At 41.6% G+C, this 72089-nt stretch overlaps 3 protein-coding genes and 1 long non-coding RNA gene across 4 annotated transcripts; 1 reads left to right on the top strand and 3 right to left on the bottom strand.

Annotated features, from left to right (window-relative positions):
• Nucleotides 1–13098: 13098 nt before the first annotated feature.
• On the bottom strand, nt 13099–22595 carry LOC109868720 (uncharacterized). Its single transcript, XR_002251944.2, has 4 exons — nt 22304–22595; nt 17416–17459; nt 14673–14754; nt 13099–13974 (listed from the first exon to the last, which is right to left on the bottom strand). It is a non-coding gene; the product is annotated as an uncharacterized LOC109868720 (long non-coding RNA).
• A 6396-nt stretch (nt 22596–28991) lies between these two features.
• On the bottom strand, nt 28992–45351 carry LOC109868712 (succinate--CoA ligase [ADP-forming] subunit beta, mitochondrial). The gene is made up of 11 exons (XM_020458438.2): nt 45183–45351; nt 44208–44394; nt 38954–39053; nt 38699–38861; nt 37531–37659; nt 36882–37020; nt 34856–35017; nt 34583–34725; nt 32191–32311; nt 31070–31158; nt 28992–30480 (listed from the first exon to the last, which is right to left on the bottom strand). The coding sequence occupies exons 1-11, from the start codon at nt 45348–45350 to the stop codon at nt 30406–30408; spliced, it is 1476 nt and encodes a 491-aa protein (XP_020314027.2). The 5' UTR covers nt 45351; the 3' UTR covers nt 28992–30405.
• A 125-nt stretch (nt 45352–45476) lies between these two features.
• LOC109868701 (mediator of RNA polymerase II transcription subunit 4) lies at nt 45477–52260 on the bottom strand. The gene is made up of 7 exons (XM_020458427.2): nt 52160–52260; nt 50599–50665; nt 47498–47668; nt 47323–47380; nt 47134–47220; nt 46762–46893; nt 45477–46604 (listed from the first exon to the last, which is right to left on the bottom strand). Exons 1-7 carry the CDS (start codon nt 52228–52230, stop codon nt 46432–46434), a joined length of 759 nt encoding a protein of 252 aa, XP_020314016.1. The 5' UTR covers nt 52231–52260; the 3' UTR covers nt 45477–46431.
• On the top strand, nt 51981–71511 carry LOC109868691 (integral membrane protein 2B). Its single transcript, XM_020458417.2, has 6 exons — nt 51981–52634; nt 67861–67992; nt 68198–68434; nt 68591–68701; nt 68911–69061; nt 70648–71511. Exons 1-6 carry the CDS (start codon nt 52554–52556, stop codon nt 70734–70736), a joined length of 801 nt encoding a protein of 266 aa, XP_020314006.1. The 5' UTR covers nt 51981–52553; the 3' UTR covers nt 70737–71511.
• The last annotated feature ends 578 nt before the right edge of the window (nt 71512–72089 follow it).

Below are 72089 nucleotides of genomic sequence, written 5' to 3'. Positions count from 1 at the left end.
ACATTGTTAGTTTGGCACTGTTGATCAGCACAGATTTGTATTAAAATGTCAAGAAGACAGAGGAAGGAGCTTAATGGAATATTTTCTGGATGTTCAAAACAGTTTTTCTGATGCCAGCAAGCATGCATTTCCACACTGGTGTGCACAACCACTATGTTGACTTGTGCATTTGTTTCCTCAGCTCCAGTTTGAGTTGTGTTTTGTCTTGACAGTGAAATATGGCATGCTCTTACCGTAGCTTGGACTATGGAGTAGCTAGCTAGTGTTGCTAAAGCCCATTGCCTGCATTGTAAGGTAGCAATGTGACAATTTATTTCAAATCGAAAATCAAATCAAGGGCCTCCCAGGTAGTGCAGTGGTCTAAGGCACTGCATCGCAGTGCTAGCTGTGCCACCAGAGACTCTGGGTTAGAGCCCAGGCTATGTCGCAGCTGGCCGCAACCAGGAGGCCCATGGGGCGGCACACAATTGGCCTAGCGTCGTCCGGGTTAGGGAGGGTTTGGCCGGCAGGGATATCCTTGTCTCATCGTGCACTAGTGACTCCTGTGGCGGGCTGGGCGCAGTGCACGCTGACCAGGTCGCCAGGTGTACGGTGTTTCCTCCAACACATTGGTGCGGCTGGCTTCCGGGTGGGATACGCGCTGTGTTAAGAAGCAGTGTGGCTTGGTTGGGTTGTGTTTCGGAGGATGCATGGCTCTCGACCTTTGCCTCTCCTGAGTCCGTGCGGGAGTAGTAGTGATGAGACAAGACAGTAACGACTAACAATTGGATAACAATAGTGGGGCTATACAGAGGGGTACTGGTACAGAGTCAATGTGTCAATGTGCGGGGGCACCAGTGTCAAGGTGGGGAAATGCTAATATTCTGGGTAGCCATTTGATTAGCTGTTCAGGAGTCTTATGGCTTGGGGGTAGAAGCTGTTTAGAAGCCTCATGGACCTAAACTTGGCGCTCCGGGTACCGCTTGCCATGCGGTAGCAGAGAGAACAGTCTATGACTAGGGTGGCTGGAGTCTTTGACAGTTTTTAGGGCCTTCCTCTGACACTGCCTGGTATAGAGGTCCTGGATGGCAGGAAGCTTGGCCCTGGTTTGGTGTTTACCCAAAGTTTGGTGTTGGTTTTGTGGAAAATGTAGGTCTGGCATTTGGACGTGAGATAGCTAGCAACTGTGTCGAGGTCAGCTATTGATGTCTGGCTCTAGCTAGCTAGCTAGCTAATGACTAATGTGTAAGCACCTTCCATAAACAAAGATAGCTAACTACTGGCGCTAGCTACCTACAGAGGCTAGCTGCTGGACTGGGGACAAGCAAGCTAATGTTAGCTAGCTACCTAGCTAATCAAAATATCTGTCTGCATTTACTGATTAACCTCATATAGCTAGCTATCTACAGTAGCCTAGGTTTGTTCTCGGTCACTTCTTATGACTGACAGCTGTGTTGTTGCCGAGAGTTGCTCGACCCGCTTAGATAGAACTCTGAGATTCAGCTGAAAAGATGTTTGCATCGTCAGAAATGCAAAAAAAAAAATTATGGAAAATGTGCACATGAGAGCGATAAAATTATAAACGTAATACAACTGTTGCACCTACAAATGTATTCAGTCCAAATACGTTTGTATCCAAGTATAATTGTCACTTTATGGAGGCTGTAGCCTCGTTTTAATCTGACGTCTAGAATTTGAGCTATGTTTGGGCAAAAAATTGTCTAACGACCCTGTCAAAACTCTGACATAGTGGTTCTCTGTAACGGCTGGACGGATAATGACGAGAGGCGGGGAGTGTGTTGTGTACTTCCAATCAAGTTAATTTGCGACATTTGTGTCATATTGGCTTAGATATGATGGTAGGGAGATTTGAATTTAACATTGAGCTTCAATCAATCCCTACTATTGACTGTATCATTCTCAGGCCTCTATCTGACTCTATTGAACCATGATTTTCTTGTTAACAAGGATTGTCCCTTGTCTGCCATTAAGGTTGATGGACCAACAGGCTGTTACATTACAAAGCCATAACCCTAGTTTATAACTCTGGGATTCTCCAACCAACCAAGTATTTTAGATTCAGTCCAGGTGCCCAGAGACCAAATCAGCACAAGTGAATTAATTAAACGATGAACTAATAAAGCTTGGGATTAATGGGCCCAGATGGTACCTCAGGTTGAAAGAGAATATCAGATGAAAATAACCTGAGAGTTTGAGAGGAGGTGAAAATACCAATTCCCATGAAGGCTATATGAAGTCTGTGCATCCTGGATTTGAGCGAGGCGACTCTGCTTTGCAACAATTCTTCACTGCATTATATTTGCCGCTTTTCTAAAGTTCAACCCAAGCCACAATATTATCCAGGCTGTATCACATTCAGACGTGATTGGGAGTCCCAAAGGGCGGGCAACAATTGGCCCAGCGTCGTCCGGGTTTGGCCTGGTTAGGCCGTCATTGTAAATAAGAATTTGTTCTGACTTGCCTAGTTAAATAAAGGTTTAAAAAAATGTTTCAAAAAAATAATATTCTGCTGCCTTACCATCATTACCTGCTAAAAAACCCAGCAGTGCGTTTGTGAGTTCATGTTGTTTAAACAATATCACACAGTTGTTTACAAAAAATGTGGGTCTGTTGAATTCATGTCTGTCATGATCATTTTAAGGTGGTTATTTTAATAAATCATGCATTTGATGGAAGTAAAACCAACCGTGTATGGCTGTGGCTGTGGCACCAGTTGCCTCTGTAACTCCCCTGTGTCTCTTGGTGCTTCTGACACGTTTCAACACTCCCTCTGGAGTCTTTCAAAATAAGCCCATTCATTTCCCCCTCTCACTTGTTTCGTCTCAGAACTACTATTTCACTTTGATGATTCGAGGAGGGAGCGTGGAGAGCCTGAAGTCTTCAGCTGCCAAATGCTGGCGGCTCATTGATTTCCTCCCCTCTCTCTCCAGCTATAAAGGAGTCTTTCCCTGTCTGCTGCTTCTCAGGGAGCCTGTCTGCTGCTTCTCAGGGAGCCCGCCTGCTGCTTCTCAGGGAGCCCGCCTGCTGCTTCTCAGGGAGCCCGTCTGCTGCTTCTCAGGGAGCCCGCCTGCTGCTTCTCAGGGAGCCCGTCTGCTGCTTCTCAGGGAGCCCGCCTGCTGCTTCTTAGGGAGCCCGCCTGCTGCTTCTCAGGGAGCCCGCCTGCTGCTTCCAGGGAGCCCGCCTGCTGCTTCTCAGGGAGCCCGCCTGCTGCTTCTCAGGGAGCCCGCCTGCTGCTTCTCAGGGAGCCTGCCTGCCTGCTGCTTCTCAGGGAGCCCGCCTGCTGCTTCTCAGGGAGCCCGCCTGCTTGCTTCTCAGGGAGCCTGCCTGCTTGCTTCTCAGGGAGACTGCCTGCTGCTTCTACGGTGAAGTGCTTTCCCCAAACAAAAAGCCAGTCAGACTGGTACAGAACCACTGCCAGAAGAACCTTGCTGGTTTATGAAATAGTAATCTCAAACTTCTTTGTCTTGCTGGTTACAGTATCAACCTGTTACATATTATCAACGTATTTTCCTCCTGACATGGGATTAGGTCTGAAAATGACTTCAGATCAGATCAGAGGTTTTTTCTCATATCCTCTAGGAACTGCAGCTTGAGTTTGTCCTCTTGTTTTTAGAGCACTAAGACCTCTTTCTGGCTGTAATAAATGCTTTGCTAACATTTGAATAAATAATAAACAATTATAGAATAACATCAATTTCGGTTAAATCAAGTTGCACGTCTGAATACAGTTGCAGCTTAAACACTTTTGATCTGTTCTTTGTTTATTAAGAGTATATTCTTTTATCTTTAAAAAAATATGTTTTTTATATTTTTTATTTAATCTTTATTTAACTAAGCAAGTCAGTTAAGAACAAATTCCTATTTCCAATGATGGCCTACACCGGCCAAACCCAGACCGCCCTATGGGACTCCCAATCACAGCCGGATGTATTTTTATTTATTATGGATCCCCATTAGCTGCTGCCAAAGCAGTAGCCACTCTTTCTGGGGTCCAGCAAAATTAAGGGAGTATGTGATACAGCCTGGATTCGAACCAGGGACTGTAGTGATGCCTCTTGAGATGCAGTTCCTTAGACCACTGCGCCACTCGGGAGGCCACACTCACACTCCAAGCACCATTATCAGATGTTTTTATATCATTATCCACAGGGGAATACATATTTTGTTAGGATAGTTACATCTGATAATGTTTAATGAAATTACAATTATTTGGATTTGTTTAGCCATGACATTGAATAGCTTGTTATATAACATGTATAATCTTTACAAGAGAACGCAATGTATGTCATGACAAGATAGACCATGTTACACAAGGCTATAGTTCTGTTTCTCTCTGTATCTCCTGGTGTCATTAGCCTCAATGTCCCCTTACCTGTATCCTACACTAGTCCTTGGTTAGCATGATCTTGTGTAACCTATGGGTGGAATGCAGTAGGTATGCGGTGCACGATTCACATTTTTATTTATTTATTTTACCTTTATTTAACCAGGTAGGCAAGTTGAGAACAAGTTCTCATTTACAATTGCGACCTGGCCATCATCACCCAAAGAGATTCATGGTTCACCCAATTAGCCAAAAATCAACATCTCACAGCATCCTGTGAACTGAAAAACCCTCATTCATCTTTCAGTATCATTAATGATTCAGTTGTTTTCACTTTTAGAGTGACGCTATTTATCATTGAAATGTTCCACTATCGTCCTAGAACTTTGCAATACCAGAGAAAAAAATTGTAGCCCCCCCCTCTCCAAGAGATTGAACAGTGTGAGTGCAAGCAAACAGGTCCTGAGGCCATTTTACCTGCAACTCCCTGGGCGGTAAACACATCAAACACATCAAAACTTTAGTCATCACGTCAGACAGAGCCAGCTTTAGTCTGGACAGAACATAACACATCTGTACTATCTATTTGCACATATTTATTTTCTTTCACAGTCAGTACCCAAACACACACCACAAGCAAAAATCAAATCAAATCAAATTTTATTTGTCACATACACATGGTTAGCAGATGTTAATGCGAGTCTAGCGAAATGCTTGTGCTTCTAGTTCCGACAATGCAGTAATAACCAACAAGTAATCTAACTAACAATTCCAAAAAAACTACTGTCTTATACACAGTGTAAGGGGATAAGGAATATGTACATAAGGATATATGAATGAGTGATGGTACAGAGCAGCATAGGCAAGATACAGTAGATGATATCGAGTACAGTATAACATATGAGATGAGTATGTAAACAAAGTGGCATAGTTAAAGTGGCTAGTGATACATGTATTACATAAGGATGCAGTCGATGATATAGAGTACAGTATATACGTATGCATATGAGATGAATAATGTAGGGTAAGTAACATTATATAAGGTAGCATTGTTTAAAGTGGCTAGTGATATATTTACATCATTTCCCATCAATTCCCATTATTAAAGTGGCTGGAGTTGAGTCAGTGTCATTGACAGTGTGTTGGCAGCAGCCACTCAATGTTAGTGGTGGCTGTTTAACAGTCTGATGGCCTTGAGATAGAAGCTGTTTTTCAGTCTCTCGGTCCCAGCTTTGATGCACCTGTACTGACCTCGCCTTCTGGATGACAGCGGGGTGAACAGGCAGTGGCTCGGGTGGTTGATGTCCTTGATGATCTTTATGGCCTTCCTGTAGCATCGGGTGGTGTAGGTGTCCTGGAGGGCAGGTAGTTTGCCCCCGGTGATGCGTTGTGCAGACCTCACTACCCTCTGGAGAGCCTTACGGTTGAGGGCGGTGCAGTTGCCATACCAGGCGGTGATACAGCCCGCCAGGATGCTCTCGATTGTGCATCTGTAGAAGTTTGTGAGTGCTTTTGGTGACAAGCCGAATTTCTTCAGCCTCCTGAGGTTGATGAGGCGCTGCTGCGCCTTCTTCACGATGCGGTCTGTGTGAGTGGACCAATTCAGTTTGTCTGTGATGTGTATGCCAAGGAACTTAAAACTTGCTACCCTCTCCACTACTGTTCCATCGATGTGGATAGGGGGGTGTTCCCTCTGCTGTTTCCTGAAGTCCACAATCATCTCCTTAGTTTTGTTGATGTTGAGTGTGAGGTTATTTTCCTGACACCACATTCCGAGGGCCCTCACCTCCTCCCTGTAGGCCGTCTCGTCGTTGTTGGTAATCAAGCCTACCACTGTTGTGTCGTCCGCAAACTTGATGATTGAGTTGGAGGCGTGCGTGGCCACGCAGTCGTGGGTAAACAGGGAGTACAGGAGAGGGCTCAGAACGCACCCTTGTGGGGCCCCAGTGTTGAGGATCAGAGGGGTGGAGATGTTGTTGCCTACCCTCACCACCTGGTGGCGGCCCGTCAGGAAGTCCAGTACCCAGTTGCACAGGGCGGGGTCGAGACCCAGGGTCTCGAGCTTGATGACGAGCTTGGAGGGTACTATGGTGTTGAATGCCGACCTCTAGTCGATGAACAGCATTCTCACATAGGTATTCCTCTTGTCCAGATGGGTTAGGGCAGTGTGCAGTGTGGTTGAGATTGCATCGTCTGTGGACCTATTTGGGCGGTAAGCAAATTGGAGTGGATCTAGGGTGTCAGGTAGGGTGGAGGTGATATGGTCCTTGACTAGTCTCTCAAAGCACTTCATGATGACGGATGTGAGTGCTACGGGGCGGTAGTCGTTTAGCTCAGTTACCTTAGCTTTCTTGGGAACAGGAACAATGGTGGCCCTCTTGAAGCATGTGGGAACAGCAGACTGGTATAGGGATTGATTGAATATGTCCGTAAACACACCGGCCAGCTGGTCTGCGCATGCTCTGAGGGCGCGGCTGGGGATGCCGTCTGGGCCTGCAGCCTTGCGAGGGTTAACACGTTTAAATGTCTTACTCACCTCGGCTGCAGTGAAGGAGAGACCGCATGTTTTCGTTGCAGGCCGTGTCAGTGGCACAGTATTGTCCTCAAAGCGGGCAAAAAAGTTATTTAGTCTGCCTGGGAGCAAGACATCCTGGTCCGTGACTGGGCTGGATTTCTTCCTGTAGTCCGTGATTGACTGTAGACCCTGCCACATGCCTCTTGTGTCTGAGCCGTTGAATTGAGATTCTACTTTGTCTCTGTACTGGCGCTTAGCATGTTTGATAGCCTTGCGGAGGGAATAGCTGCACTGTTTGTATTCGGTCATGTTACCAGACACCTTGCCCTGATTAAAAGCAGTGGTTCGCTCTTTCAGTTTCACACGAATGCTGCCATCAATCCACGGTTTCTGGTTAGGGAATGTTTTAATCGTTGCTATGGGAACGACATCTTCAACGCACGTTCTAATGAACTCACACACCGAATCAGCATATTCGTCAATGTTGTTATCTGACGCAATACGAAACATCTCCCAGTCCACGTGATGGAAGCAGTCTTGGAGTGTGGAGTCAGCTTGGTCAGACCAGCGTTGGACAGACCTCAGCGTGGGAGCCTCTTGTTTTAGTTTCTGTCTGTAGGCAGGGATCAACAAAATGGAGTCGTGGTCAGCTTTTCCGAAAGGGGGGCGGGGCAGGGCCTTATATGCGTCGCGGAAGTTAGAGTAACAATGATCCAAGGTCTTTCCACCCCTGGTTGTGCAATCGATATGCTGATAAAATTTAGGGAGTCTTGTTTTCAGATTAGCCTTGTTAAAATCCCCAGCTACAATGAATGCAGCCTCCGGATAAATTGTTTCCAGTTTGCAGAGAGTTAAATAAAGTTCGTTCAGAGCCATCGATGTGTCTTCTTGGGGGGGGATATATACGGCTGTGATTATAATCGAAGAGAATTCTCTTGGCAGATAATGCGGTCTACATTTGATTGTGAGGAATTCTAAATCAGGTGAACAGAAGGATTTGAGTTCCTGTATGTTTCTTTCATCACACCATGTCACGTTGGCCATAAGGCATACGCCCCCACCCCTCTTCTTACCAGAAAGATGTTTGTTTCTGTCGGCGCGATGCGTGGAGAAACCCGTTGGCTGCACCACTTCGGATAGCGTCTCTCCGGTGAGCCACGTTTCCGTGAAGCAAAGAACATTACAGTCTCTGATGTCCCTCTGGAATGCTACCCTTGCTCGGATTTCATCAACCTTGTTGTCAAGAGACTGGACATTGGCAAGAAGAATGCTAGGGAGTGGTGCACGGTGTGCCCGTCTCCGGAGTCTGACCAGAAGACCGCCTCGTTTCCCTCTCTTTCGGAGTCGTTTTTTTGGGTCGCTGCATAGAATCCGCTCCGTTGTACTGTTTGTAAGGCAGAACACAGGATCCGCGTCGCGAAAAACATATTCTTGGTCGTACTGATGGTGAGTTGACGCTGATCTTATATTCAGTAGTTCTTCTCGACTGTATGTAATGAAACCTAAGATGACCTGGGGTACTAATGTAAGAAATAACACGTAAAAAAACTAAAAACTGCATAGTTTCCTAGGAACGCGAAGCGAGGCGGCCATCTCTGTCGGCGCCAGTGTTCACAACAGACATAACAGGCTAGGGGCAGCACAGGGTCAGCACATATTTTATTGAGACTGATGTATTTGTAAATATGCTGTACTTGTGTGGGAAATATATTATTCTATTTTGTCAGCCCGTCAGCATGACCAATGTGGTACTGTAGTGTTTGAGTCACCAAGTGCTGCTATAAAGACACTTATACATTTTATGCACACATCCAGAGAATCTTTCCAGAACGTCTCAGTTTTTCTGGGAAATAGTGTACGGTATCTTTAAAATGTGTGTTTAATAATGTTACATACTCCTCGTTAAGACGGTGGGGTTGGTTGACTCACTGGTTCGTGACCCTGGCTATGTAAATTAAGCCAAATTGCCTTGATCAGAGGGTCACTGATAATTAACCCGGTGATAGCAGCAACACACATGCTCTTCTGCTATAATGAGATTTTCCCAACAAACTTCAAAGCAGCAGGCGCGGTGAATTCTGGTCAGCCTGATAATGTTAGGATGTGGTGGCTATTAAAGTGTTCATGAATTATTCATATTGGCTGTGATAAACAGGCTATATCAAAATGCTAATTTATTTTCAAAATGGTTGGCCTAGTTTTGCTACACAGAACAGTCTTAATCAATGATGGTCATGCACTGATGATCTGGTGTGCTGTTGTGTTGAAGGGAAAACTGCAGGTTTGTGAGAAACAACAACTTACTGTATAGGTCCACAACCGAAAGGCCCTCCAGCGGGTGGTACATCACTGGGGCCGTGTTCCCACCCATCCAGGACATCTACTTAAAACGGTGCCTGAGGAAGTACCGCAGTCACGAGCTGTTCACTCCCTTACCGTCTGGCTGACGGTATCAGAACATGAGGTCTGATACCAATGGGCTCAGAGACAGTTTATGTCTACAAGGCATAAGAATGCTGAACACTTGAACTGGACTGACCCCCTGCACTGACTATCCTCACCTTAGCACACACACACATACACATACACACATACACACACATACAGATCACAATTGCTGCTACCAGACTCATTTACTATTGCTAATACTGCACAATTTAAACACTTGCCCCCCAATCCCCCCTTTCCCTGATAAATATGTAAATATTGGACTATAAATTGTGCCTTCCTGTATTATAATTATGCTAAAATGTTTATTCTATTCTACTAAGCCATTTACTTTGTTCGTATTCTTATCTTTTATTATTTATTATTGTTGCATTATCGAAAAAGAACCTGCAAGTAAGCATTTCATTGGACTTAGTGTATCCTGTACATATGACTAATAAAACTTGACACTTGAAACTAGGTGTGAAAACAATAGTAATAAGATGAAGCCTCTTTTATAGAGACATATTTTGATTACAAGCAAGTGTCCCGTTCCGGTGATGCACGCACATGGGGCGGCAGGTAGCAAGGCAGTTAACCCACTGTTCCTAGGCTGTCACTGAAAATAAGAATTTGTTCTTAACTGACTTGCCTAGTAAAATAAATGGAAAAAAATAAATCCTGCACCAAAAATCTCTGTAGCAAGATGGCTAATGGTAAAGTCAGGACCTTGACAAACTTAACAATGAGAGATGACCATGAAAGCATGTAAAACTGATGGCTATAGCTATGTTCAACAAGTGTATTATTCTTCTGGCTTTATCTAGCCCTATTTGGGATATTTTACCTTGCCTCACTGGCTTGCCAGGTAATCAACCCTCAGATGACATCAAATCAAACAACATTTTATTGATCACATACATGTGTTTAGCAGATGTTATTGCGGGTGTAGCAAAATGCTTGTGTAATCTGCGATGTTATAGACGATAAGCATCTGATTATGTGTTAACTTGCATGAGCTGCATTTGAAATTGCATGTGATCATATCCACGGTAAACAAAGATTATTCAGATTCCGAACTGGGCGTGCAACTTTTCATGACGCTGCCAAGAAATGGGTCTATATGTAGTGGTAAAACATTTGGTGGGTAAACTCTGATCCCCAGTCTTGGGTAAAGAAGTAATGTTTCCTATTCTTTCAATGCATTTTTACGCACAAGGTGGGTAAGCTATTAGGCTAAATATAGCTGTATTTACCCTTCACAACACCACTGATCTATTCAATGGAGAGTTTCTGTGCAGGTCAAATCTCAATGACACTTGACTCCACGTGAGAGACAGTTTTTGCAAGAACTAGAAATATATATAGACTATTTAGTGCATGTGGAAACTGACAATCATGATGGTTTCATCTGAAATACACTACCAGTCAAATGTTTTATAAGACCTACTCATTCCAGGGTTTTTCTTTATTTGACTATTTTCTACATTGTAGAATAATAGTAAAGACATCAAAACTATGAAATTACTCATATGGAATCATGTAGTAACAAAGAAAGTGCTAAACAAATTTTTCAAATAGTCACCCTTTGCCTTGATGACAGCTTTGCACACTATTGGCATTCTCTCAACCAGCTTCACCTGGAATGCTTTTCCAACGGTCTTGAGGAGTTTGCACATGCTGAGCACTTGTTGTCTGCTTTTCCTTCACTCTGCGGTCCAACTCATCCCAAACCATCTCAATTGGGTTGAGGTCGGGTGATTGTGGTTGCCACTCTTTGCCTTGATGACAGCTTTGCACAGTCTTGGCATTCTCTCATGCAGTTTTATGAGGTAGTCACCTGGAATGCATTTCAATTAACAGGTGTGCCTTGTTAAGAGTTAATATGTGGAATTGTGTTGTGCCAAGGTGTGTGTGTGTGGGGGGGGGGGGGGGGGGGGGGGTATACAGAAGATGGCCCTATTTGGTAAAAGACCAAGTTCATATTATGGCAAGAACAGCTCAAATAAGCAAAGAGAAACGACAGTCCATCATTACTTTAAGGTAGTGGCGGGTTTAGGTATAGGCAACATGGGCATCTTGACGAGGGCGGCACTGGGCGCCCGCACGAAAAAAATTGGAATGGTGACATTAAAGCAATAGGTTTTCTATCGCTCTTTGCACGTCACAATGATATCATGTCACCGTGTGGGACTGTGGGTCAACTAACCTAGTTGGAGTGGGCACCCTAATTGTAGTTTGTGAGCTAGGCAGGCTGGGAAGGTCTCCCACTCAGAAGTACGAGATGGGGAGGGGGGCGAGGATAGGTTGACCTCAGGTCTCCCCACTGGAAGCCCGGGTTAGGGGGAGCGGGGGAATCTATCAAATAGCGCACCTCTAACTTTGTACAGTACTAATGCAATTAGTAAAATCATTCACACTACGAAATGCTACCAAATAAACCACAATTCATTCATTATACTGTGAATATATAGTTTCACAGTATTATTTGTCTTTGTTACTTCTTTTTGATATTTATGAGTCTTATTTTTGTAAAAATGTTTATGTGTATATAGTTTTAAAAGTTATTATTATTTATTTGTTATTATTTATTTGTTCCAAATGTCTGCTGAAGGGGGGGTTCGCCCAGGGAGCCATACAAGCTAGAACCGCCACTGACTTTAAGGCATGAAGGTTATTCGATACGGAAGATTTCAAGGACTTTGAAAGTTTCTTCAAGTGCAATCCCTGTAAGGATTTCTTTCCTAATAATAATAATGAAAATTAACAAATTTACAGAAAGACCTGTGTGAAGGCCAACTTACAGAAGAGGAATGTTTTGAGGCAATTAAATATTTTCAGTCTGGAAAAACACCAGGGTAGAGGTATATCAGACCTTTTTTGATGTATTCAAAGATCCATTATTAACATGTTTTAATTACTCCTATACAAATGGTAGACTTTCATGTACTCAACAAGAAGGTCTGATTTCATTACTACTAAAACAAGACCCAGGTGGTAAGTATAAAGATTCAGTCCATTTAAAAAACTGGAGGCCTCAAACACTTCAATGTTGTGATGCGAAAATCCTGGCGAAATGCATAGCATATAGAATAAAAAAGGTTTATGAGATATTGTTCATCCTGATCAGACACGTTTTTTACATGAACGATATATTGGAGATAATATACGACAATTACTTGAAACAAGTGAACATTATGAAACATTGAAGATACCAGGCCTGATCTTCATAGCAGACTTTGAAAAGGCGTTTGATAAAGTACGACTAGAATTGATATATAAATGCCTAGATTACTTTAATTTTGGTGACTCTCTTATACAATGGGTTAAAGTTATGTACAGCAACCCAAGATGTAAAATAGTAAATAATGGTTACTTCTCAGAAAGTATTGAGCTTTAAGAGGAGTAAAACAGGGCTGTCCGTTGTCTCCATATCTATTTATTATGGCCATTGAAATGCTAGCTTTTAGATCTAAATTAGATCTAACAAGTACATCAAGGGGTTAGAAATCCAGGGGATAAAAATAAAAGTGTTGATGTATGCCGAAGTCCACAATCTTGTCCCTGCACAGTCTCATTGAAGATCTTGTTCACTTTCCTAGCCTCTCAGGAGGCTATTAAAACCTAATTATAAAGTGTACCATATTACATATTGGATCATTTAAAAATAGTGTTTACGCTACCTTATTATTGATTGAATGACTCACTTAAAATTTAGCAAAATGCTGGTCATCTTTCTGAAGGTTAGATTCTTTCAATTCAGCAGCTCTGTAATGGTGTATTTTAAAGGTGTTGACAAGCACTTGATAGATGCTGGAGGAATGGCATGTCCTTTACTGAATGAAGAGAGACACACTCAATCATTATTTAATTTCATACTTATTTCATTGTCACATTTATGAGTTTTAACAATGGGTGGATTGATGCTCCTTCACAACAATGTAATTAGGCTACACATTTACACTGGGGTGAAACTTTCACTGGGGAAGGAACATTCTGAAATTACATTTTTGTCCCCCATGTTTTATCATTGGAATGTGATACAAAACGAGGCAACGGTGTGCTTTAGGACCATGCGGATGCCTCCGAGCGTCGGATAGGCCGTTTGGAGTGTTTATCCGACTGGATAAAAAAAAATATATATAATATTCATATTATGCCCCCCCCACTTATAAAACCATGTACACGTGTATTATTGCACAGTTACCACACCTTGTGACAACCTCCTGCTCTTCTCAGTTCAAAAGGTATATGAATTATAAACTGATTGCATGGTAATTACCAGAAAAAACTAGGCTACTTTGTTCCTCCTTCATCAAAAAGCAGCCGGGAGCTAATCACAAAAGGCCAGGGTGACCTCACACCTTGTTCCTGGAGGAGGTGGGGCAGTGACAGTTCCTGGGGATGTTGGCACATGGGCCTGTAGGCTAATGGAGGAGACATTTAGTGGAAGTGGGACATATTGCTTCCAGGGGGAGCTGGGGTCCAGCATCTCCCCATAGACCCAGACAGACGGGCTCAGAGAGACTGAGAAAGAGGAAGAGAGAGTCCTGCTCATCATGAGTCACAGCTGGTGCTGCATGCTGCATGTTACATGGTGCTGGGGCCCCCATCTTGCTCAACGCTGTCCTCTGGAACGGTTACGCAAGCACAGTGGCAGATGAAAAGTGGAAACACTCAGTGTGCTGCCTCCTTCATCTGACTGGAGCTTGAGATAGGATAGAGAGATGGACAGAAACGTTTTATCTATAAAAATAGATCAATTGCGGGCCGCTGTTGAATTTTTCTGTACATATACAGAACATCAGACACACATGGCTGTGAGGACTTGTGGTGTGGCTATCTAGGAGTGTGTGTGGTGCATGATGTTCTCTCTAGTCCACAGACTCACCTTCTGTCGATGAGAAGATGAATATGGTAAAATATTGATAAGTCAAGTGTGATGAAGGGAATTGTTTGAAAGTAAAGTGTTGGATATGATATTTTGGGACATACAGGCCTATGTAATGTTGTGTCCTGCTGTGTAACCTATTAAACGATGGTATACTGTTCAAAGACAATACACTGTACTAAGGTTTTATATTATATTGTGCTGCCAAAAATATAGTGTAGTGGAGAGCTGCTATCTCTCCTTTTTGATTGACTTAACTGTTTAATAGATAACATCGATTGGCCTGAGAGCTAACAATTGCATTCACCCTCACCTGCGCTTCCCATCAATAGTTGTTTATAAGGCAAGGGTGGAAACCTGCAGGCCCTTAACCACTGGCCTTAAATACTCCTGTAACTCTGTGTATTAATTTAGGATTTTATTTCACTGGTATAGGGCATAGCCACCTTAACGTATGTTGAGCTGAGGTGGAGTGGACATGAATGTATTCGTATGGTAAAGAGACATTTACTCACTGTGTTGTGTGTCCTATTCAAACTGCAAACTTCATTAGTCCTCCTTTACATCATCTGGTGCTTTCATTCATTATTCATACAGCTACAGATAAAAAAATATATCATATTCATATAAACAACCTTCCAAGAAAGAGACAGATAAGATCATGAAGAATTGACTTATACAAAAAGTACACTTATTTTTTATTGAATTGAACTATCTTATTAAAACATTAACCCTAGTGAATAACAACAAGAATAACATTTTCCTGAGTCAATATAATAAGATTTTTTTCAGTGTGACTACAATTGCACTAGAATTGTTTATTTATTTATTATTTCATTGATATTTTTTGCATGTTTTAGTATTTTCTTGTTAATACTTGTGTTCTGTTTTGTATGACGTAACAACGTAAATTGTTTATCTGTATTATGAAAGAAGAAAAAAATAATTGTGTGCAAAGCTATCAAAGGGTGGCTATTTTGAAGAATCTCAAATATAAAATATATTTTCATTTTTACTACGAGTCCATGTGGTATTTCATAGTTTTGATGTCTTCACTACTATGCTACAATGTAGAAAAATTGTTTAAAAAATAAAGAAAAACCCTTGAATGAGTAGGTGTGTTCAAACTTTTGACTGGTTTGTTGTTTGTTTAACCTTTATTTAACTAGGCAAATCAGTTAAGAACAAATTCTTATTTACAATGATGGCCTACACCGGCCAAACCCGGACGACACTGGGCCAATTGTGTGCCGCCCTATGAGACGCACACATTAATATAGGCTTCCAAATGTCTTTATTGTTAAAGTTTCACTATGCAGAAAACTGCTTGCTAAAACTCTAATAGTTTGCCTAATTTCAGTTTATGTAACAAAATAAGACAGTACAATGATTCGCTACACTATACTATCTAAATCGCTGTGAAATATATTTTCCATAACCAAAAATATTTGTATTTCAGCAGTTATAAACTGGTGTACAAAACTGAAAGTAAAAGATACAAAGACAAAACTTAAGAACATGAAGCATAGAAATAGCGCACATCAAACAGATATACTGCATCTTAGACTTGTTTTAAAGTAGATTGGTAGGTCTATAACTCACAGTTCTATGTGAATTTGGTCAAGTCTCCCAAAACGTTTTTTACCCTTATTTATTTACTACAAAAATGCTAATAACTGACACACAATCCAATGAAGGTATCTATAGAAAACCTACTCAAATCCTCTTCAGTGAATTCATTTAAAGGAAGAGCTGCCCAAATCCTCTTAACCAGGACCAAGAGAAACTATTGTGCTTGCCCTTGGAAGAAGACTGAGGAAAGGTGGCTACTGTGGATATGTAGGAGAATTCATCAAAGTGAAAAGACATAAAGGCCCATCAAAGTAACAATTTGCACAGTAGCCAGATTAGGCTATAGCTCAGTGACAATGTCAATGATATATGAGTCCTCTATAATTCTACTGAGAGAAAATGGCTGCTGTTTAAATAGGGATGGCCTTCTCTAGGCCAAATCATCTAATTTAACAAAATCTCTGGAGGTTTCAAGGAGCGTGGATGGGTTGAGGCTGAGGAGCTCCCTAATTCAACTGAACTGAGAGAATTGGGCATTTGAGAATATGTGGAGAATGTGTGGCATTTCGATTTCCTATTAATCCCTGCAAAGGGAACTGAATATGAAAATTATACTTTCTTATTGACTTTAAGTTGAGCTGTAAAGACTTTTCCCCTAATGGTATGAAATATGTAGAAAGTGAAGAATCTTAAGGTTAAAAAACCTGTGTTCTCTAAGTTTACTGTGCTTTTCAGATATAGATGCAGCCAAGGATGCAATGTACCCTATCCTTAAACTCATTGAGGTGAAACTTAACCTTGAGAACTTTAGCACATTATCACATTCAGCAGAAAGAGACAACCTACCACTCCCTGTCCCTGTGCTTGGTCATATTGGACTAAAGTTTTCTGAAGATCAACATTTAAAGGATAGATGTACGTAACTGTGAATGGAATCTGAGTCCTGTGTGCATGTTGTTACCATCGGGATCATTGAACCTTCAGAAACCTTTTGGCGAGCAAAGAAATAAACACAAACAAACAAACGAAGAAGAAAGAATGCTGCAGCACCTGGGATTATTTCCCAATATCTCATGAAAAAGAGGAGGGCATTAGAAGTAAATGTGCTGCCATTACGGGGTGATCTTGGTTTCATTCAATGAAGATAATGAAGCAGCGGAAAATCATAAATACAGCAATGATACCGCAACGTAAAGATACGTTTAGGGCCTTATCAATGCACCCGTTTTCATCCCTCACCAAGCAAGGCTACGGTAATGAAATTGCATTCAGGAAAAATGATGTACAGAAATATAATTCTTGAGCATTAAACCTGGGATACAGGAAATCACATCACAAAGACACTGAGACACATAACAATAATGTGTTTTGATATCTAATGATAACCTTCCACATCACCCACCTTTACATAAGCAAGACCATTACAAACAATATTTTATTCATCCTTGTGGTATCTAAATATACACTGATACATTCCATTTATTACAATAGCTTCCAATAGCTATTTATCCCACTTTCTAAACCTCACTCTGTACTGTTAATCCTCTGAGCAGTAATCGGTGGTCTAAAATAAGAAGCCAGGCTTGATCCATGAGGTAATCAATTCAGACAGAGGGCTGCAGGACACAAGGTATATTTAGACTTCCTAAAATGGAGGAATTTTAAATAAAAAGGACCCCTGCTTACCTGGTGCAGAGATGGCCGGAGACAAGGCAGGAACAATAGTGATTCTGTTAATGAGACAAAAAAAAGACAAAAACATTTATTATGACACTTGTAATCATATGCGAACCACAAGAAAAAACAACAGAGCTTATACACAACCTATGTTTTCTTTTTGTCCTTTCAAGTTTTTTTTCGCTTGATAGTGACATTCTAGCGCTGAGTGAAGTAAAACAATAGGAGAGCTTGACGGTTGTTCTTAAAAACAGATAATTTCACACCAAGAATCTCTGACCTACAGAATACTTCCACTACTCACTTTCTAAAGCTTCAGAAGATTGATCTCTGTAGCTCAGTTTGCAGAGCCTGGTGCAGAGCACACCAGGATTCAATTGGGTTCAACTCCAAAGACCACCTATACATACAATATATGCATTGAAAAAAAGTGTGTCTGGGCTCTGCCACAGCCACATGAGGCTGAAGAAGTGGGACAGGCTCTACTGTTGGGGGTAGTCACGGAGTCAGCCTTCGAAGTGCGTCTCTGGCTTAATTTCTATGTGCATGTGTTGACTTAAGGATCCAACACTTTTTAAAAAACATTTTTCACCTAAAATGACACCCAAATATAACTGCCCGTAGCTCAGGACCTGAAGCAAGGATATGCATATTGTTGATACCATGTGAAAGGAAAAATTTTGAAGTTTGTGGAAATGTGTACTTAATGTAGGAGAACATAACACATTAGATCTGGTAAATGATCAAATAAAGAAAAAAACGTATTTTGGGGGGGGGGGGGGGTTGTACCATCATCTATGAAATGCAAGAGAAAGACCATATTGTATTATTCCAGCCAGGCACAATTTCGGTTTCGGCCACTAGATGGCAAATGAGTATGTGCAACGTTTTAGACTGATCCAATGAACCATTGCAAATCTGTTCAAAGTGTTGTATTAAGACTGCCCAAATGTGCCTAATTGGTGTATTAATACATTTTCAAGTTCATAATTGTGCACTCTCCTCAAACAATAGCATGGTATTATTTCAATGCAATAGCTACTGTAAATTGGACAGTGCAGTTAGATTAACAGGAATTTAATCTTTCTGCCCAAATCAGATATGTCATTGTCCTGGGAATTGTTTTGTTACTTACAACCTCATGCTAATCACATTAGCCTACGTTAGCTCAACTGTCCCGCGAGGGGGACACCGATCCCGTAGTGGTTTAAGAAATAATGTACTTGAAAACTAGTTGTCTGTCGTTGAATGACAAGAAACACTTCATTGATTGTTGACCAATCACTGACAAATGGGCGTAGACTTCAGCTACCGAACTTCGACAAGCCACAAGAAAAAAACAAGGTGTCCTCGAACAGCAGAAAAAAACAGGCCGAACGCTGCAAAACACCAAAACAAACGTCATAATATACAGTGGGGCAAAAAAGTATTTAGTCAGCCACCAATTGTGCAAATTCTCCCACTTAAAAAGATGAGAGAGGCCTGTAATTTTCATCAAAGGTACACTTCAACTATGACAGACAAAACGAGAAGAAAAAAATCTAGAAAATCACATTGTAGGATTTTTAATGAATATATTTGCAAATTATGGTGGAAAATAAGTATTTGGTCAATAACAAAAGTTTATCTCAATACTTTGTTACAGTGCCTTGCGAAAGTATTCGGCCCCCTTGAACTTTGCGACCTTTTGCCACATTTTAGGCTTCAAACATAAAGATATAAAACTGTATTTTTTTGTGAAGAATCAAAAACAAGTGGGACACAATCATGAAGTGGAACGACATTTATTGGATATTTCAAACTTTTTTAACAAATCAAAAACTGAAGAATTGGGCGTGAAAAAATTATTCAGCCCCTTTACTTTCAGTACAGCAAACTCTCTCCAGAAGTTCAGTGAGGATCTCTGAATGATCCAATGTTGACCTAAATGACTAATGATGATAAATAAAATCCACCTGTGTGTAATCAAGTCTCCGTATAAATGCATCAGAGGTCCGTTAAAAGCGCAGAGAGCATCATGAAGAACAAGGAACACACCAGGCAGGTCCGAGATACTGTTGTGAAGAAGTTTAAAGCCGGATTTGGATACAAAAAGATTTCCCAAGCTTTAAACATCCCAACGAGCACTGTGCAAGCGATAATATTGAAATGGAAGGAGTATCAGACCACTGCAAATCTACCAAGACCTGGCCGTCCCTCTAAACTTTCAGCTCATACAAGGAGAAGACTGATCAGAGATGCAGCCAAGAGGCCCATGATCACTCTGGATGAACTGCAGAGATCTACAGCTGAGGTGGGAGACTCTGTCCATAGGACAACAATCAGTCATATATTGCACAAATCTGGCCTTTATGGAAGAGTGGCAAGAAGAAAGCCATTTCTTAAAGATATCCATAAAAAGTGTTGTTTAAAGTTTGCCACAAGCCACCTGGGAGACACACCAAACATGTGGAAGAAGGTGCTCTGGTCAGATGAAACCAAAATTGAACTTTTTGGCAACAATGCAAAACGTTATGTTTGGCATAAAAGCAACACAGCTCATCACCCTGAACACACCATCCCCACTGTCAAACATGGTGGTGGCAGCATCATGGTTTGGGCCTGCTTTTCTTCAGCAGGGACAGGGAAGATGGTTAAAATTGATGGGAAGATTGATGGAGCCAAATACAGGACCATTCTGGAAGAAAACCTGATGGAGTCTGCAAAAGACCTGAGACTGGGACGGAGATTTGTCTTCCAACAAGACAATGATCCAAAACATAAAGCAAAATCTACAATGGAATGGTTCAAAAATAAACATATCCAGGTGTTAGAATGGCCAAGTCAAAGTCCAGACCTGAATCCAATCGAGAATCTGTGGAAAGAACTGAAAACTGCTGTTCACAAATGCTCTCCATCCAACCTCACTGAGCTTGAGCTGTTTTGCAAGGAGGAATGGGAAAATATTTCAGTCTCTCGATGTGCAAAACTGATAGAGACATACCCCAAGCGACTTACAGCTGCGATTACAGACTTGTAATCGCAGCAAAAGGTGGCGCAACAAAGTATTAACTTAATTTTGCACGCCCAATTTTTCCGTTTTTGATTTGTTAAAAAAGTTTGAAATATCCAATAAATGTCGTTCCACTTCATGATTGTGTCCCACTTGTTTTTGATTCTTCACAAAAAAATACAGTTTTATATCTTTATGTTTGAAGCCTGAAATGTGGCAAAAGGTCGCAAAGTTCAAGGGGGCCGAATACTTTCGCAAGGCACTGTATATACCCTTTGTTGGCAATGACAGAGGTCAAACGTTTTCTGTAAGTCTTCACAAGGTTTTCACACACTGTTGCTGGAATTTTGGCCCATTCCTTCATGCAGATCCCGGGCAACACGGACTTTCAACTCCCTCCAAAGATTTTCTATGGGGTTGACATCTGGAGACTCTGGCTAGGCCACTCCAGGACCTTGAAATGCTTCTTACGAAGCCACTCCTTCGTTGCCCGGGCGGTGTGTTTGGAATCATTGTCATGCTGAAAGACCCAGCCACGTTTCATCTTCAATGCCCTTGCTGATGGAAGGAGGTTTTCACTCAAAATTTCACGATACATGGCCCCATTCATTCTTTCCTTTACATGGATCAGTCGTCCTGGTCCCTTTGCAGACAAACAGCCCCAAAGCATGATGTTTCCACCCCCATGCTTCACAGTAGGTATGGTGTTCTTTGGATGCAACTCAGCATTCTTTGTCCTCCAAACACGACAAGTTGAGTTTTTACCAAAAAGTTATATTTTGGTTTCATCTGACCATATGACATTCTCCCAATCTTCTTCTGGATCATCCAAATGCTCTCTAGCAAACTTCAGAAGGGCCTGGACATGTACTGGCTTAAGCAGGGGGACACGTCTGGCACTGCGAGATTTGAGTCCCTGGTGGCGTAGTGTGTTACTGATGGTAGGCTTTGTTACTTTGGTCCCAGCTCTCTGCAGGTCATTCACTAGGTCCCCCCGTGTGGTTCTGGGATTTTTGCTCACCGTTCTTGTGATCATTTTGACCCCACGGGGTGAGATCTTGCATGGAGCCCCAGATCGAGGGAGATTATCAGTGGTCTTGTATGTCTTCCATTTCCTAATAATTGCTCCCACAGTTGATTTCTTCAAACCAAGCTGCGTACCTATTGCAGATTCAGTCCTCCCAGCCTAGTGCAGGTCTACAATTTTGCTTCTGGTGTCCTTTGACAGCTCTTTGGTCTTGGCCATAGTGGAGTTTGGAGTGTGACTGTTTGAGGTTGTGGACAGGTGTCTTTTATACTGATAACAAGTTCAAACAGGTGCCATTAATACAGGTAACGAGTGGAGGACAGAGGAGCCTCTTAAAGAAGAAGTTACAGGTCTGTGAGAGCAAGAAATCTTGCTTGTTTGTAGGTGACCAAATACTTATTTTCCACCATAATTTGCAAATAAATTCATTAAAAATCCTACAATGTGATTTTCTGGATTTTATTTTCTCATTTTGTTTGTCATAGTTGAAGTGTACCTATGATGAAAATTACAGGCCTCTCATCTTTTTAAGTGGGAGAACTTGCACAATTGGTGGCTGACTAAATACTTTTTTGCCCCACTGTATGTGCAAACAATTTTTGACGGTAAGGTTTAGGGATCTATTCAATCTGTAAAGCTGAAGTGTTACAGATTCCGCAATATAAGTTTAAAGGTACTTTCCAATTGAGCAGACATATGCAGCGTTTATCATGAATGCAGTCTCCGTTAAAGCGGGGAGATTGCCTTTAAATTTCAATCACTCCATAAAGAGGAACTTCCGCGATGCGGATTGAAAAGAGCCCTTAGCATGAAGAACGGAAGTAGAATGAGAGAAAAGGCGAGAAATCTGTCTACATATCAACACAGCCAAAACCCACCTGTGAACAAAAACACCTTCATAGAGAGATCCTGCTGTGATGTGATTCAGTTAGAAGTGATCCTCTACCCAGAAGCACCAGGGTAACAGGATGCCTCAGACATATTACAGCAGGGAGAAAAACAAAGGCATCATAAAGGAAGAGCCTCGCCAGACCTCATGAATTGGTGTGTGTGTGTGCACTCCAAAATGATGTCCCTCAGGTTCTTAAAAATGCTGCTGTTGTGGCGTGGATCCAAGGACTCAAGGGGAGAGGTAACCTGCTAGTTCCTATTAACATTTTCTCTTCATGTTAATTTAAAGCCGGAACTATGGGTGGGTCATCACTGGTGGAGTGTGTGTGTGTGCGTGCGTGTGTTCATCCATGCGTGTGTGCGTGCGTGCGCAGGTTAGAGTGTGACGGCTCTATCTACTGGCAATTTCACATATTTCTATTTATAAACTCCGTTCAGAGAGCAAGAAGCCCCATTTCCTGCTGTTTCATTGTGGAGGAGAGAATAATGACTCTCCAGAGTGTCATCATCTCATAGACTTTCTCCAGAGAATTGCTCTCTTCCTCCTGTTTGAAGACAAGGAGATAGAGAGAAAGAAAATCAACAGTCCTTTTCACAAGAGTAGAATTGTTTATAGAGTGCACATATATCAACGAGCAGAATAAAGCCACTTGATGTAGGGCTCCATAGCTAAAGTGGGCATTGAACATTGGCTTCACGGAGTCGCATTAAGAGAAATCCCATGTAACCTTGTTTAAAAAAACACTGGAATCTGATATCTAATCTACACCTCAATTAGGCTGATAGAAATCCTAATTTTATTGATTTATTTAAAATATGAGTCATTATTTTTATTTCTACACTTTCTTGTTCTGAACTTCCAACATGAGTGGGATGGGTGTGGCTGCGTGAAAATTAACAAGAACAGCTGCTCACTGATTTCACTGCTCCAACGCAGTTACACCTCTGACACCGCCAAAACATCAGCTATGCGGGTGTCGGCTATCCCCTGTTAACGCAGGATCTGATTGAATCTAGGCCTTTATTGTACTAGCCGTCACTCACCAGAGATGGAAAAAGTACCCAATTTTCATACTTGAGTAAAAGTAAAGATACCTTAATAGAAAATGACACAAGTAAAAGTGAAAGTCACCCAGTAAAACACTACTTGAGTAAAAGTCTGAAAGTATTTGGTTTTAAATATACGTAAATATCAAAAGTAAATGTAATTGATCAAATATACTAAAGTATCAAAAGTAAAAGTATACACTACCGGTCCAAAATTTGGGGTCACTTAGAAATGTCCTTGTTTTTGAAAGAAAAGCTATTTTTCTGTCCATTAAAATAACATTAGCATTATCAGAAATACAATGTAGACATTGTTAATATTGTAAATGACTATTGTAGCTGGACATTTTTTATGGAATATCTACATAGGCGTACAGAGGCCCATTATCAGCAACCATCACTCCTGTGTTCCAATGGCACGTTGTGTTAGCTAATCCAAGTTTATCATTTTAAAAAGCTAATTGATCATTAGAAAACCCTTTTGCAATTATGTTAGCACAACTGAAAACTGTTGCCCTGATTAAAGAAGCAATAAAACAGGCCTTCTTTAGACTAGTTGAGTATCTGAAGCATCAGCATTTGTGGGTTCAATTACTGGCTCAAAATGGCCAGAAACAAATAACTTTCTTCTGAAACTTGACAGTCTATTCTTGTTCTGAGAAATAAAGGCTATTCCATGTGAGAAATTTCCAAGAAACTGAAGATCTTGTACAACACTGTGTACTACTCCCTTCACAGAACAGCGCAAACTGGCTCTAACCAGAATAGAAAGAGGAGTGGGAGACCCCGGTGCACAACTGAGCAAAAGGACAAAAAAAGGACATTAGAGTGTCTAGTTTGAGAAACAGACGCCTCACAAGTCCTCAACTGGCAGCTTCATTAAATAGTACCCGCAAAACACCAGTCTCAACATCAACAGTGAAGAGGCAACTCCAGGATGCTGGCCTTCTAGGCAGAGTTCCTCTGTCTGTGTTCTTTTGCCCATCTTAATCTTTTCTTTTTATTGGCCAGTCTGAGATATGGCTTTTTCTTTGCAACTCTGCACTCACTCTGTCAGTGAGTGTAAGAGAGCAAGAGAGAAAGAACACACCTCAAAGCAGAATAGCCAACACATAGAGACACTAGCCAGGGGGGAGAGAGCTAACGAAGGACGCCGATTCAATGTCATGCAAATGTATTGAGGGGGAACTCCTGTGGCTGACAGGACAGAAAAGGTCAGAGAACTAAACGTTGGGAGGCGGACAGGTCCAGTCAGGTCCGATGACCTCGATCCACATCCAACTGAGAGATGGTCAACCTAATGAGGTTGGTGGAGTGACTGATTTGGAGGAGGAGGCAGTTGCCCCTTACACACTGACTGATATGAGGTCAGATTTGCGTTTCTGAGTAGGATGAAGTTGCACACGATCAATGCCTTCATTACCACTGATTAATAAAAGGACTGGATAGGTTGACACAACATGTTGCTTTCACCTATCATGTTTATCTATATCAGTGAGTGTGGAAGAAAGGACACAACAAAAGGAAAAAAGTTACAACTCTTTAGACAGAGCTTCTACTATAAAGAGAGGAGAGGAAGACGCTGCATGTTTAAAAATAGGCTCTTAACTTAATCTCCCTGTAACTGTTTGAAATAACTGTGCCCAAACAACAGATGAATGTGGATGATTATTTTCTTTACATTACCTGCCTAGAAAATAATACAAGGCTGAAAGCTCCTAGTCTGGACTCTCCAGACAGTATCTAATATGTGATATTGAGTGTAGCTACTGCATGTGGCTGTGAGACTAAAGGTCCTGAACTGTGAATTGGCTTGGTCAGCATCTGCGGCCAATAGAAAACAATAAAAACAACACATCATAGACCATCTCTTGGGACAAAATAATCAGCAGCTTGGCTACCATTCTGTTGGTTTTTCAGAGCTCTAGGTCCTACTGTATTCAATCAAAAGCTGTCACTGGGTTTATAAGGTAAGACTAAAACTTATTTTTCATTCACTAAGACTGTTACGTTAGAACACACCTTATCTCCTTACTCCCACCCACCCACACAATCATTCCTGACAGACAGGGTCAGATTGATGCCCTTTATCACACACAAATAAGAGAACAGAAGGAAACACTATGCCGCTGCTCCCACTGGACACCATCACTCATCCCCAGCAGAGATTTATACACTCTTGTCATGTAGCATTGGAGAGGGGGAGACATACACACAGAGGGACAGAGAATGGAGGAGTGAGAGATTGAAATGGAAAGGGAGTGATTGTGTATATGGGGTGGGGGTGAAAAACATGTGTGAGAGGTGAAGAGGATGAGAGAAAAAGAACTAGAACATCCTCTCTCCCTCCCAGCCACTAAGCTGCACAGTTAGTACACCATGTACGTACAGTGAATGAGGTTGACTGACGGGTATGAGTAGCCCACATGAAGGCTTCTCTGGGAACCCTGGCATACCCAGGCCCTCTGGGAAACCAAATGCCATCCCTCATGGAGCTTAGTCTGCTGACTAGGGCACAACTCCATGATCCTCACAGAGCACAGTGTGCCAAGGAACAGAACACAAGGCTGGTGACCATGCATGATTAGGATTACCCATGACACCAGGAGACAGGGAAATATTGTAGCCCCTCAGAGACAACCCAGCTGTTATGATGTAGCCAGCAGGAGTTTATCCTAATGGGAGATATCACTTCAAAAGACAGATGTGACACTGCTTCTCCACACCCTCAGATTAGAAACAAGACAAAGTTCCAATGTGTCTGGGTTTATTTAGTTTAGTTGAATGCACCGGTAGACCAGCAGGGATAATGCACTCCACTGTCTACTTAATGGTGCTGTTCTTTGCTGAGTCGTTGGTTCAGACAGTTGAATAGAAGTGTCTGGGAGATATTTGTCTGCATGAAATGTGTTCACAGTCTGGAGTTGGGCCTGTTCCTTGTCAGCCTGCTACCAACTGATAAGCGTCAGTCTGGTAAGCTTTTTAGGCGTGACGAATAAGTCAATACATTGCATTTAATGTGAAAAGATATGCGTCATGGTATAGCTAGAGCACATAGCTAGGATTAGGGTTGATCCAAGATGTGGAGATGAAACGAGGGTTAGGGTTGAGCTGTGAGCATGAAGCTACGGTTAGGGTCGAGGCTTAGGGGATGAGCCAGGATGTGTGCATGAAGCTAGAGTTAGGGCCTTAACACTAGACGAAGCCTAATCCAAATGACTTAATGTGCCCCTCTCCCCACTACATGGCAGAAAGGCAGGCCTCGGTAGAAGCCTGACCTAGAGTTAATTTTCTTTTGAGTGACATTGGCTGAATTTTGTGCTGGCTTTGGACGTGGGAACCATTTTTCTGTCATTTGGGTCAATATCTCTGCATCATCTAATTTTGATTGGACTGTGGCATCCAATCACAGTACCAGCAGGCATTTGGTTTTTAATGAAGACAGTGATCTTAAGTCTGGAGTTATCGTTGTCCATAATTACTACCATAACTGGCCGGTGTGACTTCTTTTTGGGGAGGTTAGCCAAATTTGTATGACTTCATTGTTATGATAATTTTACACTTCAAGGCTATCCATATCAGATGCGTCTTCTAGTACCTCCGGAGGTGGTCAGGAAAATCTAACCACAATGTGTCTTTTGATTGTCTACACCTGTCGACAAATGGGCACAATCAGAATGTGGACAAGATCAGGACAACAGCCGCATGTTAGAACCATGTATAAACAGGCTAGAAGGAAGGAGTGCGGGAGAAGGACAATTAGAGGAGAGAGACATGTCTCTGTCGGGGGTCTTTCACCAATTTATCCAGTGCAGCTTTTTTTTTTTTTACTGCAAAGGCTTCAAAGCAGTTCCTTCGATGAGGGGCGTTAGTGATTGTGTGTGCGTGCCGGCATCCTTCTTTACAGGTATACATTCAATGCGTCTGCCAGGGGTCTTTGTATGATTACAGTCAGCTTTGATATTTTTAACACTGACAAGCCAACCTATGATCAAGGCTAGAGGGGAACACTGCTAACTGAACCAAGGCAGTATGTAAAATAGGTAATTCAATGTTCAAACATTCAACTTTCCCTGAATAGAAAACACATGAGAGTCATAAGGTATGCTATAGGTATTTTACATGACACCAAAAGCATTTGTTCACCTTCATGTTGGTTGTGTTCAATCACCTTCACATAGAAATAAGACATCTCATGCATTTTACATCAATAGCTTTTTATGCTGGCAGCCACTGTCGCATGTATGAAGCCATGAGAGACACACCCCTACCTTTAAAATATGGGAACATCTCCATAATTCCTGTGTTGTTCTTGCCTTCAGGCTACCCATATTCCTATCCCGAGCATGAACAGGTTTATGAAGGACAAATATAGAGTTTATTTATATCAGGGACCAGCAGTCCAGTCTTCAACTGCTAGCTCTGGAAAAATATCATGTTGTGTGTGTGTGTTGAAGCAGTAAGTGAACAATAACAGACTCTACATCGTTTTCCTCTTCCTTCTCAACATTTAAAGAAACGTCCAGCAACATTGGCTGCGAATCCGACTTTTCTGGGCCCATCTTCCTGACAGCTAAAGGTCCCGAAGCTTCTGCGCTCTACTCCTAGAAAACAGGCTACTCTGGCAAATGGTGCTTGTTGAATAAAGTTGCATCAAAGCTGAATAACAGAACCAAATACAATAGCATAGTATAATGGTACTGCAAGACAAAAAAAAAAAAACTCATGAGATTTTAGGATGATTGTGCGAATGATTGCATTTCTCTCTCGTGGCCAAAACTCCGAGAATAACACTAGGCCAAATATGTGCTTTGATAGAAACAAAGCAGAAGGTATGCTACCGTTTTAACACCATCTGCTCTAAAAATGTATTTACTGAACATCATTCAGAAAACTGTGGACTGCTTCTAAACAACACTATACAACTCAAGATCTAAATGCATAACTCCATGAAACTGAGATCAAATGGTTGGCGTTCAGATGCTGAATGGGCGTTTCATTGGTAAAACAAATAATTATCATTCACGATCGACAGGGAGAAATGTGAAGGGAGGGTCACCACAAAAATGTGTGAGTAAAGTAGAGGTAAAGAAACACTTGCGCAGAATGTGATTCAAATCTTCAGCTCTGGGGAAAAGGATCCAACGGGGCGGTTACGTACTTAAAGCAATGCAAAATATCGTCTCCAGCAATCAAACTCCCATCACCGTGCGACCCACAAGACCTTATTACAGTACAGTGTATACCAACTCAGTCCACCCACACAGCGATAACCCACTGGGTCACAGCCTTTAGCTCCTGATATGCTGTGGGCCCTGGCTTCAAGGATGCTCAAGGCGAATGTATCCTTGAAGCGTGTCAAAACCAATGCCACAGTCCACATGTGCCATACAGAGACAGACGGTGCTGGCAACAGGAGGTAACCCTGCTCTGACACAATCCTGTTTTTAAACTTTTAACATAGTACGTATCCAGTGGATTAGGAGATGGAATAGAATACAACTTTATCGTCCATTGGTTAGAACAGAAATTAGAATAGAAGCCAAAATGACGTATTATTATGTAACTGAAATACATGTACTGTCTGGCATGTAGAAAATGTAAGAATCTAACACTTATGCTAATGTCTCACAGTATAGAACCTCATTTGGCATCACATGAGCCTGGTCTTTATATTTATTTGTGCTTTAGGAATTCCTCTGTTGCGTTTGTTGTCATTTGTTGCCAAACAGCCATACGAGAAGCAGACAACTTTCACATTGTAAGTACGGTACAAGTGCAACAAAACTAAAACAAGCATTTCTTTTTTCTTTTTTTTACTCCCCAAGAGAAGCATAAATATTTTACAGAAGATAACGGCGGTCTCGTTATTTACAAGATATAATAAATGTCTTGACAACTCACAATAACTGTTTCTGTGTTCTGAGGGCTAGGGAGTAACAGAGAGAGATAGGAATGGAGAAAGAGATATGGAGAGGACTTAATTACAATCTTTTAACAGGTTAGTTGAGAGGACACTGCACACACCCATTTGTGTTGCCATATGAAGTGAAAAAGGTTTTCCCCGTGACATAGTGGCAGACTACACACACTGTAGCAGGCTCTTATAGGGGAGAGTGAGGGGAAGGAAGAGACAAATACACAAACATGCTGACAACCAGATAGGCAGTAGTTTTGATAACACACACAAAGAATTGAACTCTTACTAGTTCAAAACGAGAGTACTAGAAAGCTTTTATCCAGCTATGCATTCAAAATTGCATGGAAATTAAATGAGTGACATAAGAGGTCCTCCTAACAGCAATGTATAAGCTCAAGTGTTATCCCCTAGCGTCTGATGAGCTACATTCTGCATAGTGGCCAACTTCCCCATCTCATCTCCCATTCTCAGAAGCACTCAGTAAAAGCCTCTCCTGTAAGGGCAGATGGAAGAGATTTAAAGGGGAGAGGACTATGACTGACAGCGACATAACTCTCTCTAGCCAAGTGATCCAGGGGAATGAAGCCTAAGGGGAATTAGCTGTACCTTTACAGACAGCAGAAATTCTCCCAAAATGTACCGGTAAATAGATAGGTCTATCACCCTCTCAAAGAAACGAGCAAGGTTGGGGGGGTTGTGCATTATGACTAGAGCTAGGCATTCTGGGAGCTGAAGGAGAGAGGTGGGGGAAGAGGAAGTAACTAGGAATCATTGTGAAAACAGAGGGAGTAATAAAGGAATAATCTGAAGGAACGCCCCCGTGTCTGATCTGAAAAGCATGTTAATGTGTTGCATTTGAACAGACAATACACACTAGCCATGGCATACATAACAAAACAGAGAGGGAGGAAAGTCGAGATTAGGAGAGAAAAAATTCCCACATTAGTGGTGTGTATTGGTGGTGTGCACATGTGTATTTTGGAGCCTTGCCACAGAGAGAGAATCAGAACTAACAGAGAAGTTGGTGGGCCGTGTTGTATTGGAGTATTCGCTCAGTAGTGAGAGGCTCTTCTTGCTGTTCGAAAGGTTGTTGGTGGGGTGTCGAGGTTTAGGGGGCGTGGCTTAGAGTGGCAGCTGGAAGGAGATGTCCACATGAGCCTCCTGAGCCAACGACACAATCTCAGAAAGCTTTACAACCTGAGAGAGAGTGAGAAAGAGGATAGTTTAACACAAACACAGAGCTAAACAGTGGCAGGGAACAATACGAGTACAAAAAAACTAACAAAGCTAAAAAAAAGGTTTTGATTGCAAGGGGCTGCAATTTCCATTAGGTGGTCATGCCAAGCTGCCACTGTGCTGGCTAACTGATGCTCATCTCTGGAGTAGATCACTCCAAAAACAAGGGAGAGAGATGGTGGGTGTCAGTGAGAGCTAAGCCAGACTAGAGGTTGAGGGAGAGATAAGAGGAAGGGGGCCTCTGCTCTGAATGCCACTGCTGTTAGCACCACCAGAAATCAAAGCCATAAAACTCAGGCTGTGTCACTTCAGCCAGGCAGGATGGCGATGAGCTGCATTTAAACTGTCACTATACCCTGACAGTTCCAATGGACACCCACACTACCCTGTTGGTGCCCCTTGTCTCAAACAAACCCCATTACTCTGGACCCTCAAACGGTGCATGACATTCCTTAGTTTCCACATAGACCTACTGTACCAAACATACAACGCCCAAGGTGCTTAGAGGGACTGAATTGGGTAGAGAAAGGGGGAGAGGTGTGTGACTCACCATTCTAGCGGCCTCGTCCAGATCGTCACAGGCCAGGAGCTTCAGTGGGCTAGCAGCGATCAAAGCTTTGGCATCGTCCACTCTGGATCCTGAAACACAGCAGAGCAGCAGTCTCTCTTTAGCCTCTATCTTTTCCAAAGCTCTTTGGTTCTCTTTTAATCTGTAATTTCATCATTTCAGTCCTATTATATTCTTTCAGATATCCTAGTGGTTGAAAGCATTGGTCGCTGGTTTGAATCCCTGAGCCGACTAGGTAAAAAAAATCTGTCAATGTGCCCTTGAGCAAGGCACTTAACTCTAACTGCTCATGTAAGTTGCTGATAGTGTTTGGTATAAATGTGGTCTAGATTACATTTCATATTAGAGTAGGTGATCATTATTGATAAGGACATTTTGCAGAAGAAAGAGCCTCAATACATGCAAGGCATTGAACATTACATACGGTTCCCCAACTGGTTTTAGTTCATCACAATAAATCATATAAAAGACTAAAAACATCAGGAAATCGGCTACATGTGATTTTCATTTTGGAAATCTGTTCCTAAGTATTCCCTCGCATAATAAAGGAGATGTGATTGTATAAAAATGTAAGGAAGGTTAAATATTACATCTGTTAGGGCCTCGAGGTCCATTTACAGTATAGAAATTATATGTAGATATTTTCCGGGCCCCCCAATCGTCCATTCAAGAAAAATGAACAATTCTAGTTGATGATCCCCGGGCTGCATGAATGGAAAAAATAGCTCAAAAAGACATACAGTAAAATAGAAGTCTATGATTTGTTTGTGAAGGCAATCATTTTAGTCCAATTACATTTAGTTTAACTGAGTTACAGAGTTCTGTATAAATACACACAATCTATTTTAGTACATCTGGAATAAAGCTGGGAGCTACAGGGTCCCACAGCACAGGTTGTGTGTGTGTGTGTGTGTGTGTGGAAGTAGTAGAAGAGCCCAATCCTGACAGGCAGCTTGCTCTTTGACCTTTAAAAGGCCACGCTCCATTGTTGCCCTGGTGTCATGCCTTCCTTCTCTCCCGGCCCACTGTGTGTGTGTCACTGGGTGACCGTGCCAAAATGTCAGTGCTGTAGCCGATGACTCCATGAGGGAGGTCAGTCTTACCTTGTAACCGTACCACAATGGGGATCTTCAGGTCCAAGTCTGTAACAGCCATGATGATGCCCTGAGCAATGATGTCACACCTCATGATGCCACCGAAGATGTTCACCAGGATGGCCTGCACCTGAGGACCACAAACAGAGATGTTGACCATGAAAACATGACTGAAGATATGGACTGTAGAAACAAGACAAAGCCAAGCAATCACAAAGCATGATCACAAATCCATAAAGGACCAAAACCTAAAAATCCTATAGCGTCAACAGAATCATAAGCATCAACATTACCCACAAATCTACCACCAGTGAGCTTTTAACCATCTATCAAACCTCACACCTCAGGCTATGTACACTAGCATGTGTACGCCCATAGGTGTTCCCTTAAGTCATCCCCCATTTAAAATCTCCCAGATAAATGTCACCCCATAGCTTCCACCAGTGTTAAACCTCACCCCCAGAATGGGCCTCCTACTGATATCCTACAGGTATCTCCAGACATGTCTGTCAAGACACACCTACTAGGAGATGCGTCTACTGAAAAGTTTCCTTATACATTTGAAGTGGGAAGTTTGCATACACCTTAGCCAAATACATTTAAACTCAGTTTTTCACAATTCCTGACATTTAATCCTAGTAACAATTCCCTGTTTTACATCAGTTAGGATTACCACTATTATAAGAATGTGAAATGTCAGAATAATAGTGAGAATGATTTATTGCAGCTTTTATCACATTCCCAGTGGGTCAGAAGTTTACATACACTCAATTAGTATTTGGTAGCATTGCCTTTAAATGGTTTAATTTGGGTCAAATGTTTGGTTAGCCTTCCACAATAAGTTGGGTGAATTTTGGCCCATTCCTCCTGACAGAACTGGTGTAACCGAGTCAGGTTTGTAGGCCTCCTTGCTTGCACAAACGCTTTTTCAGTTCTGCCCACACATTTTCTATAGGATTGAGGTCAGGGCTTTGTGATGGCCACTCCAATTCCTTGACTTTGTTGTCCTTAAGCCATTTTGCCACAACTTTGGAAGTTTGCTTGGGGTCATTGTCCATTTGGAAGACCCATTTGAGACCAAGCTTTAACTGATGTCTTGAGATGTTGCTTCAATATATCCACCAAATTTTTCTTCCTCATGATGCCATCTATTTTGTGAAGTGCACCAGTCCCTCCTGCAGCAAAGCACCCCCACAACATGATGCTGCCACCCACGGTTGGGATGGTGTTCTTCGGCTTGCAATCCTCCCCCTTATTCCTCCAAACATAACAATGGTCATTATGGCCAAACAGTTCTATTTTTGTTTCATCAGACCAGAGGACATTTCTCCAAAAAGTACAATCTTTGTCCAGTTGCAAACCGTAGTCTGGCTTTTTTGTGGCGGTTTTGGAGCAGTGGCTTCTTCCTTGCTGAGCGGCCTTTCAGGTTATGTCAATATAGGACTCGTTTTACTGTGTACATATAGATACTTTTGTATAGGTTTCCTCCAGCATCTTCACAAGGTCCTTTGCAGTTGTTCTGGGATTGATTTGCACTTTTCGCACCAAAGAACGTTCATCTCTAGGAGACAGAACGCGTCTCCTTCCTGAGTGGTATGACGGCTGCGTGGTCCCATGGTGTTTATATTTGCGTACTATTGTTTGTACAGATTAACGTGGTACCTTCAGACGTTTGGAAATTGCTCCCAAGGATGAACCAGACTTGTGGAGGTCTACAACTTTTTTCTGAGGTCTTGGCTGATTTCTTTTGATTTTCCCATGCCCTGAGTTTGAAGGTAGGCCTTGAAATACATCCACAGGTACACCTCCAATTGACTCAAATTATGTCAATTAGCCAATCAGAAGCTTCTAAAGCCATGACATCATTTTCTGGAATTTTCCATGCTGTTTAAAAGGCAGTCGACTGTGCTGGAATTGTGATACATTGAATTATAAGTGAAATAATCTGTCTGTAAACAATTGTTGGAAAAATTACTTGTGTCATGCACAAAGTAGATGTCCTAACCGACTTGACAAAACTATAGTTTGATAACAAGAAATTTGTGGAGTGGTTGAAAAACGACTCCAACCTAAGTGTATGTAAACTTCCGACTTCAACTGTATAACCACAACCTTCATGAAGGTCCAAACATCAGGAATTCTTAATTCATCCCTACCACTACCCCCCATCAAAACATCATTAGTATAAGATGCAGGCTGCTCATGACCCAGATACCCAGCCATGCCGTTCCAGTTGGGGTCAGGGGTTAGAGGTCAGGGTGAAGGCCTGTGGAATACGTGACATGTCTGTGCCTGCTTGTGCCACAGTGAATACCCACTGCAGCTTAATGGTTCTTCAATGACCACCAGAGATGAGAAATGCTAGTTACAGTGACAAGTGTCCCCCACTCTCAGTCCTTACCTTCCTGTCGGAGGTGATAAGTTTGAAGGCCTCCATCACCTGGTGGGCTGTAGCTCCGCCCCCCACGTCCAGGAAGTTGGCGGGAGTGCCACCATGCAGCTTGATGATGTCCATGGTGGCCATGGCAAGACCAGCCCCATTTACTGCACACGCACACAGTGTATAGAATTAATACACGAATAACAAAATATGTCTATCACTACTGTTACTACAGTGAACCAAAGCTAGGTGTGTGGTGCAGTGAACCAGTGGTGGGTGTGTTGTGGCACTCACCCAGACAGCCGATGGATCCATCCAGGCCGATGTAGTTTAGGTCAGCCTTGGCTGCCTGTCGGTCCCTGGCATCCTCCTGGGTCCAGTCCTGCATGTCAAACACCTTCTTCTGGCGATACGCCGCGTTGGAGTCAAAGTTTATCTTGGCGTCCATGCACATCACTGTCAGAGGAACACAAGAGAAAGAGGCTGAGCCAAAGATGGCTGGCATCATCATTGGACGACAAAACCAATGACCCTGTAACTTCATTACGACACAACCCAGCGGCAGATATCCATTTATACTTTGAGGGAACTTTTTGTTATAACTGGTCCAAGGTGACATCGCTTTACTGTGTAACATTTGTTGGCTGTACTGTACATGTCAAGGATGAATCTGGGTTCAATGGGTTGAGGTATAGATAAGATAGACAGACCACTACATGGCTATACAGTACATGCTCATCGAACATCTCATTCCAAAATCATGGGCAATAATATGGAGTTGGTCCCCCTTTCTCTGCTATAACAGCTTCCCCTCTTCTGGGAAGGCTTTCCAATAGATGTTGGAACATTGCTACAGAGACTTGTTTCAATTCAGCCACAAGACCATTAATAAAGTCGGGCACTGATGATTAGGCCTGGCTCGCAGTCAGCATTCCAATTCATCCCAAAGGTGTTCAATGGGGTTGAGGTCAGGGCTCTGTGCAGGCCAGTCAAGTTCTTCCACAGCGATCTCAACAAACCATTTCTATATGGACGTCACTTATTGCACGGGTGCATTGTCATGCTGAAACAGGAAAGGGCCTTCCCCAAACTGTTGCCACAAAGTTGGAAGCACAGACTTGTCTAGAATGGCATTGAATGCTGTAGCATAAGAATTCCCTTCACTGGAACTAAGGGGCATAGCCCAATCCAGCCCCAGACCATTATTCCTCCTCCTCCAAACTTTACAGTTGACACTATGCATTGGGTCAGGTAGCGTTCTCCTGTCATGCGCCAAACCCAGATTTGTCCGTTGGACTGCCAGTTGGTGAAGCGTGATTCATCACTCCAGAGAATGCATTCCCACTGCTCCAGAGTCCAATGGCAGCGAGCTTTACACCATTTCAGCCGACGCTTGTTATTGCGCATGGTGATCTTAGGCTTGTGTGCGGCTGCTCGGCCATGGAAACCTATTTCATGAAGCTCCCGACGAAAAGTTATTGTGCTGACATTGCTTCCAAAGGCAGTTTGGAACTCGGTAGTGAGTGTCCCGTTCTGTGAGTTTGTGTGGCCTACCACTTTGCGGCAGAGCCGTTGTTGCTCCTAGACGTTTCCACTTCACAATAACAGCACTTACAGTTGACCGGGGCAGCTCTAGCAGGGCAGAAATTTTACAAACTGACTTGTTGGAAAGGTGGCATCCTATGATGGTGCCACGTTGAAAGTCACTGAGCTCTTCAGTACGGGCCATTCTACTGCAAATGTTTGTCTTTGGCATATCTGTGTGCTTCATTTTATAGACCGGTCTGCAAAGGGTGTCACTGAAATAGCCAAAACCACTAATTTGAAGTGGTGTACAGATACACTATATCACCAAAAGTATGGTTTGCTGACGTAGTAGCGTCAAAGGGCCATCATTGGCAATCCCTGCTGTCAATCAACTCTTCTTTTGGGGTTGGTAAATTCAGTCCATAACCACAGTACATATAAGCATTTCAAAGCTAAAATAGTGCCTCTTACTTGACCCTCATCAGCCACCATACTCTGTCATATATGGCTATGGTGATGGTGATGACAGTTGGTTGTGCAAAAACACCCTCTCATTCCTTCAGTACTATTGGGTTTAGCTGCCTTATTGGCCCATCACTTAAAAGTACTGCGATTCACACAATGATTGTTCACTGGGAGTGCATTAGTGAGCATGATTGACAGTGAGTAATAGATCGATGGGAGAAGCCTACAACCAAGATTTTAACACTGACTGGCAACTCTCTCACCCAGCACTTAACACTTGAGTGTCGAACAACATCACTGGGAACGAAAAGCAAGTATGTGTGTGTACCCTGGCCAGAGGCGTCCTCCACCATGGGGTTGATCTCTAGCATGGAGGCATCGTACTTCATGAAGACGTTGTACAGCTTGATTATGTTAGCCGCTGCGTCGCCGATCAGAGCAGCAGGAAAGCCCATCTTCGTGGCAATCTGGAGAAAGAGAAAGTGGAGAGAAAATGAGAGAGACCGAAAAAATATATACTTTGGCAACACTAAGTAATGTATTCCCAGCTTGTAAAACACTTTGAATTCAATTGAAGGTGAGAGGATGTGAGGGAGAGGAGGAACAAAATACAATAAGAGGTATGTGAGTGAATGTGAGAGACAGGATGTGTCAGTTCATGGAAACACCGCAGGCACATGTGACATGTACTAAGTGAGATGGCATGTTGAATGAGCATCACAGACTGTATCAAAGTCAACCCTGACTTTGAAAGACACTGCGTGAAGGGATAACTAACAAGATTCTGAGGCCTTTTGAGGCTTCTAGGGCTCTTCTCTTGAGAGAGAAACTTGAGACAGACCAAATATAAATATACGGTAAATGTTGCCACAAGCATTTGCTTAAACGTGCTCCAAAATAGCTACAAATCATTTTGTTTGACATGCGCTTTTTGTCTTGTCTGACTAGGTATTTTTACAACCCGATCCCAACTGTACCGAAACCGCCTGTTCCATCTTGATTCCATCCATGATGTCGATTGGCTCCTTCACAATGGCGTCGGGATTCTCCGCCGCCACATCCTCAATGTTCACACCCCCCTGAGAGCTGCCAATCAACACGGGGCCCTGTTCAGAGGGAGGGTCCGATAGATTATTAGTACCAATAATTTTACACCGTCATTGAGTGGCAAGTGGCAATCAAACTGAAACGGAGCAAATTAATGGAACATAATTCTCACAGCAATATCACAAATGTATCAAAAGATTGAATTGATCCATCGGTCATCAAGTTCTCAATGTACAAATGACCTCAAACCTGTATCCACGCACATTGACTCGGTACCAGTACCCCTGTATATAGCCTCCTCATTGACTCGGTACCAGTACCCCCTGTATATAGCCTCCACATTGACTCGGTACCAGTACCCCCTGTATATAGCCTCCACATTGACTCGGTACCAGTACCCCCTGTATATAGCCTCCACATTGACTCGGTACCAGTACCCCCTGTATATAGCCTCCACATTGACTCGGTACCAGTACCCCCTGTATATAGCCTCCTCATTGACTCGGTACCAGTACCCCCTGCATATAGCCTCCACATTGACTCGGTACCAGTACCCCCTGTATATAGCCTCCACATTGACTCGGTACCAGTACCCCCTGTATATAGCCTCCTCATTGACTCGGTACCAGTACCCCCTGTATATAGCCTCCACATTGACTCGGTACCAGTACCCCCTGTATATAGCCTCGTTATTTTATGTTAATGTGTTACTTTTTATTATTTTTTACTTTAGTTTATTTGGTAAATATTTTCTTAACTCTTCCTGAACTGCACTGCTGGTTAAGGGTTTGTAAGTAAGCATTTCACAGGAAGGTCTACACTTGTTGTATTCGGCGCATGTGACAAATAAAGTTCGATTTGGAATGACAACTGGCATCTCTAACCTTTTGAGTGAAAAGACTAACTGCATACAGCTTTACAGCAGGACAACCAAGTCCCATGGAGCACAAGCATTTCCAACATGTCCATACCCATGTCCTTTACCACTACACCATCTAGTGGTAACATCACCAACAACATTCTTAAATCAAGATTCACACAACTGACCAATCTGTCGGTGTCACCTGTTGTCACCTGAGAGGCGGAGAATGGCCTCACCTGGAAGGATCTCTCCATGGTGATGGCGAAGTAGTACTCCCTGCGGGGGTACCTGCGCTCACAGATGAACACCTGGTTACAGATACGGCCCTGCTCGCCTGTCTGCTTGGTGTACAGCTTACGGCCAATCATCTGAGAGGAGATGTCCCGGGCCTCCTCTGGCCTGTAAGAGAGGTGAAGAAGAATTGACATTGCCATGGTCAGACAGAGTAGAAATGTGGGTGCAGTTTGAAAGGAGATGTCGCTGACACTCACGAGTAAACAATCTTCACTCCTCCCTTCAGGCCTCCTTCGAATGTGCCTTTGCCTCGGCCTCCAGCCAACACCTGGGCCTTCACCACCAGATCCTTGGTGCCTGAGACACACACAGAGAGAGAGAGAGAGAGCGACAGTAACTGTTACAGATATGCCGGACATTCCACTTATACACAAAGATAATGTGTATGAAACAAACTACACAAAACATGGTCAAACACAACCATTTTAGCAGAAGCATGCACTCATAAGCCCCTAAATGACTAGACTGTTGCTGTCAAGTTAATCTGTATCCACCACCAAACAAATTGTGTTAGCAATGAGTACTTAGTGAATAGTTTAGTCCTACTCATTAGAAAAGTTTGTGGTCATACGCACATCCTTAACTTAGGTGCTGGGCTAATAAAGAATAGTAGTAAAGAACAAGAAGGCCCGTTCACTGTTTTTGCTCACAATTCACCTCGTTGTTGACAATTATTTCGATCCGAAATGGATCTTCGTTAGGTCAAACAGACTTGTGCTCATATCCCAAAATATACACGTCACTATTCACCACTAAACACACTGCCTATCAGAAGCTTTTTAAGCAATGACATTTTCTGTAATTTACCAAGCTGTTTAAAGGCACAGTCAACTTAGTGTATGTAAACTTCTGACACACTGGAATTCTGATAAAGTGAATTATAAGTGAAATAATCTGTCTGTAAACAGCTATTGGAAAAATTACTTGTGTCATGCACAAAGTAGATGTCCTAACCGACTATAGTTTGTTAACAAGAAATGTGTGGAGTGGTTGAAAAAATAGTTTTAATGACTCCAACCTAAGTGTACATAAACTTCCGACTTCAACTGTACATCATGGTGCGAACTACGGGGTGCAAAGTGGGGAGGCTCAGCTCCCCTAAAATAATGCTAATCTAACCATTCTCCTATTTGTTTAAAATGCAGTGGTAAATATGAAAATCTCCCAATGAAACAAACACCCCCAGCTCTCTGTCATGGTCGCTGTCCATCCAGTAATGGGGTGGCAGGTAGCCTAGTGGTTAGAGCGTTGGAACCGAAAGTAACCGAAAGGTTTGCAGATCGAATCCCCGAGTTGACAAGGTAAAAATCTGTCTTTCTGCCCCTGCACAAGGCAGTTAACCCATCCTAGGCCGCCAATGACAATGAAAATAAGAATTTGTTCTTAACTGACTTGCCTTGTTAAAAAAACGGTCAAATAAATAAAAATGTTGAATTTCGGCCTCAGCTCCTTCATGCATAGATTTTCCTTTGAAGGCATATTTTCAAATTTGATAAAAATAGCCTTTATTCCAATGCATTCGATGTATCTGTTGATTTATCATTATTTGCTTTTGTCAGTCAATTGTTTAGAGCGCTCATTGCTTTGTTTTTCAGGTCTACGCATTCTCCGTGACATCTGCGGCCAGAAGTAGTAGCATTTATTTAGCGTCATTATTTTCTATCAAAACTTGTTTTCTTTCCTGGATCAACTGATGATGATGTCACTAGACAACTAGTCTATAGCTAGACACCATTGCACATCCAATTCATCCAACAAGTTTACATTAATGAAAGTATGCCTACAGTTAACTCTTTGGGATAGAAGCATTCAATTTCGCAATGACATAGGTCTACATTATTTGGGATTTATGTGCCCATGAGAACGGTTTTCACAGCGAACCATCATTACATTTTACGTAGGCATAATTTCATTTACAGTGCATTTTCAGAGATCTTCAAGATCCATAATTAGTACAGGGTTTAAGTCAATGTTGTAATTTAATTGTAATTTTCATTAAAATGCTTAATAATGACAAACACTCATAAATGTCCTTAATGTAAGGAAAGAAAGGTAGTGTTTTATGTCACACAATCTGTGAACAAGCATTAACTCATGAATTATAGTCAACTTTAGGGTGTAAAATGTGCATTGATTCAACTCATGTATTAAATTGAATGTAGGATACCTATTCTGTGTGTGTTCATGTGTTTAAAATTGCCTTGGCTGAGAGGATAGGCTACCCGCAGTGGTGTAGGCCTAGTGTAAGGTAATTGGCATTTACCCACCTTAAAAAAAAAAAGGCACTTGAAAGTAATGGGAGCATGGCCTTTTTCACTGTGACCAGCAATCGGAGTTCACCCACATATTTATTTTAACACATAAATGTCTACCGGTAGGCCTATTTGAAGTTCATGGTAATACACATTGTATACTAGTTTAGTAAGTTGACCTTGTGTATTGGAACATTGCTGTGGGGACTTGCTTCCATTCAGCCACAACAGCATTAGTGAGGTCAGATACTGATGTTGGGCGATTGGGCCTGGCTCACATTCGGCGTTCCAATTCATCCCAAAGGTGTTCGATGGGGTTGAGGTCAGGGCTCTGTGCAGGCCAGTCAAGTTCATCCACACCGATCGACAAACCCTTTCCATGTGGACCTCAACCCCAGATTCCTCCTCCACCAAACTTTACAGTTGACACTATGCATTCGGGCAGGTAGCGTTCTCCTGTCATATACCAAACCCAGATTTGTCCGTCAGACTGCCAGATGGTGAAGCGTGATTAATCACTCCAGAGAACGTGTTTCCACTGCTCCAGAGTCCAATGAAGCAGTGGAAAGCGAATAGCGCGTAAAAATCATCTGTCCTCGGTTGCAACACTCACTACCGAGTTCCAAACTGTCTCTGGAAGCAACGTCAGCACAAGATCTGTTCGTCGGGAGCTTCATGAAGTGGGTTTCCATGGCCGAGCAGCATCACACAAGCCTAAGATCACCACGCGCAATGCCAAGTGTCGGCTAGAGTGGTGTAAAGCTCACTTCCATTGGATTCCTGAGCAGTGGAAACGTGTTCTCTAGTGCTTCACCATCTGGCAGTCTGTAATGGGAATTTGAATGTTGGTGCTTTTCTTGTAACTAATTTCTGAGTCCTATTTATGTGCTGTTCTATAAACCAATCTCTGTGTTCATGCAAGTGGCTGACTGTGCAAATCCCCACTTATCAATAGCTGTAATTTGGCAGTACGCCGAGACGTTTCGAGAACTAACGAAAGTTATCAGTTTCAAGGTCTCAGTTTAAAGAGGAGAAGCCTTGTGGGGTGTTGGTCTGTCACATGTTATAAAACAGTATTGGTCGGTCACATGAATAAAACAAAACGATAATGATTAATGAATTATTCTAAATCATGCAAAAATAACTTGTCTGTGTATAGCTCTATATAAGACAACTGCTGAGTCTGCCCAGGGAGAGCTCCTGATTGACATGTGTACTATGGTGCATTGAGTTGGTTGGAACCTCTCCAGCGCTCTGACAAACAATGATTCATTTAAGATTGACTTTTGAGTTTCTCTGTGTAAGAATTTTTTCACAACAAGTCCAACAGACGAATCTGGGTTTGGCAGATGCCAGGAGAACGCTTACTGCCCCAATACATAGCACTAATTGTAAAGTTGGGTGGAGGAACAACAATGTCTGGGGCTGTTTTTCATGGTTTGGGCTAGGCCCCTTAGTTCCAGTCACGGGAAATCTTAATGCTACAGCATTCAATGACATTCTATACGATTCTGTGCTTCCAACTTTGTGGCAACAGTTTGAGGAAGGCCCTTTCCTATTTCAGCATGACAATGCACCCGTGCACAAAGCGAGATCCGTGTGGAAGAACTTGACTGGCCTGCACAGAACCCTGAACTCAACCCCATTGAACACTTTTGGCATGAATTGGAACGCAGACTGTGAGCCAGGCCTAATATCATTGCCCGACCTCACTAATGCTATTGTGGCTGAATGGAAGCAAGTCCCCGCAGCAATGTTCCAATATCTAGTGGAAAGCCTTCCCAGAATAACAAAGGCTATTATAGCAGCAAAGCGAGGACCAACTCCATATTAATGCCCATGATTTTGGAATGAGACGTTCAATGAGCAGTTGTCCACATACTTTTAGTCATGTAGTGTAACTCTGATTATGATTAAGCAGTGGTGTAAAATACTTTAAAGTGCTACTTAAGTCGTTTTTGGGGGCATCTGTACTTTACTATTAATATTTGAGACAACCTTTACTTCACTACATTCCTAAAGAAAATACTGTGCTTTTCCATGACACCCAAAAGTACTTGTTACATTTTGAATGCTTAGCAGGACAGAAAATGGTCTAATTCAAGAGAACATCCCTGGTTATCAAGAGAACATCCCTGGTCATCCCTACTGGCTCTGATCTGGCGGACTCACGAAACACAAATGCTTCGTTTGTAAATTATGTCTGAGTGTTGGGAGTGTACCCCTGGCTATCCGTAAATTTAAAACATTTAGTTGTGCCTATTGGTCTGCTTAATATTTGTCATTAGAAATTATTCATACTTGACATTTTTGTCATTACATTTACTTTTGATATTTAAGTATATTTAAAACCAAATACTTTCACTTTTACTCAAGTAGTATTTTACAGGGTGACTTTCACTTTTGCTTGAGTCATTTTCTATTATTATCTTTACTTTAAATGAAGTATGACAATTAGGTACTTTTTCCCACCACTGTGATTGACTATGCGCAAAAGTGAATTGAAGTTTTAAAAAATCCACACCCACCATGTGTAATGTGCATAATGGTCATGTCAGGTGAAATGTGTATATTTTGGGATGTGAGCACTCAGTGAACCATCCCTAGATATCTTTAGCAGTCATAGCTCGTAAGCTAAAAAAATATACAGAAAAAATATATAAGTTGGGGACAGCCCTAAACTGCACTGTCTTATAGAGCTGTGACGATACCAGTACAGCAATATTTTTTTCCATGGAAAAAATGAAAACACGAAGCAGACCAAACTCTTTAGTCCTTTAAAAACCTGAAGTATGTAAAATATTGTGTGCTACAGCTTTTGAAAATAAATGTGACCGTGGATGAGACAACATTAGGGCTGTTTTCCTAAAGAAGTCAAATCCACTTTGTGTTTAGTTTCCATGCCACGACACTAACGAGCATTGTGATCCTGGTATCGTCCCGGCCCTACTGTCGTTTGAACTCTTGCTCTCAGTATTGCACTACGATGATACTGGGGTATCCCTAGATTACAGAATACATCCCACTCTCAGACCATACCTGACTCAGCCAAACATCAAAGAAGATTGGTTAGTTAATACATACAGACTCACTACTACCTGGTCTGACATAATATAGGCCTACTGTCAATTCAAAGTGTTTATCCCCAATTTACTCTACTGCAATTTATTTGCCCACATCCTATTAGGCTATGGATTACCAATCTCCTTGGCAACAGAGTAGGCCTCATCGGGTGAGCTGGCCACCTTGCCCTCGGGCACACAGACGCCAGCCTCTTTGAGCAGACCGATGCTCATGTACTCATGCAGGGAGAGGTTCCTCTGCTGCTGCTGCAGGTGGGGGGACTGCTGCTGAGGCCCAAGCAGTCCAGAGGAACCACCCAGCACCTTGAGAGAGGGAGTAGAGTGAGAATGGGATAGAGCAAGTGATTTGGGGAGAGGAGGGTACATTAACACTAGTGAAATTACAGTACCTACTCATGTCAGGGGGAGTACATCGTCTATGCAAGGACACTGTATGAAAATTGCTACATCCATACAAAAGGGCACACACACAGATGCACACAACACAAATGTGGAGTAACGTTTGTGTCAATAGTGGAAGTTTGCGGATATGAAAGAAAAATACATCAAACGTCACTTGGACGTCAATTGAATCGACACCAAAAACGTTTTTCGAATGTATAAAAGGCCCACTAACTCTTATAAATTGGCCAGTTAGCTAGCTGGCTATTGTAGCTAACCTATTTAGCTAAATCTCAGATGCCGACAGCCTCGATGTCGCATAGCCTCCATTCATCCCGTTCTGACGTCGGCGCTTTGGTGTTGGAGGTCACTGTGTTTAGAACTATGTGAGCGGAAAATCTTGTTAGCAAACGCAAATCCCTGAACCCCCAAAATGGCTAGTATTTTAATACATTTAGTTGTTTATGAATACATTCATTATGCCAACGCTAGCAAGTGAAAGTAACTAGCTAGACAGTGGGATAAACATGAGGAATGTCTAGGTAGCTAGCATAGCCAGTTTCCTAGCAGCCTCAATGGCGATGAGCTAATGTCAATATGACCCTGTCTCTTTTGGGGGAATTTTGGACGTCGAAGATGGGGCAGCAGAATAATAATCACAGCTACAGGCAGCCGGATTTCGTGCCATTTTATCCCCAATGCACACTTACCTTGGATGCAGTGGTAAGTGTCGATCTAGCCCCAGAATTTCTCAGGCTAGCCGAAAATCGGCCACAAATCAGGGACGCCGCCATGTTTCCTTCCCTGAAGCGAACAATAAATTGGGCGCATGCGTAGTAAACCAAGTACCCCTTACACAGGCTTGGTGCACGTTCCATGGTCTTTACAATTTGAAGACAAGGCTATAAATAAATACATATGGTCAAGTCAACTCCACATTGCGCATACTTAAAACTATACAATGTCCTGTCAAATTGTATCAAGAATATCAGCACCACAAAGTATTTACTCAAAAGTTATTTATTTACAAGCCTGAAAAAAACTATAATATATACAGCCTTATTTACACATGGAGCAACAAGTCAGTCAATTAATATGCAGTTTTTCAATATAAAGAATATAAGGTGTGCTTGATGAATCTTGCCTGAAATAAGCTGTTTTTACTTTTACTTTTTTTTAAAAGAGAAAAAAAACTCAAGTGCAACTACAATTTCAAAATCCACTCCTGGTGACATGTTTTCAGCAATAGCAGAGATGATAAGGAGCACTTGGGTTCGAATCAGCAACATTTTATTTATTTAAATGAAATACTGTTATATTCCTTCCTACACAAAAGGTACATGTACTTTTCAACACTATTCCCAATTGCCAGTCTAAAAAACCCAGCAAAGAAACAAATAAAGGGGAACCTGATAGCAAACGAAAGGAGTATGTCTGTTATCAGTCACGTAGTACCAGACATTTCCCTGGGGTGTATTCCTTAGTCAGATTCCATTGCACAACATTTTGTCTTTTGCAAAACATTTTGCAACGAAAACCTTTACTCTAGGAACCAAACCAAACGGGACCTACCCAAATTTGTCAATAGAAACATTTGTTTTCAATGCAAACCGAATCTGACTAATGAATACACCCTGAACTGAAACAGTGGACTTTAGAGAGAGCTGGTGATATTACATTGGGGATCACAGATAGTGTTGTACAAATGTCGTATCAACAACCCGGTAATAGAGACGGTCAGAGAAAAACAAGAACATGAGATGAGTATCTCTCAATATTCTCTGGATTCTATGTAGTTGTTTGCTATATCGGATAGCAAACCCTGTATCAACTGATGCTTATCGTAAATGTTATGGGTGCGATGGATAGCTGGCTCTACTAGGTACTGGGTGTGTCCAATTCCCAAATCAGAGTCAGATATACACACACAGATGGGCAGACAGAGACAGACACACACACTTAGTCCGAGTCGCTGCTGCTGCTAGATGAGTCTGTAGACATGGCCTCCACGTCGTCCTCGTTCTCCTTGTTGTGGCCGGGGGGCTCCAGCCCAAAGTCGTTGCCATGGTGAGGGGGGAGCATGCCCACTGAGACATCTGATGATTGCCAGGGGTACTGGGGGGTGAGCACATCTGATGAAGGGAGGTAAGAAAGAGTAATTAAACAGTGATAGGGTTAGTATTACAGTATATTTCACAGAAACATATCAAAACACACAGATCCCAGGAGAAGACAAAAACAGTTGATTCCATTTGTCGAAAGGAGGAACCACACAAACCGAAAGCATACCTGGCAATCTCCCAGCTGCCAGTGCATCTCCAGGGAGGTGTCCATTCACGCCATTGGTTGGCAGGTTGCTCATGTGACCCAACAATCCACTGCGCATCTCCAGGTCAGTGGGGTAAGGTCTACGCGGATCACCTGTTATAAGGAATATGCCATGAAGTTGATTGAAGAGTAATTACAGTAGTATTGTGAATGCAAGTGATGGCTATGACAGAGACTGAGGTTCAAATATTCCCCATCAGTACGGAGAGGAATTTCCAGTCTGGAGAGAAGGAACATGCAAGGGAAGGAGGATCTGGCGGGGGTGGGGGTTGAAAAATAGAGGGCTTCGAAGACAGCATAACAGAAGCTCAAATGGGCAGAAACAGGACATACCTGGTACCCAGTTGAGAGGGGCACAGACTGCATTGCTGGCACTGATCCTGTGGGCATATTTGATGATCTCTTCTGAGGAGATGCTCCCTGAAAGACAACATTACTTTTAGTTCCATGTATTATCTTTGGTAGTATTTATAATAAAGTTCTCCGGCTATTCAGATGAATGCTATGAAAAATCAGGCTCACCTTTTTTGGCCTTATCAATAGATTTCAGTTTCTCCTTTGCTTGGTATACAGCAGTCGCCTAGAAGAGAGGTTTGGGTAAAAAGGTTAGGTTGAATCAAAGTCAGAAACAAAGTGCTGTTTTGTTCCAATTGCATGTTTAGGATTTCTCATTTGTCCTCATCTCTGCTGTACTCACAAGTATATGTTCAGCCTCCTTCAGCTGTTTCTGGAGCTGCTGGATGTCGTTGTCTCTCTTCTCCACCTCCTTCTCAAGGACCTGCATCTCCTGGTGCACCTTGCCCTGCTCCTGTGCCACCCTCATCAGCTCCTGGAACTCTTTGTCTCTCTGTACCAGCAGCTCCAGGATCTGCCCACAGCAAAACACATCCATTTAGACTTCTGACATCTATTGCATGCATATTGCAATGTATAGACTACGATTAAGTCAGAGTTGTATGGAGAAAAGGCAGACTCAAAAACCTATTTCACAATACATGTAAAATAAGAACTACATTTTATTAGTGGTATAGTGTACATTTAATTATGTGACTATTAGCGATATTGCTACATAAAAATAAAAAAGGTATAGACGGGTTAGTTGACATCACAAAAATGATGTGCACGCTTCAATGGGGCAGAAGTCTGTGTGCTGTTGTGATTCTGGAAGGCCAGATGGCTACTTCTTGTCATTGTTGCTAGCTATGTGGGGAATCATAAGTGGCTTGTTTCAGCTAGTTTCATCTTGTTCTTGATATCATGTCTTGTTTTGACTGATATCACATCTATGTTAATATGGCTAAAATTCACTAGCTAACCCACAACTGTAACAATGTATTTCAGAGACAACAAGTGCTTATTGTGCAAATGTATTTGTTTTCAATAAACATTGGAGACGAAATATAGTTTACATGTCGTCAACTATCTTAGCCAACCTTGTCTTTTTTTTCTAAACAACCAACCTGTCTACATAGCGAACGCATTGTACAGTTTTATGTTGAATCAGATGCCTGTTACTAGCCCTTGATCCTGACTCTCAGTTCCATTACATTACACATAAGAGTCATGACGGCATCTTCTGTACGAGGGAGTTTAAGACCCCCAACGCTCGGTCTGAACATTAACACGCATCGCTTGCGATACAGTTTTGAAAGAAACTCCAAAAAAATGTAGGGGGTTCGCACTGGCTGAAAGTTGACTGCATTTGATTTGGAACTGGGCTGCCTCCTGGCATGAGGCAATGTCGGCTTAAAACAAAAGTGACGTAATTAAGCATGTGTAGTACAAAGTAAGATTGTGTTTTCACATGCAAAAGTGATCATTCTTTATCAAAAACACTTTAATCTGCATTCCCAATGAAAACTAATTAGAAAATAAACATTTATTTTATGGAACATATATGACAGTGGTGCAGATTACTGTTCAATTTGACAAGGGGGCGCCCCCCTCCCCCCCCTCCCAAATGTACACTACATGGCTGAAAGTACGTGGACACATTCCATCAAACATCCCATTACAAAATCATGGACATTAACATGGAGTTGGTCACCCTCTTTGCTGCTATAACAGCCTCCACTCTTCTGGGAAGGCTTTCCACTAAATGCTGGAACATTGCTGCAGGGATTCGCTTCCATTCAGCCAAAAGAGCAATTGTGAGGTCTGACTCTGGGGGACAATTAGGCCTGGCTCGCAGTCGGCGTTCCAATTCATCCCAAAGGCATTCAATGGGGTTGAGGTCAGGGCTCTGTGTAGGCCAGTCAAGTTCTTCCACACTGAACTCAACAGACCATTTCTGTATGGACCTTGCATTGTGCACGGGGGCAATGTCATGCTTAAACAGGAATGGGCCTTCCCCAAACTGTTGCCACAAAGTTGGAAGCACATAATCATCTAGAATGTCATTGTATGCTGTGGCGTTAAGATTTCCCATCACTGGAACTAAGGGGCCTAGCCTGAACCATGAAAAACAGCCCCAGACCATTATTCCTCCTCCAAATTTTACAGTTGGCACTATGCGTTAGGGCAGGTAGCGTTCTCCTGGTAGCCGCCAAACCCAGATTCATCCGTCGAACTGCCAGATGGTGAAGCGTGATTCATTACTCCAGAGAAAGCGTTTACACTGCTCAAGAGTCCAATAGCGGCGAGCTTTACACCAATCCAGCAGATGCTTGGCATTGAGCATCTTAGGCCTGTGTGTGGCTGCTCAGCCATGGAAACTCATTTCATGAAGCTCCCGACAAACAGTTATTGTGGTGACGTTGCGTCCAGAGGCAGTTTGGAACTCGCTAGTGAGTGTTGCAACCGAGGACAGATGAGTTTACACGCTAAAGCACTCAGCTGTTCCGTTCTGTGAGCTTGTGTGGCCTACCACATCGCGGCTGAGAAGTTGTTGCTCATAGACGTTTCCACTTCACAATAAGAGCACTTACAGTTGACCAGGGCAGAAGATTGACAGACTGACTTGTTGGAAAGGTGGCATCCTATGACTGTGCCACATTGAAAGTCACTGAGCTCTTCAGTAAGGCCATTCTACTTCCAGTTTTTGTCTATGGAGATTGAATGGCTGTGTGCTCGATTGTATACACCTGTCAGTAACGGGTGTGGCTGAAATAGCTGAATCCACTAATTTGAAGGGGTGTCCACATATTTTTTGGCATGTAGTGTATTTGAGAGACAAATGTATTTATGTTTTCAATAAACTTTGAAATCTAAATATAGTTTACATGTTGTCAATCTAAGCCAAATTCGTCTGTTATGCCCCGTAGTTGCACACGTGTCGGTTTTGTTGCTAAACAACCAACCTGTCTATATATTTAACACATTATGCAGTTTTATGCTAAATCAGATGCCTGTTACTAGCCCTTGAAGTGACCGTGCATTGCCCAGTGTACCCTGGGCGAGATTAATCAAACCCCTTCAGTGTTAGTGCTTTTTTACAGAAAACAGACAGAAGACAGAGTGGACAATCTGTGCTAATTAGACATCTGCGTCTACGAACATGTGTAAACTGGAAGACGGACACAACAAACGTGTTGTTACTGAAAAATACTGTTGGCTGCAACTGTGATAAAACCGGTTAAAACAGTGTACATTAAGTGTGTATTTTGCATTTGTGAAATAGTTCTTACGTGATATGAAAGTAACGGGATTTATGTTTCTAGAACCGTACCACAATTGATTCACGTTTAGATTATTTGGCTGTTTTGGTTTCCAAAGCCAATTTGACTTTAAACAGAATATCTAAGGTCCTACGGAGTAACGTTAAGCTCCTTTAGTCCATTATTCGGGTTAGCCTGTTACCTGAGTGTCCTCACCTCCTTGAGGGAGTTTTTGGCTCCTTGACAGTGCAAGCATCTCTATCAATTCCCTGAAATATGAGTAATATTGGGTTTAGTTTCCATGCATGATAATGGAGAGAAAACAGAACTTCTCAGTTTGAAAGACAATACTTGACAGAGAAAATGACCAGATAATAAATTACTGCCAATCAGTTACTTGAACATTGCGTTTGCAAAGATGAGTTAATATAGTCCTCCTGACCATCCATTCAGACCTGGTCTTAGAGCATTTCATATTATTCTGTACGTATCTCAGATATGGTCATAAGACAGATGGTTACTTAAGGTAAAAATGAAAGGTGGGGGATTGTCGGGCGTAATACGCAAATGTCTAGCAACCGAAATGAGAGTTTGAATCTCATCACAGGCAATTTTAGCCTTTTAGCACCTTTTCAACTTCATACTACTTTGCAACTACTTAGCAACTACTTAGCATGTTTACTAACCCTTCCCCTAACCCAGCTAGCATTAGCCACCTAGCTAGAATTTGTAACATATGTTTTGCAAATTCCAAACATATTGTACATTTCTCAAATTCGTTAAATATTGTACATTTTGCTAATTTGTAATGTACATTTAGCAAATTCATAACATAATACGAATTGTAGTTTGTAACATATCATAAAATGGGTGATGGACATTCACATATTAATACATAACATAAGAAACGTCACATATACAATATGGAGTGTTTCGAATTTACTTACAGAATAATACAACATACTCTGAGACCAGGTTGTCCATTCAATAAATCTAACCCATTTATAAATGCCTACGTTTCTGGGACCGGTTTCCCACAAGCATCTTAAGGATAAATTAATCTTAGAATCCTAAACTGAATTTAGCCTTAAAATGTTACTGTGGTTCTAAAATGAACTTAGTCTTAAAATTATTTTGGGAAACCGGACCCTGGTTCTGAGTGTACAACCACAGCTAGAACAATGAGACAGATATTTCACCGGATGGATACATTTGAAGCATCCGCTTGGCGTTTTCCCTCACCTATGGTAGTGAGATGAAGCCCAAGGGCGGGCAGTGGGAGAAGATAGAACGAGATGGATTGTGGGCGAAATCGATAAATCATTTGATCTCAATACAGTTCTGTTCCCAAAACTAGAATGTTATAAACAGAGTGGACTAAGGTTTGTAGACTTTACCTTTTGCAAAAGTTTGTATTTATTTTTAAATATAGTTATTGCACACGCGCAATTTACAGTAGGCGTTCCCTAACGGAAATATGCAGATGACGCTAGAACGCGCCAATAGGATCTCACTAAATCGTGCTTGCTCTGCACCCCTCCTTACCTATTATGCCCACAATGGCTCATTTGTTCCCATTGGAAACGACACGCTGTGCTCTCTTGGTTTAGTTATAAAAATCTTTGGTACTACTCAGGTCGCTAACAATACACTCAGAACAAGAAACGTAGGCAAAGGCATTTTTGAATTAGCGACAAACTAGATCATTTGAATGGCTGTTAAAATAACAGTTATTAAAGGTTGAGAAAATAATAATTTCGTACCTGGATAACACCTCTAAATCGTCCAGTACCAATAATAACCGCTCTTTTGTAGATTTGTCAGCCACCGCCATGGTTGTTGCCACGCCACTGCGCAGGACAGGAAATTGAGCTAATATTTTGTTGTCCGGAAAGAAAGCTTGGTAGCGACGGTTCTCGCCCTCTGTTGGTCATTACATCAAAAAGAGAAAGAGGCGGAGCCACATCTAGCTATACTAAATACTGAAGAAAAGTTGAGAAGAGTGTGTCTGCTATTGCTTTTGAGTTAGGCAGTACGAGTTGTGTTAAACTACGGCGTCTGATTTAGGAGCAGTTACAGCAAGATACCAAACAATTTCGACGTGATAAACACAGTCGTTCTCTTTTTTTCGAAATCAAATAAAGTGTGCATTTCACGATGGTGAAGGTATCTTTTAATTCGGCCCTCGGGCAGAAGGAAGTGAAAAAGGACTGCGAAACCCTCATTCCCGAGGACAAGGTGAGTCGCTAAATACTGTAGGATTTTTTTACAGAAAATTGTATAGCTATACGTACTGTCAGCAATCCACAGATATGTTTTTTGACTCACTGAATAATGTTCACTCTTTGATTTTGATTTAATTTGGATCTCTTTTAGTCCCCATTTGGACTAATCTTCCAAGAGTCCTTAAACATTAAAATACAATTTATAATACAAACACACTTTCACATATAACACACTATTACAAACATACATAATATACTAGCATATTGACCCAATAAATACTCAATCTAAAAAATATTGATTCTTCATCTACTATAGTCCCAAAACATTTCTATATACTATATTTAAATTGTTTTAAAATAATGTTTACATTTATATATTGAAAGGTTTCTAGTTTGCTCAGTTCATTTATAAAATTTCTTTATTGCTCTAAATCGAAATGTTATTTTGCCTATTTCTCTTTTCTGTCTGGATAACGCATAGATGGTGGACTATCTATTCCTAGTATTTACGGAATGCCTGTCTCTTACCAACTGAATACCGTTGTGAATAGAACTTGGCCGTTTTAAATTATGTATATTATAAAATAAGCCTGTTTTTTTTTCAATTATCTTGTCGATTGATGACCAACCAAGAACACTGCGCATTACTGCAACAGAATAACCATATCTCCACCTTAAAACAATGCTAACTGCTTTATTCTGTTGCATTCTGCAGCCTCCTAACTTCACTTGATGATGCATTTCCCCAGACCACCGAACAGTAGTTCACCTGACTCTCAATTAATGCTTGGGTTATTTGCTGAATTTTTTTTCCTGGTAAATATTTAGCTATCCTTCTGATTATGCATGCTGTTTTAATAAAAACATTATTATTATTTTTTACATAGATTAGTTATTTGAGACGACCATGATAAGCAGTTGTCTAGCTGCACTCCCAATAGTTTCGTTTCTGCCACTTCAATTTGTACTCCTCCCATACTTGATTGTATCCCATGCTGTTTTGGCCTTTTCCTAGTTGAACAGACCAAACATAACTTTGGTTTTCTTGGTGTTTAAAATAAGTTTGTTTTGGCAAACCCACTTCCTGATAATCTCCTTGTAAAGCCTGCTGTACCTGTTGAACCGATTGTCTTGCTGCATAAATCAAATCAAATTGATTTATATAGCCCTTCGTACATCAGCTGATATCTCAAAGTGCTGTACAGAAACCCAGCCTAAAACCCCAAACATCAAGCAATGTAGGTGTAGAAGCACGGTGGCTAGGAAAAACTCCCTAGAAAGGCCAAAACCTAGGAAGAAACCTAGAGAGGAACCAGGCTATGTGGGGTGGCCAGTCCTCTTCTGGCTGTGCCGGGTGGAGATTATAACAGAACATGGCCAAGATGTTCAAATGTTCATAAATGACCATTTGAAGTCACTTCCTGCATAAATTGTAGTATCATCTGCAAATATAGTAGCTTGAGTTTCAACCAAGGCATAGGGAAGGTCATTGGTATATATTAAGTAAAGAAGTGGCCCAAGGCAGCTTCCCTGCGGTATTCCACAGTTTAACTTGTTATGTCTGCAATCCCGATATCGGGATAAGTGTCATCAACAACCGCTGAATAGCATAGCGCTACATACAATAAATATTACTATAAATATTTATATTTATGAAATCACAAGTGCAATCTAGGAAAACACAGCTTAGCCTTTTGTTAACCCACTTGTCATGTCAGATTTGGACATTATGCTTTACAGCGAAAGCAATCCAAGCGTTTGTGTAAGTTTATCGATCGTACGATAAAACATTAAGTACACGTAGCATCAGGTAGCTCGGTCACGAAAATCAGAAAAGCAATCAAATTAATCGTTTACCTTTGATCTTCGGATGTTTTCCCTCACGAGACTCCCAGTTACACAACAAATGTTCCTTTTGTTCCATAAAGATTATTTTTAGATCCAAAATATCTCTGTTTGTTTGTCGCGTCATGTTCAGAAATCCACAGGAAAGAGCGGTCACGACAACGCAGACAAATTCCAAATAGTTTCCATGATGTCCACAGAAACATGTCAAATGTTTTTTATAATCAATCCTCAGGTTGTTTTTAAAATATATAATCGATAATATGTCAACCGCAAATGTCTTTCACAGTAGGAGAGGGAAAAGCAATACCTATCCAACGCTGTTGCGCGAGCAAAACTCATGTGACCACTTGACGCGATGTTATCGTTCCTGCTCATTTTTCAAGATAAAAGCCTGAAACTATGTCTGAAGACTGACACCTTGAGGAAGCGATAGGAAAAGGAATCTGGTTCATATCCCTTTAAATGGAGCAAAGGGAGGCTATGGAACATGGAGTTTTCAAAATAGAAGTCACTTCCTGCTTTGATTTTCCTCAGGGTTTCGCCTGCAATATCAGTTCGGTTATACTCACAGACAATATTTTGACAGTTTTGGAAACTTTAGAGTGTTTTCTATCCAATACTAATAATAATATGCATATATTAGCAACCCGAGACTGAGGAGCTGGCCGTTTACAATGGGCACCTTTTCATCCAAGCTACTCAATACTGCCCCTGCAGCCATAAAAAGTTAACACATTAGGGGAAGAAAATTAACCATTGATATAGGTGGACTGTTTCCTGTCAGTTAGATATGACTGTACCCAATTCAATGCTACCTCCTTAAAACCATAATGCATTAATTTTGTCTAAATTATTTCATGATCCACTATATCAAATGCTGCACTGAAATCTAAAAATAGTACACCTACAAATTTGCCATTATCCATAGCATTGAGCCACTGGTCAGTTATGTCAACCAATGCAGTGGTAGTGGAATGGTTTTTGCGATAAGCATGCTGATTGGCTGTAATCAGATTATTATTTTCCATGTACTCCCACATTTGTCTACTCACAATACCCTCCAATATCTTACTGAGTGTAGGGAGTAGACTAATTGGTCAACTATTGGCAGGAGTAATGGGTTCTTGCTGTCTTTCGGAATAGGACACAGTTTCGCATGCTTCTATACATTTGCAAACATCCCCTTTTCGAGTGACCAATTAAATATGTATCTCAGTGGAACTGCAATCTGGGGAAAAGCACAGCGAAGCAAGAAATTGTCCATAAGACCATAACCTGTATATTTACCTTCAGGTAATGACTTCAATAGGTTAAACACATCCAGTAACACCATTTGTAGACTAAAAGAGCAGATCTTATTGCTCATAATATGATCATCAATCCATTGGACAATAGCTTGTTTGGAAGAATGTATGTCTACATTGTTGGTCAGTAATTTAATTTTCGGTGTAAAAAAATCTGCAGAATGATTGGCAATATCAACTGGTTTTGTTATTATTCTCCCGTCAAACTCCACACTAGATGGGCATGATGAGATAGATGTACCAAGTAAGCCCTTAACTGTGTTCCATACCTCTTTAGAGTTATTTTTACAATCAATAAAAGCATTGATGTAAAATAAATTGAATCGAAAGGGAAAAAAAGTTAACTGCATAATTACGTAATGTTCTATAATTCTGTTCATCAATTTCTAATCAGTGATATAGAATCTAAACAGTGTGATGAACCCATTAAAGTTGAAGAGATTAGTCTATCAAACATCTAAAGAACAATAAATCACCAGGTGTTGATGGAATTACATCAGAATTTTACAAATTATTTTCTGAACAAATAGCTCCCTTCCTATTTGAAGTCTTTTTAGAGAGTATTAAAAACAATGTTCTCCCTCCTACAATGAGTCAGGGGTTAATAACACTGATAACTAAGCCTAAAAAACAAGTGCTGCTTATCGATAACTGGCATCCAATTTGTCTTCTTAATAATGACTATGAGATATTAGTCTTACTACTTGCAAAAACAATTAAAAATGTCCTGGATGCAATCATTGATGAAACACAATCTGGCTTTATGAGGAACAGACATATTTCTAACAATGTCAGACTAGTATTAGACATACTTGACTACTCAGACCTAATAACCGAGGATAGCTTCATATTATTTTTTTTATTTTTATAAAGCATTTCACACAGTAGAGCATCAGTTCCTCTTCCACTGCCTTGAGAGACTTGGCTTTGGGGATTTTTTTTAATGTAAGGCTATTAGAGCTGTTACCATTTGTATAGAGAGTCCTATGAAATTGAAATATGGCTCCTCACCTAGATTTGAGTTAGAGAAGAATTAGGCAAGGTTGTCCTTTATCTCACCGTACCTGTTTTTATTAATAACTTTTTACACATTTTAAAAATAATAGTCCTGTACAAGGTATTTCCATAGCTGGTAAAGACATTATTATAAGCCAGCTGTCTGACGATACTACACTTTTTCTGAAAGATGCTAACCAAATTCCCATATCGATCAATGTGATACAATCCTTTTCCAAAGCGTCTGGTCTATCTTAACATGAATAAATGTGAACTCATGGCTGTCAAAGATTGTGTGACACCTTCATATTATGGTATTCCAGTAAAATAAATACTTACATATTTAGGCATAACCACTACAAAGGATCAGAAGTCTAGAGGGTTACTAAATGTTATCCCTCTATTTAAAAATACTAGAAGAAGCTAAGTCAATGGCTACAGAGGGACTTATCTTTAAAAGGAAGAGTCCTAATAACCCAGGCTGAAGGTATCTCTAGACTAACATATGACACTCTATCTTTATATCTTGACAGTAAAATAAGCAAGGAGATAGACTAGATGCTTTTCAACTTTCTGTGGAGAAACTGTACCCATTACACCAGGAAAATTTTTGTAATGAACACTTATGAGAAAGATGGGCTGAATTTTCTGGACTTTACTACCTTAAATAATACTTTTAAGATTAATTAGATAAAACAATTCCTAAGAAAACCCACTTCTATGTGGAATTTTATTCCTCATCATGTCTTCTCTACTTTTGGTGGCCTTAACTTCATGTTGGTTTGCAATTATAATATTGACAAAGTTCCAGTGAAACTTTCTGCTTTTCATCGGCAGGTTTTCTTGTCATAGTCCTTCATTTATAAGCAGAATTTTTCTCCACACAGATATTATATATGGAATAATCGGGATATATTGTATAAAAATACTTATTTGTTTTTAGAATATTGGTTCCGAAATAATATCCTGTTGGTGAGCCAACTGGTAAATGCAGAGGGTCTTTTACTCAATTATAAGGAATTCTTATCACTTTACAAGGTCCCTGTAACACCTAAAGATTTTGCAATTGTTTTAGATGCCATTCCCTCAGGTGTTGCTTTATTATTCAGGTGCGTGTCAAGACCTGACCCTCAGAGCCTACCTTCCGTTGACCCTGTTGACTCATCAGTAGGAAAGATTTGTTTCTCTTTTGGTCCATTCAACAACAGAGCGATACAAACCTTGTTTCAGCAGGATGTTGTATCTATATACCTTATGTCATGCCTTATTGGAATGTATTTATTGATAATATCTGTTGGAAAAAAGTTTGGCTGTTGCCACACGCATACCTTTACATGCTATTTACATTGTATCACACATTTAAAAATATAATGAAAGTGGCCATTTTTGGGCCCTCTTTAGACCTATACATGCCGCTTGTAAGACTATGATGATCCTTGCACTATACATGGTACAGGCAACATCTTGGTGTCATTATACTCCTTATAGTGTGCTCTAAAATATGGAGTATTTGTATATTCTGAATAAAAAATGTTACATTAATTTATTCAACATGAAATATTATTATAAATGTCTCAAGTACCCTTTTTGATCTAGCTTGTCCTTTCGACCAATCGATTGGTCTAAATGTTTAAACTTATTTTTTCATATAAAGCCACACACCCTATGTTTGAATAATACCAACTACATATGCATTGAGCTTGTCTGATGCTTTAAGCACACTAATTGATGAAATAATTAAGACACAAATAACTTAAGAGCCCGATGCAGAGAAAAGGCACCGCAGCACAGCAAGTGTTTATTGGGCTCTCTGTGCTGAAGCTGCAACATTTCAAATCCCTCATTTGTTTAGGAAAACCATTCCCTCAACCCTTGCTCTCTTTACATGAAACATGTGAGCATTGCATGCATGTGACCAATAGGGCCTGATCTATAGCCTATCATAATCACATCAATAAATTGGTTATAACAAACTCCAAACACAGTAATGTCGACAGCAAAATGGATGCGGAGAACATGAAAGCAACTTGAAACGGGTGAATGTTTACTGGTTGCTCAGGAGGGAAAGGTGAAGTCGGATCTATGGAAGACATTTTACTTAGTTATAGAAACTACTGGAGATCAAGATAAAGGAGGGTATAGCAGTAAGTGTTGTGAGTTATGTTGCGGTTAGATTACAATGGTATTTTGTTTCTGGCCATTTGGTACAGTTTAGACAACACTAAATATGTGTACCAGAAAGGCTGTTCTAACGGAAAAATATATAATCTATAAAGCCTTTATTATAGCAGACTAAAAACAGTTGCATGCATTCAAAGCTCCCTTAATTTTAAAACTAAAATGCTTGATTGTATTTCAAAGCCTGAATGTCTCGTATGCTCTGATGCATGAACAAATGAATGATTGATTTGATGCAGTAGCCTATATATTGAAGTAAGTTACGGTATTAAGACTAAACAGGACATGCTCTTAGGCCTACAGCTAGGTGGTGGTTATACAAGGATACTATACAAAGCCTACTAATGATAACAACATTATTATAATAATAACAATGAGATCAAGAAAAAGGAGTATAGGAGCGAGAGCTGCATGCATATTATGTGACAAACAGGTGCTGTTAGATTAGTATTTTTATGCCTGTTTGGAACAGTGTAAACAACACTAAATAAATTATACCTAATAGCAGTCTGTTCTAACAAAAACAATTGTAAAGCCTTTATTACAGCATAGCAAAGATTAAAAACCGCCAAATCTGTGAAATTGCTTTACCCAACATTTTGCCGTTGCATGAGGCTTGGTGCTCAAGGAATCAGTAGGCTATTAAACAAACACTCAAACAGGCAACAGAAGCAATATCTAGCTTATTTCTGTAGATATATATACATTACTAGTCAAAAGTTGACACAGCTACTCCATTGCAGGGTTTTTCTTTATTTTTACTATTTTCTACATTGTAGAATGAGTGAATACCTAAACTATGAAGTAACGCATGGAAACATGTATTAACCAAAAAAAAGTGTTAAACAAATATGAGATTCTTCAAAGTAGCCACCCTTTGCCTTGATGACAGCTTTGCACACTCTTGGCGTTCTCTCAACCAGCTTCATCTGGAATGCTTTTCCAACAGTCTTGAAGAAGTTCCCACATATGCTGAGTACTTGTCAGCTGTTTCCTTCACTGCTGTCCAACTCATCCCAACCCATCTCAATAGGGTTGAGTTCAGGGGATTGTGGAGGCCAGGTCATCTGATGCAGCACTCTCCATCACTCTCCTTCTTGGTCAAATAGCCCTTACACAGCCTGGATGTGTGTTTTGGGTCATTGTCCTGTTGAAAAAACAACATCCTAAATGACCCCCAGCCTTTAGATGTGAGCTGAACAATGCACTTGAGATGCATTTAAAGCCTATGGATGCGAAAGTGAACTTATTTCCAAACGTTTAGGACAGTTGTATGCTGCTTTGCAATCTATCAACAGCAAGGGTTCCATTAGAGGCACAATATTTTTTTTACTGATGCATTTGGCAATATTCAATCAATACGCACAAAACATATGAACAAAAGCATTCACTATGAAAGTTGATATGTAGGCCCTTCATATATTGGCTATGCACAGCACTTTGTTCAATTTACTGAATCGGTTATTGTTTTCTTGCTCAAACCGCGAGCAACACCTGTAAACCCAGACATTTCTCTCAAAACACAGGGATGTTGATGCTGCTGCCTCCGCGGCATTGTTCTCAATCCCTATATTTTGCTATTATGCACATAGCAACATATTAATAGTTTTCATGTTGAATATATGGATGTGAAATTGTATTTCAGAATGTAGCGATACTCCATATTTTAGAGCCCACTATTAGGAGTATGACACCAAGGTGTTGTGTGTATGGTTGGTTGTGTTACAAAAAAAGCATATCAAACAACCTTCCAATGAAGGTTCTATGTGATAATTGCCAGAACAGTCTAATACCACAAAACAAAAATCAGCCCATGCTGGCATTGAATCACCCTATACAGTATGTTTGCTCCTTTGAACTTGGGGGTAGTTTAGGGGACAGTTATCTTGTTTTTATTTGGGGTAGTCAGTGTTTTCTTGCTGGCCAAATGTTCACTCGGATGAGTTTAGAGACAATGCAAGATGACCAAAGTAGCCTACTCTTGGGCCCAATAGGCAGCTTGCTTTCAGGTTAGCTTGGCAGGCATAGGCTTCAAATGCATTTCAGAGGAATTCTTCACCTGAGACTTAACCCACACCAGTGTGTTGCCAGTGTCTATGTTAATGTAAGCTCTAGTGTTATTTTTCGGGAACTGTGTTTCCAGCAGATGTGTGATACAGGACTTTGGGCGAGCAGAATCAACAACCTCTGCATCAAGACAAGGTGTTTAACCAATGTTCAGTTAGCCATTCATTGTAAAGCCAGATGAAAGGAACCGGTGGCCAGGCCGTGGCACCAAGTCGGAGCAGGTCCACCGATGCCGTGAGACTGGAGACAGTCCATGGAAAGTTGAAACTCAAAAGTCTGAGCCTTTTTGGTAAAACACTGGGATACGTTTCAGGTGAAAATGCTCCATAAAATAGAGGGAGGTGTTTTTACACCACTTCCCAGCTGGCAGGATGCCGCTCGCCTGGCTAGGGAAGCCGTCTAAGGGAATGTGTTGGTCAGTAGCTCATCAGATGGCGTGAGAGACGGACAGTGGGAGAGTTGGCTCTGTTACCACTGCCTGATTTAACAGGTTTCATTTCACCTTTATTTATCCTCTCTGGGATCGTTTGGGACGCTAGCGTCCCACCTCGCCAACAGCCAGTGAAATTTCAGGGCGCCAAATTCAAAACGACAGAAATCTCATAATTTAAAGTTCCTCAGCCATACAAGTATTTTACACCATTTTAAAGATACACTTCTCGTTAATCCAACCACAGTGGCCGACTTCAAAAAGGCTTTTCGGCGAAAGCAGAACATAGGTTAGGTCAGCAACTAGTCACAGAAAGCATTCAGACATTTTCCAACCAAAGAGAGGTGTCAATAAAAGCAGAAATATAGATCAAATTAATCACTAACCTTTGACGATCTTCATCATATGACACTCCCAGGACTCAATGTTACACAATACATGTATGTTTTGTTCGATCAAGTTCATATTTATATCCAAAAACCTCAGTTTACATTGGCGCCATGTTCAGCCACAAATGCAAGTCATACAGTTACCCGCCAAATTGTGGAGTCAACTAAAGTCATAAATAGCATTATAAATCTTCACTTACCTTTGCTGATCATCGTCGGAATGCACTCCCAGGACTCCCACAAGAAATGTTTGTTTTGTTCGATTACGTTCATATGTATGTCCAAATACCTCCGTTTTGTTCGCGTTTAGTTCACCATTCCAAAGGCACAATGCATGAGCGCAAAATCAAGACGTAAAGTCAAGAGTTCCATTACAGTTTGTAGAAACATGTCAAACGATGTTTACAATCAATCCTTAGGGTCATTTTATAATAAATCTTCAATAATATTCCAACCGGACAATAGCGTATTCATTACAGAGGAAAAAGAAGGAACGGCACGCACGCGTGACCACGCAGTAAACAAATGATTGGCCACAGCCTAGTCCACTTGTTGAAACAGCTCTTATTCAACCCCCTTCCACAATAGAAGCCTCAAGCAATTTTCTAAAGACTGTTGACATCTGCTGGAAGCCTTGGGAAGTACAATCTGGCCCCATAGACACAGCATATTGGATAGGAAATCACTTAAATGAAACTACAAACCTCAGATTTCCCACTTCCTGGTTGGATTTGTCCTCGCCTGCCATATGAGTTCTGTTATACTCACAGACATCATTCAAACAGTTTTAGAAACTTCAGTGTTTTCTATCCAACACTACTAATAATATGCATATATTAGCATCTGGGACAGAGTAGTAGGCAGTTTACTCTGGGCACCTTATTCATCCAAGCTACTCAATACTGCCCCCCCCCCCCTGTCACCAAGAAGTTAACCAGGTAGGCCAGTTGAGAACATGTTCTCATTTACAGGGGCAGAGTGATTGGCAGCAGGCACAGGGCGAGGGTGTGTCCTATGTGCTGTCAAGGGTTTGACCAATAGCAAGCCTGAGTCTGCTCTGCAACCACTTGACAGTTCAATAATTTTATGTAAATATAGGCCAACTTCATAATGACATACACCCCTTAACAACACAGAGGCACCCCTAGAATGTGGTATTGTTATTTGCCTTACCTTTGTCAGATTAACTCTATTAGTGTGCCTGTGTGGCTAAGATATGACCAAAAGACGGCCAGTTATAGAAACAGTAGATCTAGCTAAACGCATGTTGTTTTTCCAAGTTGCCTACTAGCCACTTTATAAACAAGATGGCTCCACAGATAGTTGACATTAGGAAGTCAAGAGACGTGGTTGTCAGCAGATCCCCCTATGTAGTTTGCATGGCCTCGACTAGGCAACTTTGAAGGGTATGAAGGGTATGTCTGTCTGGTCGGCATGTTTGAATACGGAAGCAGATCTGATATCGAGTTAGCACCTCAGTCTTTTCCTGTCAGCTGAACGCATCAGCTACTTACTGAGCTAGTTGTTATTAGACAAGCTTGGCAACACGTTGGTACATAAATGCATAAACTGTTACATGTAAATCATGGATGGAGTATGCAAATGTACAATAGAATGAAAGTTCAAACTGACTGTTTTGAATGTGTCATTAGCACTCTCTATAGATGGGAGGGAAATGCCTTGTTGTATGGAAGTGAATGCAAAGTAGGAGCGACGAATATTCAGCAGTGCATAGACTTGGCCTAGTTAGTCCCCCCATGATTTTTCAGGGATTTTTTGTGATATTTGCAGGCAAAAATGCTTGATTTTGCTGTGGTAATTCTGACATTTTGCATGGCAATTGGTCGCGAAAATGCGCTGAGGGAAAACCTTCGGAGCTTGATTGAACCATATTATGTGGTACATGTGCAGTGATTGGTTGAAATTACAAGCCCACCTTTTGATGGGTCAGTTTTATGCTATAATATTGCAATGATTTGACCGTTTTATGCAGAAATAGTGTGTGATTGGTCAAATTTGCTAGCCCTAACGTGGTTAGAAAGGTTCGTAAATAAGACGTGCTGGCCATAAGTTCACTGAGCATTACTGAGGATATATTCTGGGCATGTTGGGGTGGAGAAGGAAGAAGATAAGGATTTAGTTGCCTGTGCAATGTGAGCTCTTCCTCGGTCACAGTAAAACACTACCTGTCTCCGAGCTACTGAAATTCTACCTCTTTTCAGGGTGTTACATTCCTGAACTTCAGAATTAAGATGCTGTGTCAGTGCGAAAGTAGAAGGGGAAGTATTTTCTCTCCTTGTTAGGGAATTTAAAAAGAGGCATACTATAGAAAACAAATTGTACTCCTCTCCCGTTTGCAATTGTTATTTTTGATGTTGTAAATGCAGCGGTAATACAGCATGGCTTGATTTATGAAGACGGTCAGTACCACTGAATTAGTCTAGGCCAGGTAGTTTGCATACTGGAAACTTGGCCACACCTGCTGTATCCTTGTTATCTGTGGCATCAGCAGGTTGGGGAGCATGTGGAAACTTGCAGGAACCCATAGCTGAGGGACAGCCTTTCCTCGGAACAGATGTAGAGGCTGGAAGAAGATGTTGAGCCAAGGGAGAGCAGGCTCTGACGCAACCTATTTCGTTTTCTTACAAGAAGAAGCATAAGCAGCTGAGTTCACCCTCAAGGCCCTAGGGAGAAATAAGGCCAAAACAACACTTTTTGAAACACATAGCCCCCAACTTATGTAGCATAGCATATGGCGCCCTCTATACCATGTGAAACGACAATGATAACATAGTCAAAGGCGATGCATACGTGTTTGTCTGTAGTGGCTTTTCCAAAGAGAGAAAGACGAGGACACGCACAACAACAATTTGAAGCTCATAAAGACACAACAAGCCTCAGAAACACACAGTTAATGTGGCGTCTCATTGTACCATAGGCAGAAATAGCATTTATCTGAGAGGGAGCACAAGTGTTCGTGTGTAGTGGTTTCCTTGGTGTGACTGGTTTGGACACACAGACAAAGCATTGATCATCACCCTAGCGTGACTGTGCGATGTGATTGCAGCCCCAGATGTAGGCCTAGAGCCAGTGGTCTGAGGGGGCTTAGCAGAGCAGAAGACCATCTCTGTCTGAGGGGAGTGCTTAAAGTATAAAGTATAGGACAATATTAGGCTACATCCAGTATTTTTAAAGGTCCAATGCAGCTGTTTTTTAAATCTCAATATCAAATCATGTCTGGGTGACAATTAAGTACCTTACTGTGATTGTTTTTAAAATTGTATAAATTAAATAAAAATAGCTTCCTAGCTATGAACAATTTCTCAAGCATGAATTTTGATAGGACTGTCTGGGAGTGGGGAGGGGTAACTGAAAACTTGCTGTTATTGGGCTGGCTTGGTTAGATGCTGTGAGGCCGGTTGTACGTATTGCCAATTCTCTAAAATTATGTTGGAGGCGGCTTGTGGTAGAGAAATTAATATTCAGTCCTCTGGCAACAGCTCTGGTGGACATTCCTGCAGTCAGCATGCCAATTGCATGCTCCCTCAACTTGAGACATCTGTGGCATTATGTTGTGTGACAACTGCACATTTTTGTGGCCTTTTGTCCCCAGCACAAGGTGCACCTGTGTAATGATCGTGCTGTTTATTCAGCTTCTTGATATGCCACACCTGTCAGGTACATGGATTATCTTGGCAAAGGAGAAATGTTCACTAATAGAGATGTAAAAGAATTTCTGAACAAAATCTGAGATGTTTTTTGTGCATGTGGAACATTTCTGGGATCTTTTATTTCAGCTGATGAAACATGGTACCATAAGTTGCGTTCATATTTTTGTTCAGTGTATTTAAAACGTTTGACTGCACTGGGCCTTTAAGACACTTGACTAGGTTTTCTGCAGTGTACACTAAGCTATGCTCCCATATAGTCTATTTCAGGGTCAAAAGTATGTTTCTTGATAACATTTACGCTGATGTCCAGTATGGGGAAACCAACATAGTCAGAGCAGAAGAGGAAGTGAATTGGAACAGACTGGAGGAACAAAACTGAGACCAAGTTTAATTTTAGCGCAGCAGCTTTATACTATCAAAGTTCAACATGAGAAAAGAACCTGAGGTTAATGTGCGGTTGTGGGATGAATGTAAACTTGAATAAAGCCTCTGACTCTGACGATTGTAACCAAACCGTTCATGGCTTTGGGCACATACAGACTCAGTTACAAAACCATCCATGATGGGGATTTTGTTTTCTCACTGGGTGAAATGGTGTGAGGTAGGCCCACCACAGCATTTGAATCAGGCTTTGTCATTGGCAGAGAATCTTGTTGCTAATGAAGCAGAAGTTCCTGTTTTAGTGCATTATATTACCCTATTTACTCTTAGAGTAAGAAGCCTGTCCCTGGAAACTCCCCTTCGGTCAGCAAAGGCAAAACCACCCTGGCATTTTGATTGATCTCATGGGGAAGAGATTAGAAGTTAAACCAGCCAGAAAGCCTCAAATATTCCCTTTTTGCCCTCTCTAGGAAATGACTTGCAGCCAAGGCTTCCGAACAGAGTGGATATAATGGGATATACGTTAGTGTTCCTCTCCCCCTTGCTCCCTCTTGGTTTTTGCTATTAGCCTACTCCCCTGTGTTTCTCTCTCCTAGTCTCTCTCTTTATTGCTTTGCGTCTCCCTGGAAACGCCACCCTGCTGCTCCGAGATTTGTGTTGACATTAACTTGATTGAGGTCAGTCTAGCTCTTACTACTTGGGAAGGGCGAATTGCTTGCTTCTCATTGTGCAATAGCTTTTCTGCTGATGTTTGGTTGAGAATGTGGGCTCTTCCTGTCAAACTATTGTTTGGACCCAGAAACGCTTACTCATGCAGTCATACTCCTCAACTGTACAGATGGGCTCAACAATAAAAATGTTCTCAGTCAGCAAACTTGTTTCTTCGGAAGCCAGCTCTAGAACTTCCTATTGTTGAAATGTAGAGAAATATGCCATCAGGGCATTACTGAAGAATGTTGAGACTTAATGATTTTCCGCCAATACCCATACTCATTACCTTGGTCAGCTAGACCAGGGGTCGACCCATGTCTAGAAAGTCCCTTCACAAGGGGATACGAAGATGGTGGAGAGTTTTTAAAGAAGAGACCTTATCGTGAAATCCCATGTTTGCGATTTGATAAATACTGTGTTGTTTGTCCACATGACTCCCTCAGTCAACCTCAATCAGCTCAATCTATGGCTGTTGATCAGAGCACTTAGCTGTTCATTATAGCCAGAAGGGCCTTTGGGTGGTTTGCAGTCCTCCTTAGATCTTTGACCCATCTGAAATTCCCAGGAAGTTTGGGAGTGTCTGGGGTGAGTCAAGTGCTAGTGTTTTAGTTCACAAGCTTTAAAAAAAAATAGAGCTAAGACCAGCTGTATTACACCAAGATCCAAGGATCAAACCCATCTCCTAGCCTTTTCTATGATATCACAAATTGACTGCAATAATGTCAAGGCATTAGAAATATACACTGTAGATGGTCTACTCTCCCCACCCTCTGTTTTCTCTATGTTCTCCTACTCTACCTACCTTTTTTTCTCCTTTCTATCTCTTCGTCTCCCTTTCTTGCTGTGCTTTTGTTGATTTGCATCATCACTCTCCCTGCTCTGTGCCTCTTTGGGGAGAATGAAGCCCTCTTCATCCGTTCCTTAAACACTGCCTTTGTTTTGTCTCCGCTCACCATGCAGCCCCCCTGCCAATGTGCTGCACCCCCTCTGAACAAACCTTACCTCTTTTTGTCGTTTTGAACCAGGAGTGTTGCCAAAACTCTCATATCTAGTGTGGCTGTGCCCATTCCTCCTACACTGCCTTGAACACAGGGGTGAGGTGGAAAAGGAAAGTGAGAGAAATTAATGGAGAGAGAGGGCAGAGAAAGGAGAGGTTAGAGATGGGCAGAAGTGTTTCAAGAGAGAAAGATGAGGGATTGAGTGACTTAAAAACCTGAAAATACAGTGTGTGTCTGTCTGCCTCACATTCGGCATGTTTCTTTAGGATCCGGAGGTGGCTCTGCCAGTGCGTCAGCAGTCCAAGGCCTGGTGCTGGTGCGTGTGCCTGGGCTTGGCCCTGATGCTGTCTGGTGTGGTTGTGGGAGGGGCCTACCTTTACAGGTACTACATCCTGGAGGTGAGACTGGACCACTCTGACCCCTGTGTTTATCTAGGGGTTATTGAATACTGTAACTGTCAGGATTGGAATGTTGTATTTATTGTATTTGAATACATGATATGTTTAGAGTTTTTATTTGACATGGCAAAAGATACATTCTGCTCGAAGGGCAGAGCTCCATGCAGTGAAAAGTGGGAATATAAATGTTTTCTGTGTCCACCAGGAGGGCAGGGTGTTTGTGTGTGGGGCAAAGTACCTTGAGGAGGACATTGTGAACTACCATGAGGAGACAATGATGACCCAGGAGGAGGAGGATGTGGAGCTGGACCTGCCCTCCAGCTTTAAGATGATCCAGGAGAACATCCGCATACTGGTGGACCAGGATGTGGCTCTCATCAACGTACCCGTGCCCGAGTTCGAAGACGGTGACCCTGCCGACATCGTCCACGACTTCCACAGGGTAAGACTTGACTGAATTGAAAACTTCAACCAGGCTGTTTTTTGCTAACCCGTTTGTTTCTGTGGGGATAACAATCCACAGACCAGGGATTGTTTGTGTTCAGTGGCATTTCTTAAGGTTGTTATCTTAGTCTGTTCTATTGGTGCTTCTCCACAGAGACTGACTGCCTACCTGGACCTGTTCCTGAACAAGTGCTATGTCATCCCCCTCAACACTTCCATCGTCATGCCTCCCAATGACTTCCTGGAGCTTTTGGTCAACATCAAGGTAACAGGAACTGCTTTATGAACCATGTTACAATAATGATAGTAATACATTCGATTTCTTACGCACTAGTCTGGGTACCCAATGTAACCTTATACTGTTTTTACAATGTTGTAGGAGACATTAAATGTCTTTGAAATGAGCCACTTAGTATCTCATGATGTTAATGATAGGATGTGTTAGTCAATGTTGTATTCCTCTTTCTTCCCCAGGCTGGTGCCTACATGCCCCAGTCCTACCTGGTCCATGAGGAGATGGTGGTGACAGAGCGCCTGGACAACGTGGAACAACTGGGATTCTTCATCAACAACCTCTGCCAGGGCAAGGACACCTATAAGCTTCAGCGCAGAGACAGGATCCTGGGTCAGTACACACCTGCATAAATACACACCTGCATAAATACACACACATACCATACATCACACCTTGCGCACGCTTCATAGTTCTTTGGACAAGTGAAGAATTATGCTGACATGCCCAAAGGAAATGGGCTTCTCTTACATTCAGCCCTTTTTTTAGCTTGAGATCATGACTGACTGGTCTCTAAGTACGCAGTTAGACCTCCCATACCTAACACACTAAGTATTCACACACACACACGTCTAACAAATCTACCAAATGGGCATTGCGACATACTTTTGTATATATAGTGTATGTGGACACCCTGGATTCTGCTATTTCAGCCACACCTGTTGCTGACAGGTGTATAAAATCAAGCACACAGCCATGCAATCTCCATTGACAAACATTGGCAGTAGAATAGCCTTACTGAAGAGCTCAGTGACTTTCAATGTGGCACTGTCATAGGATGACACCTTTCCAACAAGTCAGTTAGTCAAATTTCTGCCCTGTTAGAGCTGCCCTGGTCTATTGTGAAGTGGAAACGTTTAGGAGCAACAACGGCTCAGCCAGGAAGTGGTAGGCCACACAAGCTCACAGAACGGGACCGCCGAGTGCTGGAGCATGTAAAAATCATATGTCCTCGGTTGCAACACTCACTACCGAGTTCCAAACGGCCTCTGGAAGCAACATTGGAACAAGAACTGTTGGTCGGGAGCTTCATGAAATGGGTTTCTATGACCGAGCAGCTGCACACAAGCCTAAGATCACTATGCGGAATGCCAAGTATTGGCTGGAGTGGTGTAAAGTTCGCCGCCATTGGACTCTAGAGCAGTGGAAATGCGTTCTCTGGAGTGATGACTCACGCATCACCATCTGGCAGTCCGATGGATGAATCTGGGTTTGACAGATGCCAGGAGAACGCTACCTGCCCGGATGCATAGTGCCAAATGTCAAGTTTGGTGAAAGAGGAGGAATAATGGTGTGGGGCTGTTTTTCATGGTTCAGGCCTCTTAGTTCCAGTGAAGGGAAATCTTAACGATACAACATACAATTATGTTCTAGACAATTCTGTGCTTCCAACTTTGTGGCAACAGTTTCGGGAAGGCCCTTTCCTGTTTCAGCATGACAATGCCCCTGTGCAAAAGGCAATGTCCATACAGAAATGGTTTGTCGAGATTGGTATGGAAGAACTTGACTGGCCTGCACAGAGCCCTGACCTCAACCCCATTGAACACCTTTGGGCTAGATTGGAACGTTGACTGCAAGCCAGGACTAATCCCCCCAACATCAGTGGCCGACTTCACTAATGCTCTTGTAGATGAATGGAAGCAAGCCCCCGTAGCAATGTTCCAACATCTAGTGGAAAGCCTTCCCTGAAGAGTGGAGGCTGTTATAGCAGCAAAGAGTGGACCAACTCCATGATTTTGGAATGAGATGTTCAATGAGCAGGTGTCCACATACTTTGTCATGTAGTGTTTCTGACTCCTATCTTTACTCCCAATGAGTCTGAGCCTGTATGAACAACCAACCACCATATTGTGGCATCTTATACAGGTTTTTGTTAGGCGTAGATCAGCAATTTAACCTTCCCATCTCCCACATTACAGGTATGCAGAAGCGTGAAGCTCTCAACTGCCACAAGATCCGTCACTTTGAGAGCAAATTTGTGGTGGAGACCTTGATCTGTGAGCCCTAGTGACGTCGCCGTGGGCAAAGTGTGACATCTTCTCTGTACAACCTCTTCATTTCACTGGGAGCGCAGTTGGAGATTTGTAATCCTCATTTTCTGTTTTAAATTTTCCCATTTTGTTATTCTACATCAGGTAGTTGTGTGATCATTTTTATGTGAAATGGGGCAATTTTGTCTGCTTAAAATCTGTCAATCAGTTCTGTGTTTTTTTTTTTTCATTATACAGGGATGCAATTATTCGATAGAGGGTTTCTATTTTTTGGAGGATATATTCGACTGCTAGCTTGTCAAAAATGTAAACATAGATCTCAAAATCATCAGTGAGGTTAAGATTACTTAAGTAATCAAACTGGGATTAAGGGGCTTGAAGCAGATCATGTATGGTATAGTCAGATTTTTCTGAAACCGAGTCTAATTTGTATTTTTGAATACAGAAACAAATGTGCAAAGGACTAGTCCAGGGTGTTTTATAGATGTTACATTTTCTGTTGAAACTGTTAAGATGTCTTGACTGGAAAACATCTTAAAATAAGTGTGGATACATGTTTCTTTCATCTAGCTTTAAGAATAAATAAAAATCAAGATAGTTGTCTATATAATTCAAATCAGTTATTTTTTTCTTATACAACAAAGGAAAACACTTTTTTTATATATTGGGATCAAAATATTTAGTTTAAGTTCTTTGTTTTTTTCCCTGAACTCCATCTATATTACTAATTTGTATATAACCTCTGTAAAGATATGACCAACACCACAATAAATCTTAAACCAGTACTACGGACCTCCATGGCATAGCCAGTGTGTTTGTGACAAGAACATATCAAATAAGTCTGAGTACTTTTCTTAAATACACATTTGTCTGCTAACTTGGCGCCATCCATTTTTATGTAACGTTTTATTTAACTAGGCAAGTCATTTTAAGAACAAATTCTTATTTACAATGACGGCCTAGAAACAGTTGGTTAACTGCCTTGTTCAGGGGCAGAACGACAGATTTTTACCTCGTCAGCTCAGGGATTCAATCTAGCAACCTTTCAGTTACTGGCCCAACGCTCTAACCACGAGGCTACCTGCAACCCTTTTCCTGTGAGCACATTTGCCACTTTTTTGAATGGAGTCATTGGTACATGTTGACTCATTTGCTTATGTTTGCTCCCATAGCAGTATGTCTCTCCTCTGATAGCTAAATGTGGTGGCGGATATATTGACAATGTATGACTATAAGCCCTGTTAAATGATCGTAGTGGAACTCTGCAGAGGTGGGACCAAATCACAAGTAAGTCTTAGCACTCAAGACAGGCAAGTCCGAGTCAAGTTTCGAGTCCTAAACAAGTCATAATGTGCTCTTCACCAAATGTA

This window comes from Oncorhynchus kisutch, linkage group LG2 (genome assembly GCF_002021735.2).
Source record: "Oncorhynchus kisutch isolate 150728-3 linkage group LG2, Okis_V2, whole genome shotgun sequence".
Lineage (NCBI taxonomy): Eukaryota > Metazoa > Chordata > Actinopteri > Salmoniformes > Salmonidae > Oncorhynchus > Oncorhynchus kisutch.
The sequence above is the reverse complement of the archived record's forward strand: the minus strand, read 5'-3'. Positions and strand labels throughout refer to the sequence as shown.

Coding starts and splice junctions, on each gene's coding strand:
- LOC109868712 (XM_020458438.2), bottom strand. CDS start 45,350: ATGGAACGTGCACCAAGCCTGTGTAAGGGGTACTTGGTTTACTACGCA. Junction 37,021..37,530: donor AGATGGAACAGGCGGTTTCG/GTACAGTTGGGA, acceptor CTCTTTCTCCAG/ATTGCCACGAAGATGGGCTT. Junction 32,312..34,582: donor TTATCACCTCCGACAGGAAG/GTAAGGACTGAG, acceptor TGTGGTCCTCAG/GTGCAGGCCATCCTGGTGAA.
- LOC109868701 (XM_020458427.2), bottom strand. CDS start 52,230: ATGGCGGTGGCTGACAAATCTACAAAAGAGCGGTTATTATTGGTACTG. Junction 47,381..47,497: donor AGGAGGCTGAACATATACTT/GTGAGTACAGCA, acceptor CCTCTCTTCTAG/GCGACTGCTGTATACCAAGC. Junction 46,605..46,761: donor GGCAGCTGGGAGATTGCCAG/GTATGCTTTCGG, acceptor TCCCTTCATCAG/ATGTGCTCACCCCCCAGTAC.
- LOC109868691 (XM_020458417.2), top strand. CDS start 52,554: ATGGTGAAGGTATCTTTTAATTCGGCCCTCGGGCAGAAGGAAGTGAAA. Junction 67,993..68,197: donor ACAGGTACTACATCCTGGAG/GTGAGACTGGAC, acceptor TGTGTCCACCAG/GAGGGCAGGGTGTTTGTGTG. Junction 68,702..68,910: donor AGCTTTTGGTCAACATCAAG/GTAACAGGAACT, acceptor TTTCTTCCCCAG/GCTGGTGCCTACATGCCCCA.